Source organism: Aedes albopictus, chromosome 2 (genome assembly GCF_035046485.1).
Source record: "Aedes albopictus strain Foshan chromosome 2, AalbF5, whole genome shotgun sequence".
Taxonomy (NCBI): Eukaryota; Metazoa; Arthropoda; class Insecta; order Diptera; family Culicidae; genus Aedes; species Aedes albopictus.
Window position 1 is genome coordinate 156,597,704 of NC_085137.1, and position 72,089 is coordinate 156,669,792.

General features: G+C 40.7%; 1 long non-coding RNA gene across 1 annotated transcript; it reads left to right on the forward strand.

The window, feature by feature from the left end:
* Positions 1 to 34,451: 34,451 nt before the first annotated feature.
* On the forward strand, positions 34,452 to 52,054 carry LOC134285930 (uncharacterized). The gene is made up of 3 exons (XR_009996808.1): positions 34,452 to 34,563; positions 42,691 to 42,850; positions 51,726 to 52,054. It is a non-coding gene; the product is annotated as an uncharacterized LOC134285930 (long non-coding RNA).
* The last annotated feature ends 20,035 nt before the right edge of the window (positions 52,055 to 72,089 follow it).

Below are 72,089 nucleotides of genomic sequence, written 5' to 3' on the forward strand. Positions count from 1 at the left end.
ATCTGAAATACCACCATGTATGAAGAAAATAGTCGCAGGCTTTGGTTGTATGCTGAAGAAATGCCATTTGGATAAATTGGAGCAAGTTGTTCTGAGAGAAAATGCCTGTGGAGTTCCTACGTTTTCTTTCTTTTGAAAACTGCGGTTGATTTATAGCAAAAGTCGTTGCCAAACCATTTTTTTGCCGATTACATGAATGAATTAGATACTAAAACAGAATTTCTGATGATTTACGCAAGAACCTTTAAATGATTTTGTGATTGAAGGCTAGTGAATGCATTTGTTGATTTACCCTCTATTATTCAACCCCGCTTTTAGACGGCGTATAGTTTGAACATTTTGTATTTTTTCCTTGCTGGAAAATTAAAACTTTTATATTTTTGGCTGATATTTGGGACTGTTCTGTATATCTCAAAAAGATTGTTGGTGTCTTTTAAAGCTTATTTACATTTTTAACCCTCGTCGTGCATTGGGGTCATTATGACCCCTAAACATGCACTACGTCAGCTAATGTACGAAGAAAGTTAAACAAATACAATCATTGAAAAATTGATGTTTTGGTCTCCTTTCAGATGTCATTATTTCTTTTGTATTGAATCGCAACAACTAACATATTTCAAAATTTTCCCCAAAAATTCTATAACAGTAAAAGAGTTTAAGTGAATTGAATAGAGTAAAGTGGGGCAAAAGTTCGAGTGGGGCAAGAGTTTCTTTTGAAGTTTATGAGCTCAATTTAAATTATTTCTTTCGAATATCAAGGTTGTTCGAAGCCTTTTTGAAAAAGAGTCTTTCACTCCAAAAATTATGAAAATTTATCAATATTTCGAAAAGTTATGATAAAATGTTAGTTTTTGATCAAAAAATTGTAATATGCGATGGTCCTTCCAACGCATGGAATGGAATTGTAATGAAATCGAATTCGATATTTTATTTTGGGGCGTAACTAGGTATATTTTGAAGACGCCTTAGCATGTACAACTTAAAAAAAAAAAAGATTTGAAAATCATATTTTACACATAGTGGGGCAAAAGTTCGAATTGTGGGGCAAGAGTTCGAGTCATGTGGCAGCTTTGGGTAAAAAACTCAAATTCTGCAAAATGTCTATATTATCTCTAAAAATGATGGAATTAGTGAGAAAATTCGATCAGAGTTGAAAAAATGTTGTTTTATCTGAATTTAGCGGAAAACTACTAATTTTTGGTGTAGTAAATTTAACCCTCATTTGGGTAAAATCCAGATCGAACTTTAAAGTGTATTCCAGTTCCAAAATCAAATATTAATTGGTTTCAGGTATTCCTATTATCAAAGTGTCAAAATAGTGTGCTACGGTTAGCGAAATTCCACAAACACTAGATTCGAACTTTTGCCCCAGTGGTAGGGCAAGAGTTCGAATAAGAGACACACATACAAAAAGTATTGTAACTTATAACTGAAAAGACATTTGGCGTAACTTTATTCAGCAAAGTTTTAGCTCATGGATGGTAGAATCACCAGACGGTATTCATTTATTCATGTCTGCTTTGGTTTTTTTTTTTTGAAAAATATTAAATTTGCAACTAGGGTCGAACTTTTGCCCCACCTTACTCTACACTCTAAAATTATTTACCTTAAATTTTAGAGACGAACCAGCCAAGGGCTGAAAGTCTCTCTAATAAAGACAAATCAATCAATCAATATTTACCTTAAAATGACACGGAAAATAAAATGTTTTAGGAAAAAAAAATAAAGTTATTTCAGGTGAAGCGGACCTGGTGTGATGGTTAGAACACTTGACTATCACGCCGAAGACCTGGGATCGAATCCCTCTCCCGACAAACTCACAAAATGTGAATTCTTCCTTCGCAAGGGAAGTAAAGCGTGGGTCCCGAGATGAATTAGCCTAGGGCTAAAAAATCTCGTTAATACATGTATAAAAAATAGTTATTTTAGCAATAATTAAAAAAAGCTCAAAATGATTACCTGTTAAAAAATTGATATACCTATTACCCAACTAACATTTATTGTGAATGTTAACGTCAACAAAGTGTCCTCAATACGGCTTGATGCTGAGTTACTGTGTTGTACATATGGACGGAAACTTCTATGCAAGCCCTATACCAATGAATCTGGCGAATTTAATCCACATGTATATGCTGTGCGAGCAGCTTCTATGCCACCAAGTCATAGCTCTTTTCTCGGCTTCTATGTAAGGGGGCATCCATTTAGTACGTCACGCTAAAAATGGGAATTTTCAACCCCCCCTTCCCCCTTCGTACGGGTTTTTCCTATACTTAATGCATTGCTTGTCACACTTTGGAGAACCCCCCCTCCCCCCTCTAAGCGTGACGTACTTTATGGATGCCCCCTAACCACTAACTGAATAACATCTTGAGAAGGCGCTTTTTCAGCCTTTTCACAGTTGCTAAATGATAGTTATACGGCATTTCCAAATTAATCGATTAATATAATTAGGTTAGGTTATGGATACCGTGACGCAATACATGACGAACTGGAAATATCGCTTTTAAAATTGAACCTTTAAAGTACTTGCCGCTATTTGGAATCGAACTCCCGATCTCCGTAACCACTGGTCCCGATGATGTCTTCGCTACCATACTGCTATATCAAAATAGTATAGAAAATAGCTCGTTTTGTTTTACTCCAGACAAGGCTTTATAATTGTGCCACAAGAAACCTTACCCAACCTAATCTTGCTGCAAAAGCTTGTGAAACGTCAAACTCAATAATGTTTACATTGAACAAGCTGGGTGGTTGCGCCAAAAGGCTTTTCATCGCAGCTTCTAGCTGAAAGAATGTTCTTTTAAACATCTACGAAGCGCTGCTGTTTTGTATATTTGGCAACATTAGAAAACGCACAAAAGCAGCTGGTTTATTGGTTGGAATTCCTATTCAATTCCGGTAAATCTTCCGAAGTTGGATTGAAGTGCAATAAAAGCAACCCCAATAATTTCACAGCACAGAGATGGATAGCTCTAAAGTATTTGTGTAGAAGCTATATAACCGGCTTGATGTTTGTTTTGACAATAATGTTTACATCTGACAAGACGTGTTGGCATAGCAAAGCAACAGTTTCTTATGACAGCTTCTAGCTTTAATGATATCGCAGAACGGCCTTCAAAGCGCTGCTGGTTTATGGATTTGTCAGTATTACGAATTGTATTGTATAGTAGCAGCTGTTTTGTTACTGAGGACTCATATTCTATTTGTTCAAAATTTCACATCTTCCGGGCAGGGTTGCCACATATACAGTTGTATTTTACAGATTTTTACGGATTTTTTCGATACAGAATCTGTATGTACAGAATTACAGATTTTTTGAAAATTTAGAAATTATACAGATTTTACAGATCTGTATACAGATTTTCTGGAAAATTATACAGATTTATACAGATTTTTGAGAAAAATAAAGATATAAGCATTAGTTATTGCTCAAAACAATAACTTCAGCTTGACAATCCCACTTGATATTATAATTTCTTGGATTAATTTTGTTTATCTGTTAATTTTTTGCCTCTATTTCAAAAATGGCTGATACAGATTTAAAATACAGATTTTTTGCTGCCAAATACAGATATACAGATTTTTTACGAAAAATATACAGATTTAAATATGGCAACCCTGCTTCCGGGAAATCTCAAGGAGTTGGAATAGAGTGCAGTAAAGGCAAACCAAGTGACAAGTGATTGATTTTTGAAAACAGAGTTTTGTAGCTGTATGGTGCTTGTATTGCAGCCGTGTATTAGCTTATGGTTTATATTTGACAAGCTTCCCTTTTATTCAGCATTGACTGCTTCAACTCGATTGTTACACAACAGAAAGCAAATGACTGAAGCTTATAGCGCTGAAAATGTGGGTTGGGTAGGCTACTTGGAAAAATATAAACCAAAATACATACACATAATCGCTTAGATAAAAATAAAAATAAAAATATGGATATTAGAGGTTAAACAAGTACTTGAATGTCCGATAAATTTAAATGACAATTTCTTGTGAGTTTTGTGGAAAAAATTTGCAGTGATTTTGTTATTTGAGATTTTCAAGAAAATATCCTTCACCATTTATCACATTAATAACCCATATGCACAGTATTAAGGAACAATCCTGAGTAAAATATAAAAAAGCATATGTGGCAGTCTCTGTTTTGCAAAAGATCCCAGTTTTATGATGTCTGTGATGCGTATAAATTTGGAATTTCAAAAGATTAAAGCGTGATGAGAATAAAATGAAGTTTTGGTGGCTGGAGGGTATGAAATCGACTCAAGAGCACCTTTTTTCACTGCATAAGGTAAGGGCAACGCAGAGAAGAGAAAGTAAGGTAAACAATTGCTAAGAGTCGTTTAATTTCTGCTCATTCGCTCGCCTCCCTCGTTGTTTTATCGCCTTTTACTGTGTGTCATCTGTGTGAATATTTGCACACATTCCCTGAGATTGCGTTGCGTGGAATGAGAGGGCGTGTATTTTTCGAGAGGACGACAACGACGACGACGAAGATGATGATTCTTTTGTGATGCTCCTACGAGCATCAGAAGCATCCACCAGCAGAGCGTTCGTCTTCGGTTGAAGGAGCACTGTTGATTCTGCTGCCAAGTGCACAAATAACCTTCCACGTGGAGGGCCAAGGTAAGGTGGGGGAACGTGTGTGTGTGTCAGACCGGTGTAGAACACGACAAACTGCTGAGGCGACACTGAGAGATCGGTGACGATGATGATGACGACGATGAAGACGACAAACGACCGAGAGGATCATGCTTTATGGAAGTGAATTAAGTAATAGTATACCTCTTTGATGGCTTGGGAATTAAATTAAATTTTTGATACCGTATTTGTCTTTGCTTATACTTGAACTTTCGTCTGTCTGATGTAGCATGCTTTTGGTTGAAGAAGATAAGAAAATAACCCTTCATTTGGTGTATGAAAAATGTGGGACTCAGCACAGGCACACTTTTTCTGTCATGAACAACACAGATTATAGGTAGGGTAGAAGCTTCAGTTTTGGCCAGTCCGGAGTTTTGGCCATAGTGCGGTATTGAGCCTGTTGCGATCTAAATCGGTGTAAATTTATTTTTTACTAGTAGATCCTAATACAATATGATGATTACAGCTGTGAAAACCACACATTTTGATTAAAAACTGGAAGAAACAAATATATTTCCTTAAAAAATCTGCTCCCATATATCTATTTTGGCCAGGGTGCTTCTAATTTGGCCACTCCCATAAGAAATACACGTGATTGGCCAAAATAGAAACCAAACTTAAGAATATGGCCAAAACTGCGGCAGAGCTTCTATTTTGGCCAGTGCCACTTTTAATACAAAAATCAAGTATTGGCATGATTTTTGCATTTTTCCTTCAAAACATAGATTGAAACCTTTCTTTTGACGCATTGGTTGTTTTCATAGGATTATTGGTTATTTTTATAAAAATGATTTCCCTTAGACTGGCCAAAACCGGTGCCCGCACCCTATATATAAAAAACAAACAGCCGAGACGGTAAACACGTGGGTATTCAGGAAGATCTGGCTGAGTGTGATGACTGGTGGGTTCGATTCCTGGTCGGTGTAGAAACTTTTCGTAAAAAAAATCCTTGACTTCTGTGGTTGTAGAGTATCTTATTGCCTGCCAAACGATATACACATGCAAAATAGTTTTTTTTTACAGAGAAAGCTCTCAATCAATAACTGTTTAAACTTCTCCGTAGTCCGAGCGTAGCGCGACTCGACTGTAAATATATTTCATATTTATAAATGTTTATAATGGTATATGATTGTCACTTACAATTTAGTTTAACGGGTATTGAAACGTAATGAACCCTAATCCGAAAAATGATGCACTGCTGTCTGGACCCTTTTTTAGTTGATGCGTTATGTTGATTTAGTTATACGTTAACTTCGTTTCTATTTATAATTTTGGAGATCTTAATACTTACAATCTATTGAACTGGATACCAGAAGCAGGGTTTTAAATTGATTGTTCGATAGAATTAAGTGTGCCTGATAAATTGATGGTAGATTACGATGGTAGATAAGCGAATAAATGTAAGAAGTTTGCCTGAACCGAACATATAATTCAGGTTATCGGTTTTTGTTGGAGCACATACGTTTATATAAATTCAAGATAATATCAAGGAAACTGTGAGAAATTACTATTATTTTGGCTGCACAATTCGTCCAGATACAGTCAACAATGATTGAGCAAAAACTTCTTCTCACAAGCGAAGCGGTGACGTTAATAGCTGTCGTTGTGACGGTAGGCTCCGATCGACGGCATACCTAAAGGGCCTATTCGTCCGTAAGGTGCGTCAACAATAACTGTTTAAGTGCTCATAGAAAACTTTAACAAGAAGTCCAATTTGGGAATAACTCCAAGGGAGCAAGATATTTCAACCATTCTAAGATGTAACGTAAGACAGACCTCGATAGCGCACGTCTGGGTCATATTGACCGACCCTAACATCCTACTAGGATTAAATTCGAATATTACACAAACAAAAAAATGGTTATCCATAGACATTGAGATTGATGATCATCGAGACTTTCATCTTTTCAAGGAATTCCTCAAAAACTCCAACAAATCTTTACCTAAAATGTCTTCTTTGTTCATTTTCAATTCTAAGATTTTTATAATAGACATGCCTAATAAATTCCTGAGCGTACTTTATTCCCCAATGCACATGAATGTCTGAATTACAATGATTTTGTTCTGAATCCCCAAATTTGTATTCAATCACAATTTATTGCTAAAAAAAGTCCCAGAACCCAACTTAAAGGCAACCAAAACAACGAGCCCGCTAAAAGCCGTAGCTTTAGCCAGCTATATTTTACCGAGAAGTTTTATTGCAAACATACAAATACTTCATCCCCTTGTTTTATCCCCAGTTTCAACCCCAAAACAGGACCCCAAATATATGTACTATCGAATGTATTCAACGCTTGGCAAGTTTCGGCAGTTGCAATTTCTCACACAAAAAGAACATTTTACCCAAAAGCGCTATTGTTTCCTAACATTCTGACAAAGTTCAAGCTGGGTGTAGTACCTCCCTCTTGCTAGTGCATCTGCCTCTGCGCGTCGGTCACAAATAAGGAGATGCATTAAAGTTGGGCGCCTCCTTCGGCAAAGTGCTCAACAAATAGTGCAGTAAATGTACACACATATCGTATGCTGTATGTGCAGTGTATGTACGTGTGTGGAAACTGCTTTGGGGAAGTTTTTCTCTGTTCTTGGATGGTACTAACCATGGCCAAATGGTTGCATATTGTTTTATCCCCCACAGCAGGGGAAAACTTTCGTGTGCTTTTGCTTTGAAAACTGCCGTCCGAACTTTTTGAGCTTTAAGTCAATAAATATCCATTAGAATGCGATCAGAGTCAAATGTTGATATGATACGGGTGACTTTGAAGGAAGGGAGTCTTTCAATGGTACGAATGAATAAGCGATACAGATCTTTACAAAAGTACGAGAATTACAAATAAAATTTCTTGTTAGATTGGAAGTTTCAATTCATAAAGGTAACCTACTTGGTTTGAAGGTATTAACAAAGATATTTTTTTCTATATTAACGAGATTTTTAGTTCTAGGGTAGTTCATCTCGGGACTCACGCGTTACTTCCCTTTCGAATGGAAGAACTCACATTTTGTGAGTTTGTCGAGAGTGAGATTCGATCTCAGGTCCTTGGCGGATAGTCACGTGTTCTAACCATCACACTAGGTCCGCCCCACAACAGAGATAATTTTCACTACACAATGATAAAGGTTTATTCCCTTTTTCTGCAAACATTGTTGAACACAAAAGTTTTGCTAAAACCGAATCGAAATTTACAACCGTCATGTCAACCGAGAAGTTATTTGACTGTAATCAATCACATGTAAAATTGCATTGGTTTTAAGAGAAATTTATAGAAGCGGTAATCTTAAGAACTTAGAATGATAGAATCTTTCACAGAATTGGCTGTAACACCGAAAGTCGTCCGATTCAAACTTTAGAACAATCAACCTCCAGTTTTAATGCGTGAAAGAATTTGCTCCATTCTTTCCGCACCCCAGTCCGTGCGGGTTGTGGGGACGCAGAGTGCTCTCGGTCTCTAGTAGCAACAACCAGTACACTCTAACATTCCTTTCCCTTCCCAGCTGACTATAAGGACTTGGCCGGCGCCGTTATTGGTCAAATATGCATGAGCTGCTAAAATTGCACTTTGAGAATAAGTGGAATGTCCCAGCCCCTTATTCGGTTGGATCTCAGTGCAACTGGTACCAGTTCAGATCAATCACGGAGGAGCAACCATTGACATGTATAGTCAGAATTGATCGTGATCGTGAAAGAATTTGCTCCATTCAAATTGACAAATTTAAGAAAAACACTATGCACGATGGTGAACATTTAGATAAAATTCCTAGATATCTTCCCAACAATTAGAACACAAATAGCCTTTGAAACAACGTCAGTACACTATTAATGTTTTTTTTATTTAACTTTTACACAGTTTCGCGAGATAATATGGTCTTTCAACTTTCTCGCACACTAAATCCGTTATTACACAGGGTCAGATATTTATCCAAAACTAACCAAATATCTTGTTTGACTCGATCGAATTTTTATTAGTACCAAACAAATGTTGTTTCTTGAGTTGTTTCCTTGTCAAATATTTGACTCTAACTAACGGCCGAATTGTTCACAAAGGAACTTTTCCTAAAAAGATGAAAGGGGATATTTGGGGAAGGGTTTTCGGAGTTTTCGAAGGGTTAAAGAAGAGGATTAACGAGGATCAAAGATGTTCTAAGATCTTTTGCGAGTAAATGGTCCATGAAGTATGGTTCTGTAGAGAACTACTCTCCAAAGATGTTCTAAATAATCCATGCACTTCAACGAGTATAGGCTCTACGATTTTAAAGCGTAATCAATGGGCTGTTATTACATAACGAATGCGGTGTTACATCAGGAGTAATTTTCAAAGATGTTCTAGGTCATCCATGAACTTCCACGACTAAAGGCCTTGAGATCTACAAGCGTTATCAATTGATTGTTTTTTTTTTACGTTATTGAAGTAGTGTAACACCCTACAAGTCCATGAAGCATAGTTCTGTAGAGAAGCTATTTTCAAAGATACTTTAGGTCATTCAAGAACTTTCGTGAGTAAAGCCCTTGAGATCTATAAACGTAATGAATGGGATATTGGCACATTACAGATATGGTGTAACATCACCTATGCGGTGGCTCACACTTATATGAAAAACAAAAAAATTGAAAAATGCCAAGTCTCACCTCTTGAATCGTTTGCATTGGACTCCCGGAAGCTACGTTCAAAATATGAGCAAAATCGATTAAGCCTAAGGGGGCGCTCAAAGTACTTGAAGATTTTATGGAAAAACGTGATCAAATGTATGCAGATATCTTGAGTTTTCGATTTTTGCCGCCTGGTGGCGCTGTATTAATAATAAAAACTGTAGGTGACTATATACCAAATAGTTTTGTCGAAGACCGCAAAGTGATCCGACGCCTGTGAGAAAAGTTATACCCTAGGCAAAGTGAGGCGAGGTATTGCCATTTCATTATTGATATTATTCTTTTACATGTACTGGAAAAACAACCATAATGTCTCGCGTTACTTTTGGCTACCTTTGATATTGTTTGCTCTATTTTTGCGTTCTGCTTTATTGTTTATTACTTATAAACGTTTTATTTCAGGAGAATTCAGGTAAATCTACCATTTCATATAGGAGGATTCAGGTTACTCTATAATTTTCCTTTTCTATTTCAGATTTGAAATCGAACACCCAACAAGGATTACGTTAGAAATGGAACTAGGCATCAACTTAAAATGTTTGTGCACCTGAACGTTGACCAAACGTTTCCTTTGAACTTTACCCCCCTTCCACTATCACCCAAATTCCCGTGACGACTAAAGGGTGACACTGTCAAAATTTGGTCACACAATTTTTTTCATAACTTTAGACTGCGTACACTAAAACACCTGATTTTTTGACCAGTAATGCTACATTATATGTAGCATATACCATAAAATTTTCATCAAAATCGATTGAGTATAGGTTGATATATAGATAAACCCATCGACCTACCTTTTCAAAATTTTGTACAAAGGCGCTCTGTTCGCGAAAATGCGCTCCCAACGTGGGCAGCAGCATACTGATATGCGCAACCAAGACGAACCATCGCATCGGAACCGTCATCGAAGATCGTTACGAAGCACGCGCACTCACCCGAGCCGACGGGACAGCAGCGACCAGCAGCGAGAGAGTGAGTGCCGTGAGAGCCAGCCGTGAGCGCCGCCGCCGTAGCCATCATCATCATCATCGACTCTCGTCGTTGTCGCCCTGCTGGTAGCGTGCTGATGATGATTTGTTCCATACACGTCGCGTGGGTTCTACGCGCGCGTAGAACCTTCCACATGGTTCTGGTACGTTGGATTTTGGGTATATATATGCGACCCGTTCGCGGTCGCAAGTCAGTTGAATTCCAAAAGTGAAAGTGATAAGCGTTCGCGTGGCTTTAACAATGCGAAGTGAAATTAATCCAAGTGTAAACAGCAGTTAGAGAATAAAGTAGTGAAGTTGTGAAAGTGATCCAGTGATTTTCTCTCCCTATCCGAAATCCCCCTATTCTATACCTGCCGTGCCAATACAGTCCAGTGATTCGCCTTAAATTCTTGTGTTCATTACCGAACACAATTTGGTCCTTCGAGCCGGATAACGATCCGGTAGTGTGTGAAAGCGTTCCGCGTGGCTTGAACAACGCGGTAGTGTGTCGTTTAAAAAGCGTGCCGCATGGCTTCGACAGCGCGGTAGTGCGTAGTTTCAGAAGTGTGCACGTGGCTTCAACAGCGTGCTGTGCAGTGCAAAGCGTGGACGTGGCTTCGACGACGTCCGTATCCGTGTCGGTCCGCGAGAGTAAACCAGGTCGTCGCGTTGTGACTTAATCCGTCGTTCCGGAATTCGTGTGGTGTCGATTCCATCCGGTCAGACAAGCGCGTCGATTTTCGTGGTATCCCGAGTGAGTCCACCGTCGCGTAGTGCTACCTTCCGTCACTCCAGACATTGTGTGATAGTGTTCTACCCGTTGTGACAAGCGCGTCGGTTCCCAGCCAATAGGTGATTGATTCCGTCATCGCGTAGTGTTTTGTGTCCGTCGCTTCGGAATCTTCAAGTGATTTCCTCCGTCCGTGGCGACACACGCGTCGGGTACAGTGATCGTGTCCAGTAAAGCGAAGCTCCAGTCTTCCGCCGTATTGTTGGGCATTGCATCCATCGCTTCGGATTCCGTGCTACCTTCCATCCGCTGTGTCAAGAGCAGCGGAATTCCTGTCTGCATTCCCGTTGCTGACCCGTGAGGGACTCGATAAGGATGCCGCCCAAGAAAACACCAGTGAAGAAAGTTCCAGATCCAGCTGAGGACGGAGTACTAAGAGCACTGTTCCTCAACCGTGAAGCTGCTCAACGAAACGTTAGCAGAATCCAGACTATCCTGGAGCAAGCCGAAGCAGACAAGGCCGAGCTAACCTCAGCCAAGATAAAAGTGTACCAACGAAGCGTCGAGAATGCCCACACCGAGTACACCCGATTCCATCAAGAGATCATCGCTCTGTCCGCGCAAGACGGACTTGAGGAGCAAGAAGAATGTTACCACAAGTTTTTGGACCTGTATGAGGAGGTGTCTGTGCTGCTTGAGAGCTGGAACGAGAAGTTAACTGCGCCCCCATCTCAGCAGTTACCATGTGTCACAAACCAACAACCGATCATCGTTCAGTCGCAGTCCTTCGGTGCTCCACTGCCAACCTTCGATGGTCATTATGAAGCATGGCCCCGCTTCAAAGCCATGTTTCAGGATCTGATGCAGCGCTCATCAGATTCGGACGCGGTGAAGCTATACCACCTGGAAAACTCCTTGAAAGGAGATGCCGCTGGTGTGATCGATCTGGAAACGTTGCAGGACAACGATTACCAGCGTGCATGGGATATCCTGGAGGAAAGGTTTGGCAACACGCGACTTATCCTGGAATCGCACATTCTGGGCCTCCTAAATATGGAAAGGATGACTAAGAAGTCGTCGAAGGACCTCCGGAGGCTCATCGATGAGTGTACTCGCCATGTGGAGAATCTCATCAAGCTTGGTCAACCACTTTCAGGGATGTCAGAGCTGATCGTGGTAACCGTGTTGAGTCGTGCGTTGGATGGTCAGACTCGTGAGCTATGGGAAGCTTCAATGGACCAGACGGAGCTTCCAGACTACGAGCAGACCATCGAATTCCTAAAGCAACGGTGCATCATTTTAGAGAGATGTGAGAATAGTACACCCACCGTGTCCCCGAACATCAAGGTCTCCAACCGGAAGCCGCCTACATCCAAGCTCGTGCCTTCCAAGACTTCGCATGCAGCGTTAGTAGTGCCGACGTATGTGTGCGACTTCTATGCCGGACAGCATCAAAATTTCAAGTGTTCCGTGTTCCAGAAGCTGTCCGTGGCCACCGAAGCTCAGCATGTTCCAGTAGTAAATCGTGCCTGCAGTGCTCAAAAAGACATCACACGCTACTACATTTTGAGCGTAAGAGGACTCCAGTTAATCACGCTGGTACCCAGAAACTTGCAGAAGCCAACCCCGGTACTGGGGTAACGATTCAGCATCCTGTAAGGTCGTCGAGTTCTAGCAGAGATTCTCCATCAACCAAGCATGTATTCCTGATGACAGCAATGGTGAACTTGACGTCCAGAAATGGCAAAGTTCATCGTGTGCGTGCCTTGTTGGATTCTGGATCACAGATAAACCTCATCGCCGACTCAGTAGTGCAAAGAATGAAGCTACTGAAGTTCCCTGCGAATGTACCAATTGTTGGCGTCAATGGCACCAGATTTCAACTGCATCACAAGGTGGTGGTGCGAATGAGATCGAATTGCAGTGATTTTGCCACCAACCTAGAGTGTTACACAGTTCCAAAAGTGACGGATTCGACCCCATGGGTACGTACTTACCTTACCGGTCAGGCTAAGGCCGAGGTGGCCTCTGCTGTACATAGTAGCCGCCTCCATTCCACTCGGTCCATGGCTGTTTGTCTCCAGTTCCGCACTCTGCGTAGGGTCCGCAGATCGTCCTCCACTTGGTCGACCCACCTAGCTCGCTGCGCTCCACGTCTTCTTGTACCGGTCGGATGACTCTCGAGAACCATTTTAGTCGGGTTGCTATCCGACATCCTGATGACGTGACCCGCCCACCGTAGCCTCCCGATTTTCGCGGTATGGACGATGGTTGGTTCTCTTAGCAGCTGATGCAGCTCGTAATTTATTCGCCTTCTCCAAGTCCCGTCTTCCATCTGCACTCCGTCGTAGATGGTACGCAACACCTTCCGTTCGAAAACTCCAAGGGCGCGTTGGTCCTCTGCACGTAGGGTCCATGTTTCGTGCCCATAGAGGACGACCGGTCTAATCAGCGTTTTGTAGATGGTTAACTTCGTGTTACGGCGAACTTTATTCGATCGTAGAGTTCTGCGGAGTCCAAAGTAAGAACGATGTCCTGCCACAATGCGCCTCTGAATTTCTCTACTGGTGTCGTTGTCGGCGGTCACCAGTGAGCCCAAGTACACGAATTCTTCAACCGCCTCGATTTCATCACCGTCGATATGAATTCCGGGTGGCGGGCGCGGTGATTCCTCTCTGGAGCCCTTTGCCATCATGTACTTTGTCTTCCACACATTAATGACTAATCCGATTCACCTGGCTTCACTCTTTAGTCGGATGTACGTTTCCGCCATCGTCTCAAATTTACGAGCAATAATATCAATATCATCGGCGTAACCAAGCAGCTGAACGGACTTCGTGAAAATCGTCCCACTCGTGTTTATCCCCGCTCTTCGTATTACACCCTCCAAAGCAATGTTGAACAGTAAGCACGAAAGACCATCACCTTGCCGTAACCCTCTGCGAGATTCGAAGGGACTCGAGAGTGTCCCTGATACTCGAACTATGCACATCACTCGATCCATCGTCGCCTTGATCAACCGTATCAGTTTATCCAGGAATCCGTATTCGTGCATAATCTGCCATAGCTGTTCTCGATCGATTGTATCATACGCCGATTTGAAATCGATGAACAAGTGATGTGTGGGCACGTTGTATTCGCGGCATTTCTGCAACACCTGGCGGATGGCGAACATCTGGTCCGTTGTAGCGCTTTCACCCATAAATCCGGCCTGATATTGCCCCACGAACTCTCTTGCAATCGGTGATAGTCGGCGGCATAAAATTTGAGAGAGTATCTTGTAGGCAGCGCTCAGTAGTGTGATCGCGCGGTAGTTCTCGCAATCCAACTTGTCGCCCTTTTTGTAGATGGGACACACGATACCTTCCATCCATTCCTCCGGTAATACTTCCTCCTCCCAAATCTTGGTAATTACCCAGTGTAGTGTTCTCACCAGTGTTTCTCCACCGTATTTTAGAAGCTCGCTTGGTAGTTAATCTGCTCCAGCGACTTTGTTGTTTTTCAACCGGCCAACCTCCTCCTCAATCTCTTGGAGGTCAGGGGCCGGAAGTCTTTCGTCCTGTGCACATACTCCTAGATCTGTTACCACGCCACCTTCGGTACTTGCAACGTCGCCATTGAGGTGCTCATCGTAATTCTGCCGCCACCTCTCGACCACCTCACGCTCGCTCGTGAGAATATTCCCGTGACTATCTCGGCACATGTCGGCTTGTGGCACAAAGCCTCTGCACGAGCGGTTCAGCTTCTCGTAGAACTTTCGTGTGTCCTTAGCGCGGTACAGCTCTTCCATCGCTTCGCGATCTCGTTCTTCCTGCTGGCGCTTCTTCATCCGGAAGACTGAGTTCTGCCTGTTCCGCGCCTGTTTGTAACGTGCCTCATTCGCTCTCGTACGGTGTTGCAGCATTCTCGCCCATGCTGCATTCTTCTCGTTTTTCAACTGTTCACATTCGCCGTCGTACCAGTCGTTTCTGTGATTCGGAGTCGCGAAGCCTAGTGCTGTAGCTGAGGTACTACCTATGGTGGATCGAATGTCCCTCCAGCCATCTTCAAGTGTAGCTGCGCCAAGCTGCTCTTCCGTTGGTAGGGCCACTGCTAACTGCTGCGCGTAGTCTTGAGCCGCTTCTACGTTACGAAGTTGCTCGATGTTGAGCCGCGGCGTTCGACTTCGACGCGTGCTGATAACTGTCGAAATTTTGAGCGCATGCATACAGCTACTAAGTAGTGATCCGAATCTATATTCGCACTGCGGTATGTGCGGACATTGCATTGGTTATATCCGAGAAGAATTTTACCGTCGATTAGAACGTGGTAGATTTGGTTTTCTGTTTGATTGTCGGGTGATCTCCAGGTGGCTTTGTGGATATCTTTGCGGGGGAAGAAGGTGCTTCGGACTATCATACCACGGGCGGCTGCAAAGTTTACGCATCGCTGGCCGTTATCATTCGATACGGCGTGCAGGCTGTTTCGCCCGATTACCGGTCTATACATTTCCTCGCTTCCTACCTGCGCGTTCATGTCGCTGACAACGATTTTCACGTCACGCGGCGAGCAACCTTCGTATGCTTGCTCTAACTGCAGAACGCTTCTTTCTCGTCATCAGGTCTCCCTTCGTGTGGGCAGTGGACGTTGATGATGCTCTGCCGTTCTACGCATAATTGTCCCATGTTATATGGGATTCCCATATAACATGGGACAACTGGGCGTAGAACGGCAGTGCTGTAGTTGAAGAAACGGCCCTTAACTCTTAACATGCACATCCTTGCGTTGATCGGCTGCCACCCGATCACACGTTGTCGCATCTCGCCCAACACTATAAATCCTGTTCCCAGTTCATTGGTGGTGCCACAGCTTTGGTAGAAGGTAGCCGCTCGATGCCCGCTTTTCCACACTTTCTGTCCAGTCCAACAAAGTTCTTGCAACGCCACGATGTCGAAGTTGCGGGGATGTAGTTCGTCGTAAATTATCCTGTCACATTCTGCGAAACCTAGTGACTTACAATTCCATGTTCCAAGTTTCCAACCGTAGTCCTTATTTCGTCGCGTGGGTCTTTGCCGATTGTATCGAGTCGTATTTTCTCCTATGTTATTCGCAATGGGGATTTTTACGGGTGGCTTATTGGGCCTTCGCCAACACTCCTGTCTCGCCGGAGGGCCATCGTGCCAGTTCTGTTTAACGTCCCAACCAACACTGGGACGACCACGCTGATGGGGCTACCACCTTGGATCTAGCTGGGCGTGGTGCAGCGTTTCTTACTCAGCCTCTGGATGCCAGAACAGACGCTGTTTGAGCCGCACCTCCTTGGTGAACAGACGCGGATCGTACCTCCTCAATCTAGCTGAAGTCAGAAGGACAACAGTGCCCAGGCTGCACTACCAGCTAAGCACACAACTCTTAGCTGGCGGTCTTTGTCATCACTTGACCCGTGGAAGCATGAGGTAGGAACTTGTGAGGACCAGAGCTATATTGGACGCTCTCCTTATTGATTCACCGTTTTGCAGCCCATAAGCATAAGCCAAGCAACAATATAAATCTTAAATTATTACTTTGAAATGATTGCTTTCTACTTGCGAATAATATCTCTTCCTGGTCTTTACGTGCCATTGAAGAAGCTTCTCTGTTTCTTGAGCTGTCATATTTTTTGTTGAGAAAAAAATAACAACAATCATCATGACCTCTCTCCGAGTATGGAAAAAAAATCAACTAGGTTTTCAAACAGTTTTACAGTTTTATTGCTACTCTTGATACGGTTTGCAAAGCCTCTCCGAGAGTGGTCCACTTAGCCGATTGATGCTCTTAAAGAGGATATCAAGAGGTTTTGATGTATGAATCAGTTTTATTGCAAGTTTTATTAAATTGATCATGAAAACCTACTATAGAGCCGCACAAAACTTAAAATGTTACTTGGGCTGCTTTCTTGTGCTTGATGTATATTTTTCAAACCAGCCGCACCTGGAAAAGCTTTTTGAAAAGCTTTTAAGGAAACTCTAGTTCTACAGAATCACCAGTGCAGTGGGGCTTCTACTAATAGAATCTAAACATTTAAGTATTTCCAAAGCAAGAATGTATGACAAAATCCTTGGAAAAGATGTTTTTAAATTGTAATTTCTGAGTGCAAACAGTTTGAGGGGAACGTTTGAGTTTTGAACCGCGCTTATCAACCGATACTCAGATTTGCCGAGTGAATCCTATAAGCATAGCAAACCATTTCAACTTTGCTTTAATCCTTGATCATTGCATTATTACATTGAGTTATAAGAACCGTTCATAAGTCACGTAGACTTTTTGGGGAAAGGTGGGTCTGGCCAAAGTCTACGCTCCATACAAATTTTAAAATTTGTGTATGGAAAAAGTCTACGAGAGGGATGGAGGGTCTGATATAGACAAATTTCGGACTACGTAGTTTATGAACACCCCCCAAGATTGTTCTCATCAATAGTTGTTTTTCTTGTAAAACCGTAGCCATCCAACCATTCATGGAAAGAAAAAAAAAACTTCGATTACATTCATGCCTGGCAGTTATAATTACAACCAAACAAGGTAAAAGCAACGATGATTGCGAAAATTCAAGCAATAAGCGATTCATCACCATGAGAAATATCACGCTCGGCAAAGTTTAAATTGTCCAACACTGAGAGGTTAATTCCAACTTCTTGCAGCATGGAAGTCGCCTTCCACCACCACCAAACCGAAGGCATGGGGTTGCGACGCTGCTGCTGAGTTAGTAAGATCTAAATGAGTTTGCTGAAATGGAAAAGTTTCAGCATCCGAACAACTGTGCAAAAAATATTATTTACGGTTTAAATTACCACTACAGTAAAAGTTTTCCCTAACGATGAAGGGAAACTCGAGGCGGGGAGGTTGTTAGACAAAACGGATGGGCCGGGGAAGAGGGAGAGATGAGACGATGGCATATTCCCCGGGTTTTTATGATACTTCCTGATTCATGTTGCTGCAGAAGACAAACTGCTTTCTGTTTGCAGCATCTCAATCTTTATTTGGTTCTATTTATTTGCGGATATGGTGGCAACAGCAGCTGCAGCAATTTCTCGATACGATGCGGAATATAGTTGCAGCAATGGCATATCGGCATGGCAGCCGCAGCACTGACTTGATGGTGGATCTGGTGTGGATGTGCTACGGAACGGCTCAACACAACAGACTACTGACAACTAAAACGTGGGTGAGAATGGCAGTTCTGAAAGCAGGGTGATTTGAGGGTTTGTTACGAATGGATGTGATCTTTCCCACTTTTGGATTTTGTTTTTCATATACATACATATTTGGTGTAGACGACTGAAAAGCATGTTGCAACGATTTTCCGTTTTGTGTGAAGGAGCCATCCACAAATTACGTGAGAAATGTAGAATAAATGAGCTTTTCGATGAAGACCTGCAACCATTCAGTAGTCTCTACTGATACACGCCTGGTTTCACTGGTTGACAGAGGCACAAATTTCACGTTTGAGTTGAAAACTCAGATTTTGTAAAATCGACTTTGGAGACGGAATTTTCACCTTTCTGAATGCAACCTCGCTGGTCTAGAACACGTTTGTGATGGCTGATTTTCTCGGCTGGGCAAATATGACCCATCTATCCCCAAAGGGGTAAAGTAGACCTGTGAACCTATGCTAATCGTGATGCTGCCATCGGTCAGCGGTCTGTACACAGTCTCCATTTGGATGGTCAAATATTTTAAGAAGTTTTTCTTGGATGGGAAATATTTCAACTCAAAGGCCCGAAACGCATTTTACATGAAGATATATCCACCCAAAATGTTATATTCACATAACATAGCTGATAGCGACGGCATTCTAACCTCTTAGTAAGATTGGGTGGCACTGACCTAAACGGTGGCGGTGGCGTGGCCTTAAAGTACGCTCCTGACCTGTGCCCAGCTTACGCAACTAACTGGAAGTAGGTTCAGATGAACACTCCTGATTAACGCTATTCCGGCTCTGAGGTCAGTCCCCATAAGGGCCTGGAGCAACCCTCGAGTGGCCTCCCTGCTTGCAAAGATAACCACCAGGATCATTGGCGACTACTTCATTTACAGTGAGGGATAGTGGCTCTAAGGGGGGTCCCCCCTTAATAAATGACCACTAAATTCATGAACAACAACAACTATGTGATCGAGAGTGGAGAGTCCGAAGAAACGGATTTGAACCCGTTTACGCGAGGAGGACTGGCGAGATTACGGCTGATGCGAGCAATGAGCAGCGATCCACTCAAACGGAAAGCTTCCTCTTTGCTGGCAACGCGACGATGCTGCCGCGTAGGGGAAACAAAGCCCCAAGAGGTCAACCATAAGAGGAAGAGTCGCCAACCAGCCCAAGGAAAAAGAACCCTTGGATTAGCGTTGAAAAGAAGAGGGTAGTGAAAATAGTGAAGTAAACCCGCAAACTTGATCGAAGCGACGCGCTGATCTTCAAAACCGAAGCAGACACGTACGCTGAGGTGCTGAGGACCATGCGAGGCGAAAATCATCTCTCACGCTCACCGCTGGGCACGGATATAAAAAGCATTCGGCGCACCAGGTCTGGAAAGATGGTGCAAGTGCTGAAGTAGAAGGCGGCCAAGAAAGGCCATTCCTACAAAGCACTAGCTCAATAGGTATTAGGAAAAAGTACAGGCAACCGCCCTAACGGCGGAGGCGACTTTCCAGTGTAAAAACCTGGGCTAGATCACTGACACAGAAGAGCTCGCAGCCGCACTTAAACAGCAATACAAGGTTGATACACCAAGAGCATCGATCCGCCTGCCAAAGGGCCCGACTGGCACGCAGATCGTATCGATCAATCTCCCCGTAAAGAAGGCGAACAAAGCGACTACAGTCGGCAAGATCAAGGTAGGCTGGTCAGTGTGCCCGCTCAGCATATACGAGCCGCCAGTGGCGTGCTTCAAGTGCTTTGAGTAAGGACATAAGTCATGGGCGGGAATAGGACCCGACAGGAGCAAGCACTGCAGAAAGTGCGGAGTGGAGAACCATATCGCCAGGGAGTGAAACTAGGCACCAAAATGCCTGATTTGCACGGTGAACAAGGGTCACATGATCAGCGGGCCTAAATATCCAGGCACGCGGGAGTACGAACCAACCGATGATAATGCAGGCTAAACACTGTGAAGCCGCACAACAGTTGCTGTGACAGTCAGTCTCGGAGTCAAGTACAGACGTCGCCCTACTAGCGGACCCCTACCGCATCCTTTCCGATAACGAGAACTGGGTAGCGGATAAGGCCAAGCTAGGTCAAGCACGGAGGAAGACGGCCACAGCCGAAGGTCATCAATCGGTATCGGGGATAGCTAACCTCGCGCTCCGACAATCCGGCATTTGTGGAACGATTTCTTCTATGACTCGATGATCACCGATGATCTATCCAGCAATGATCATGTCGGAACACTAGGCCGTGCATGTGACGCCGTACCCAAAAATGGACGCAAACCTGTATACTGGTGGAGTCCATCGCAGAACTCCGCACATCGTGCCTAAGAGCTAGAAGAAGGATACAACGAGCTCGCACCGATGAGGGTAGAATGAAACGAAGTGAGGCCTAAAGGGCGGCTAAACTAGCACTGAACAAAGCGATTGGTGCATGAGCGGGCGTGCATCGAAAATCTCTCTCAGACACCAACACGAACCCTGGGGGTGATGCTTACAGAGTACAGAGTGTTCATTGTCAAAAACGAAGGGCACGTTAGCACCCCCATAACGCTTCCCCGAGATTCTGCAGAAGATCGTGGAAACGTGGTTCCTTCGCCACGATACAAGACCATGGGTCCGCGCTCACACTTCCACCGAGCGTAATGCTGGTCGGCTTTGCCGATAATACTGATACTACCCTTGTGGTATATGGCGAGTCAATAGTCGAAGAGGAGCTGACAGCAGTGCACGCGATAGGCATAGTGGAAGACTGGATCAGATCGAGACAGCTGATACTCGCGCATTACAAAACGGATATGGTATGTAGTGGTGAATAACCACAAGTCACAAATGCAGGCAGTGGTCACCACGGGCGTGTGAAGAACAATTCCAAGCACTCACTGAAGCAACTGGGGGTCGTGATCGATGACAAGCACAGATCTGCACAGATTCGGACACGCAGGCTCCCCCGTATGTCCGGAGTGTGAATCCTTCGACGGGACCGCGGTGCTTGTGCTCTTTGAATGCCCACGCTTCGTGGAGCATAGGTCGCGTTAGCGATATCACTCCTGATCCTGTTGGAAGGATGTGTACGGGGGCGGACAAGTACGATTCCATTACTTCCATGGTCTTTTGAATCGTATCAGAGAAAATGCCAGGCTGTCCAACAGCAAGTTATGCTTGAGTCCAACGGGCAGTCTATAGTACTAGCCAGGACCCAATCTTCCCAAGAAGACAGGACAACTTAAGGCGGTAGCTTGGGACGCTAACCAAAAGAGTATACTCATGTACGGTTCTCCCCTTCTCGAAGTCATCCCTAATGGGCGTACCACGAAGGTAAGAAAGAGAGAGAATATGTATTTAGTGGGTCGAAACCCACATAACCCGGGGAACCACCTCTTGGGTATCTGATCAGCAGATTTTCTCATTCTATAAAAAACAGGGGTATGGTTTAAACGGCACCTTTAAACTTCTAGTAACCCTAGGGGCATCAATAAACCCATGCTGCTGATAACCTGATTTGTTATTTCGTTTTGATCTGCGTTTGAACCATTTCCGTTCAACGAGCAAATTAGCGGGGGTCAAATTAAAAAGTATACATATTAGACGCGGTCAAACCAACGCGGGGATAGACGGTACTGCAAAGCTGAGGGTGCGTCTAGCAAGTTGCCGCAGTTTATGTACTACTCATTCTGAGTATTTTTTCTCGTATTCAAAGAAAAAAGTCATAAATAAAAATCGTAACTGTAAGCTCCGCAAAGCACACCTCATACGAAAACAAGTCGTGTTCCCGTGAGAACAAAGTGTCATATACGAAAAAATAAGATTGAGTGCTTCTTGGAGCCATAAAATATCTATCATATATGGTTACAAAACCTCTCCAGAGGAATGTTCAAACTAGGGAAAAAAAGCAATATAACTGTCACAAATGATTGCCAGCTGATGGGAGTAGCATTCTAATGAGGAGGGATTGTATTCTGTTCTTATCGGCGTCCGCTTTCTATTCATATCCATCCATCGCATCGTACCGATATGTGATTTTATGCAAACGGGGGAACCATCCCGGCCCAGCCCATCAGGGCTCATCTCCGTCCGGACAGGTCCTCCCCACTGGCTGTAGGCCGGGAATGATTTAGGACCTGTCTGTCTCTGCTGGTGCTGGTGTTCGTTCGGGTGATAGAAAGCGATAAAAGGATAATGGAATCTTTAAGTGAGGATTATCATCGAAGAAGAATACAGGGAGGAAGGAAGCGAGATGACCGGAATCGGATGAATATGGGATGTGATGCGAGCAGACATTTCCGGAACCAGGGAAGGCTGCTTCCAGCTCAATAAATTTTATCATCACTCTTTTATTGCCGGTCGGGTGTGTCAGTTCAGTTTCCAACGTTCAGGGCTGGGTCCTATAGTAGTACCGATAGTAGTGATGCAATAGTAGTAGTATACACTGAACTGACAGCCACAAGAAATTGTTCGTGAAGGATTAATCCTGGAATAGATAGAAGAGCTCGAATGAGCTGTGTTGAATAGGTTCTAGCCGAAAAGAAGCCCTCGCCATAGGGAAGTAAACGAAATGACATCAATAAAAGGAATCTGTCTCAACTGGATTTGACGTGAAAGCGTCGCTTCTTGAGTCATCATTGCTAGTAGAAAGCTCATCTTTTCATGAAATTGAGCACACTTTCATCAGCCATGGGAAGGAATTGCATTTTCGATTTGAAGTTTCCATATAGCACTGTTTTATAGAGATGCTCAGACAAATATTTAAATCGGGTTTGAACTTCCGAAAAATAAAACCTTCTGTTTTGCTTTTTCTTTATGCACTTAACTATATTTAGGACAATTATTTTTTTGATTCTCGCGCGAAAATTTAGTCAAACACATTATTCCAATATAACAAATCTCGAAGTTGTTCCATAATTATGACAAATATATATCATCTTTGTTTATTAGATGCTTTATGAAAGATAGTAACTTCAAACGGAAGTCATTTTCGGTCAAGAAATTTTAATTATTTAAACAGATTAAAGAAACTGACAAATGACAATAATATCGACACAGAATAGGCAAAACATCATTGATAGAAACGATAACAGCACTTATCTTTGGCACTAATACAGATTGTGTAGGGACAGATCACAGATTCAATTTAGAACATAAAACAATTATAGACCATAACTTCACTGGACATTTCACTCAAACAAATATAAAATTAAATTTTAGTACCCCTGAGGAAGACACCCACCAAATGTCGAAACGTAGGAATTATGGCAAACGGTTTTTGTTTAATAAAGACGGTGTAATCGAAATGCTATAATTAAACTATACAGATCTCGCGCTTAGTATCATATGGGCGTATCTACAATGATCGATTTCTCTTCATCGATTTTCTCTTTGTTTAATAACTTGGCCGGCAAATCATTTTCGGTTGTTTTTATTGTTTTAGATAATAGTCCTAGTCGCTCTTCACTGAAACACACCGAGAGATCATTCGAATATTGATTGTACTTCCCGGAATAACCCGAATAGAAAATCGACGAAGAGAAATCGATCATTGTAAATACGCCTGTATGATACTGAAAGCGAGAGATGATCAATTACTAGGGTAAACGTACCAATAGTGGTGCTATTAGTGGCACCTGGTAGTAAAATAATTGAACAAAATTGAGCGTTTACCCTAGTGCAAATTCTATACTTGTTCTTCTTTTTGTTACGAAAAGTTTCCGGACCAACCAGTAATCGAGCCCATCACCCCCTGCATGATCATGCTGAATACCCACGCCTTAATAGCTGTGGCTGTATGGACCCTTATCTACACCTGTTCTGTAGAATTGTAATTGGATTTTTCTTTTACATATTTTAGTGGGTAAGCTTTCGGATTGCATCCAGAGCATTTCGTATTATTATTCTTGCCACATGTTACACAAATTCATACATACAATGGCCAACAAAAAAAACTCTTTAATTAGTAACTTTTGAAATAATTACAAGAGCGCTTAGGCTAGCCCATTTCCACTGGAAATGTACATCCAGAAAAAAGAGAAGAGTTTGGCTCCCACATCAAACCAAACAACGATTCATTAAATGCACACTTTCCCCAATGGATCCCATTTACCACATTGTACTGACAGGCACCGCCATTCGGCTGAGCCGAGCCATATTCTCTATTCAATAAACGCCCGACATTTTTGGCGTGGTGGTGGCCGTTTTCCCTCATTGCAATTCTTTTGCCATATTCACGCGGCACCCGGCCCGGCCGGCCTGATCTATCTTCGTCGATGATTAATGTTTATCTTGGATGAACAATTGGGCTGACTGATTTCCGCACGCACTCGCCTCAAACCCACTACTGCTGTTGGTTTGACCAACTCTCTGGGAATGGTGAGTTATTTGCGTTGAAATTGTTATTTATTGAGGTTTTCGTTTATTTTATCATCTCATTTATGGCGGGGCTACCAACAGCGGATGGAAGGATGCTGCGTATCCATGTGATATATCATCACCGAATGGGCTTCTCTAGCTGAGAAAGTTACAGAAAGAAGTATTTGGGCTCAATATGCTTAGTTTCTTCAAAAATCAATATTACCAAAGTAGCTATAAGAAGCAATTTATATCCAACACCATTCGAAATTTTACAGCAGTTTAGTAACAAAATCTACCCTTTATGCACCAATGCTACTCAAATACAGGATTTGTTCCCATATATGGCTGATTAAATGCTTCTCCCGGATCGACTGTAGTCACGACTCTTCAGCATACAAACCTCTGGGAAGACTTCCTCGTCCAGTCATTTCTGTAGAACTGATCTGAATATTCCAGAAGCTTCTACAAAGAAGGGCCGTAATCAGTAAGGGTATGCGTTATGGAATTTTTTCGAAGCGAAACGAAACGAAACGATATGTGCAATTTCCGATGCGATGCGGTACGAAACGAAACGAAATTCAAAAATGTTTCGTGAGATCGATACGAAATCCGAATTCCATGCCGAATTCACTCGGTATTTTTCGAAAAGAAACGAAATTTTCGAAAAAGTTCTGAGGAATTTTGCAGTTATATCAAATTGATCAGGAAACTAATGCTGCGTGTTTGCATTTTTTTTTTCTAGCGGTGACGTGGCGATGTTTCCGTCTAGTCTCATCTTCAAGACTTCATTTGCTACAGTTCCATGTATAGGTTTGTTGTTGGGGCTGCCGTTTTTCTACCTTTTCTCACATCAAACCCGGCATTGGATTTGTCTTCGGTAAGCTAAAATGCTATAATAATATTTATTAGAACAAACATACACGTGAAAAATAGAACTGATCACATATTCGGTGATCTAATTAGGAAACACCTCCTCAAAACTAACAATTGAATTCTTATTCGCAGGCATCTAATGCAGAATGACTGATTAGGGGTGTTCAAATATAATTTGATATGTTTAAACATTTCAGATAAGTACCCAACTTTGCGTAACAAGGGTGGAGGACCATTTGGGCCCTGGAATGATTCTGACCACTTTGAGCTGTAAGTCAGCCAATATTGTACCAATTTACTTGAAGTTTTGCACATCTCACTGCGTAAAAAATCAATTCATTTGGTTCAAAATTGACTAAGTTAGAGCGCAAAGTGTCCAAATGATCTAAGATTTTTTTTTTAAATTTTTAGCAATGTGTTGCAATTGAAAATTTCAAAATTTACACCAATAACCGAATAAGATAACTCTAATGACTTAAGATCACACCAATGCGTTGCATCATTGTGATGATGCTATAAGATGCTCAAACTACAAATAAGCCACAATCTTCAAACCAACCGTTACCTCCACTAGAAGTCAAGTTCAAAGCAATCAATTGCTTCATTAGATTAAATAAAGAATAAACGCTACGTATCCAATGTATAATAGTTCAGACACCGAGATTTCTATGCAAGATCGTAAAGGGGGGAGCCTGGTTCTATGCAATCCCAAATGAAAAAAATAATTGCCAAGATTATCCCCTGAAGAAGACTATAATACGAGTCGAAACGTTGCAAAAAATCTAAAACTTTCGTTTAACTCCCCCAGAATTAGTAGCTCTGTAAGATGCTCGCTCTAATAACGATTGTTCATCAGAAACATGAAGCATACGATATGGAAACATCAACTAGTAGATGTTTACCAATCAAGCTAAAGATAGCTTGAAATCTACAACCTTCAAAGAAATGATAGATGATTGAATTTATCAGAAAATAACCTGTAAAACTCACAAAGAATGCTTACGAAATATATCGGCAATCATTGAAGCATCCACAAACTCGATTCGCAATCCGCAAATTCTAAAAATATAAATACAATCATCTCTAGATATTAAGCCAAAAATTCTACCAGATAAATCTCGACTCCAGATTTTACATGTTAAGCGGACCTGATGTTATGGTTGATGTGCATGCCCTTCTCAACGAGGACCTGGGATAAAAAAACCACTCCCAAAAAAATCAAAAAGTGTTTTCTACCTTCAGGCCATTTGATTCCGGACTAGCCTAGGGCTGTAGCTTTATGAATCGGCTTTATAATTTGGCCAGGAAATTCTACGGGATTTTTTTTTATTAACGAAAGAAATAAGAGCTTAACCGTGAATAGCGTTTCGTCATGCACAGGCCCGAATCAAGGATTGCCTGAGGCCCGAGCGAATGCGAAGGTCCCTTGGTGATGAGCATACAAAACTTCTTTGTTTTCAAACAGTATTTGAGCAATATGAAACATAAAGTTGATGTGTAATAATCAAAAAAGGTCTTTGTAGGGGGACCTAAAATGTGGGGGCTCAGAGCCTGAATAACCACCCCCGGCCACCCCCTCCCCCCGTACATCCAGCCCTGGTCATACAGATGTAATGGTAAATCCCTTTCAAGAGTTCCAATAAAAATTTAAACTATTTTAAAAAGGGAATTTCACAATAAACTTGTTTTCGAAATTTATTGGACATTCCGCGGAATTTCGTTTAATTTCGTCAAAATATATTTTTTGAAGGCGAAATATTTAGAATTTGACGAAACGAAACGAAATTCAAAATCATTAATTTCGCCTGGTTGAATTCCGTGGAATTCCGCGGAAATTCGTTTCGCGGTGTATTTGGCGAAACTTTTCGGTATACCGCATACCCTTAGTAATCAGAAGGCCGACTTCAGAGACACGTTATCCTCTATTTGGAATTGTGCCAGGAACCTACCTACAGTCACGGATTTTGCAATCCCCACAAGTTCCTCGTCGGTAACCTTCTACAAATCGCCAGCCTCAGTTTCCACCGGTCCTACAAAAGGAGTCTGTGGACTCGGAAACAGCCTCTCGATGATCCTCTCCAGTATAGCTGGAGATGATTCATTGAGTGCCATTACACCTCGTGTCTTGGGAATCACGACCCTAGGTATCACCCCACGCGAATGAATTGGCACTCTGACAGAGACCCTCATAGCAGGCCTTTTAGCTTGCCCTTATCTCGGTCTTGAGCCCGACTATGCTGCCCATAACATGGAGAAAATGGAACTCAAAGTTGCAACTTTGAATAGTATAGAAATGAATCGAAATTTTAAAAATTTCTCATAAATTTGTCATCAGTCGTATAACAATCAAATTTTCTACAGCATTTCATGTATGCTGAGGGAATTGTCAAAAAATAAATCGAACCTCAGTATGATTGATGTCACGCTTTAAAGCCAATCTATTTTCCTAGTGTGACTATTATGCGGTCACATTGCTCAATGAGACAAAATGACTTGGTTTTTTTTTTCATAAATCCTAGAACAAACTTGATTTTTTATTCGGGTGGTCGAAAGCACTTGTGATTTGATGATGATCCCCGATATTAGCTCAATACCAGCAAAATATGCAAATGTTACAAATATGCAGTTATGGGCAGTATGGCAGTCTCGAATGCCACGTGTCGTTAATCCCGCTCTTCATTAGTAGATACGTGCTCGCTGCATGCATTGCCTAGCTCGTATACAGACGAGGCGCAGATTCACAATGGTGGACTCAAGCACCAGTACAAGGGTCCCGAGCAAAAGGGCATACCTTACAAATACCATGCGAAGAGCAAAATGTGCTCTAATACCTAAAATTGTTATTGCTGCGTTATTCTACGAAATGTTATGAGGACATCACAATAACAGTTGGAGGTATTTGAGCAGAGTTTGGTATTGATGTAGTATTTGTTGGTTTAGCAGTGAAAATAACCGAAGAACAAGATTTGCTATTACATTATGAAATCATCGAACAAATGGAACATTTAATAACAAGAAATGTTATTAGTATGTTATTCAATAACTTTGCGATAACAAATACAGCACTTGAAATTTTTGGTCTGCATTCATTATTGAAATAACAAGACTTGACATTTTCTAGGTGCTATTTATACAAAATTTTGGTATTCGTTGTTATTTTGCCTCTTATTACCACCTAATAAAGGGCATATCAAGGTATGGTAGTATTTAAGATAAATACCATGATATGTTATTCTCTTGTTATTTTCTTCTGCTCGGGGTGGTCTCCTGTTCCTAGAGTGGGCTGTCTCAGGGCATATGGTGGCAAAGACCAAACAAGTTTCGCTCACGGCGGATGTTACGGGTTATGCCGATGAAAATTAAAATGTGTAAATGTACCTAATCAAATACCTACTACTTATTATATGTGCAACGATAATAACAAACTTATGTAAGCAAAGTTAGCCCTTAGCTGCACCCACCGCTGACAGGTGTCAATGTCAAACACACGTCACGCATGCACACAGCAGCAAGCTCACACACACTCAGTGTTGTGGCTAGTCATCTTAACTGTAATAGGAGAACCCACTGTAAGGGTTCTCAGCATACAGTACTAAGGAAACTGAGAGGTAGAACAATAAACAAGAGTCAGTTCTTCTATGACTATGGACACAGTCGGTCGTCTTGCCTATACGAAAGAATGTCTTTTTTTATAAATTACCGGTTATAACAGTGTCGACGAGGAGAAATGTAGGAATTTGCACTATGCCTTTCACGACCGTTGGCGTTAGTTCCTTTTGGCGTGATTTTTTGGTGCAAGTTTCATTTGGCGACATGCGTGCAATGTGCTTTAATTGTTGTGTATTCTCGACCACCGGTAACTGTGTAATTTTGGATTGTGTGTGTGTGTGTGTATTTTTTTTACATTTTGGTTAGTGCGCCTGTAAATCCTGTTGCTTTTCAGCTACTTTGTATTTTTTCTGGTTTGTGATGTTTTGAAGTTTAGTCAGTGTTTTAGTGAACGTTGTTCATTTTTTTTGCTGACCTTTTTTGCACAGTAGTGCATAAAATTCCCAGAAGTACGTGTAGTGATTTTTTTTTTGGTGGAGCATGGCGTGAAGTACTACTTTTTTATCGCTTATTTTGGGCTCACTATTTTGTTTATTTTGTGAGATGTTTTTGTCTGTGAAGACTTTGTTTACTCTCTTTTTTATTGATGCAACAAAACAGAAGGCATTTTGTTTTCCAGCTTTTTTGCAATTTTGCTTGGAAACTTTTGAAGACCATTTTTATTTTATCCGCACAACACACACAAAACAGTGCCGATTTCGCACACTAATGTCATGACGTTACCGACGTTACTAGTAACGTACTCAGAGCTCTGAGTAAAACAAGTGAACCTCGCCGAAAATTGTAAACAAAGTACAGGTACCACACACGCCACACACTTGTACCGATTGATAGTGGTGCATTATTTGTGGAAGCTTGTGCATATGCTGCTGATTTTCTTAGCTGTGTTATTCAAAAGCTGTATACAATTTCAACGAATGACTGCGTCTGTTACAGCTGCCCTGCAAGATCGGGGTTTTGAATGGTGTAATCGTTATTCGACCTTTATTTAATTGATGACCGGATGGAGAGTTTGCAGCCGTGAAGTTGTTTTCCTGAGTCGATGATATGTATATTCCGGAACGAGATGGTTCAGTGGTGCTTCATCGGATCATATCAGTTCCCGTTATTTGAAGCAGACTTTTATTTACCGTTGAACACAGTAAAAGTGGCGAGGAGAATATGGTGTTCGGCATGAAGATCAAGAATGGAGACCCAGCGTATGTTACTGTTACGTGACTGTTTCTCAATCAATAAGTGTTTCTCAACAATAAGAAAAATAGAGATATAGTAACATCATTGAATAGAATTCAGTGCTAGAGTTCAAAATTTACATTCGAGTAAATGTTTTTATATGCAAGTTTGCATTGATGCATGAATGATATTCACTGAACGTTCTGAAGAAATCATTGTAAAACTTTGAAACTAAGCCAAAGATTAATAGTAAATAAGTACGATCTTTATTTTTATATATTGTTAAGAAAAGGGGGAAGGAGTTGTTGTGGCTAGTCATCTTAACTGTAATAGGAGAACCCACTGTAAGGGTTCTCAGCATACAGTACTAAGGAAACTGAGAGGTAGAACAATAAACAAGAGTCAGTTTTTCTATGACTATGGACACAGTCGGTCGTCTTGCCTATACGAAAGAATGTCTTTTTTTATAAATTACCGGTTATAACACTCAGGAGCGAACGAACCATTTCCGGTGGACTAGCGGGAGAGAAAAGCCGACAAAAGTGAAGTGCAGAAATTAAACCCGAAACACTTGCCACGTTGTGCCACCGAACAGCCACAGCGAGCCGTGTACAAGTCCTCCAGCGAGGAAACATCGGTGTCGGTGGCCACCACCGATTCACCAACCATCCCGTAAGGGACAACAAATTGCCCCTCACAAGGACAAACCACGTTGAACGTTATATCCATACGTGGGCTCACCACACGGCCGCTGCTTCGACTGAGAAGTCCGGAGGAACCTGGAAGGAAAGCTGCACCCAGCCGGAATTGCTCGGCGGAACCATCCCACACTCCAACAGCACCATCTGCTAGTGGTAAGACCATGAAGTTACGTAACGAGCAAAACATAACCCTCATGCTCAACATTTCAGTTCGTCCCGGATGATTGTGCATAATTCCCCGACCAACCAAGGAAGATCGCCTATGGATAAAATCGAGCCTTCCCAACGAAGTAGGTCACAGTACAACAAACTGATCCGGGACAACAACTAAAACCCAGTCTGCCATTACAGGGCTCTTTTCCTAGGCGTCAATAGCAAGAGTTGCTCCAACATCGCAGTAGAGGTCGGAAGTTCGCCAATCGACCGGGAAAGCACGGCAAATCCGACAAGCCATCGAACGAACGCCGGCGCGGTTTGGAACGAATCCGGGAAGCTACTCCGAACACTGACCCGACGATCCAAGACCAAAAGGTCTCCTTCTCGGTGAAAGACGAGCCTTCATGAGGAAGTATGTATTCCCACACGCCACGTCGCTTAACAAGAGACTAACGACTTCCCATTAACATTTTAGGGCTCGTTATGCGGGATTGAGTCCCGTTACCCGTCTCAGTGCAATCGTGCGACCACGGATTCCATCGCCAGCTCTTCCGCGCATAGAACGCGGCCAAAACAACATTGCGGTGGTGCTGCGGAACGGTTCCCGAACTCATCTTTAGACCGAAGCGTGATTCCGGACGATTACTCAGTCCGTCGTTTTCGTCGTAGTTGGCAGGCGGTTACAGCGGCATTGGAGCGTGCCGAAGATCACGGCGGCGTGCCGGAAAACGTGATCACTGACGCACGCGTGGAACTGGCACCCTGTCGGTTGGGAAAGTGGCCCGTATCTTCGTCGACACGGCCTCGTCGTGTATTTGCGTCCAGTCGTTCCCCGGACGAACTACCACTAACGATCGCCTCAGCGGCGACACCTTCGGCCGTCACAGACCATCTGCCACGGCAAGGAGTACGAGTGTGTGTGTGTGCGTGCATGAAGTGGTGGTGTGCTTAGTGCACACCAAGAATAGCGCTTTCGAGGAACAGCGCTTTCGAACCATCGATCCTGCGGGGCCCCGGCATCGTCTACAGCAGCAGTGTCGACAGCAGCAGATGTTGCCCAAGATCAGACTAGCTTAAGGTAGTTTTAAGAGAAGAAATACCAAAATTATATCATGTTGCCTTTACGAAACTTCCTCATATTTGCCTTGTGTTTCGCACGTATGTTATTGACTGTGCGGTGATCCTCATAAACATACCACTAACTTAGCCGGGTCAGACTGTGAGTGATTGAGGCGCCGACCACTCAATACAGTAACGTCCCGTTTTTGTGGCCTTAGCCCGATACCTATTCCGTAAATTAATAAACATGAGAACCAAAATATCGCCTTACCGTTATACGGAGCGTTTCCCTAGCTCGTAGTTGGTTAATGTTGTCTTCCAGTTGCGAGTGCCTGATCATGGCCTAGTCGTCGTTTTCTGGTCCCACCACCTGTTCTGTTGTCGATCGCTGTGAGTTTAGGCACCGTCTACTTTCCACTTGGAACTACTTGTTGGGTCAGGACAACACAAAGTTACGTCAATGGTTGGTTCCGCTCAATTCGGGGTTAGAGGTAGGTATTTACTCGTTGTCCATATCGCCGTCATTTTGAACCCAACTACGACCCAATTCCCATTACCGGTGAATAATCGGTATGGATCTGTTATGGCTCATATCAAGCCTAGCTTTTTTTTTTTTTTTTTTTTTTTTTTTTTTTTTTTTTTTTTTTTTTTTTTTTTTTTTTTTTTTTTATCTGTATTAACGAGATTTTTAGCCCTAGGCTAGTTCATCTCGGGACCCACGCTTTACTTCCCTTCCGAAGGAAGAACTCACATTTTGCGAGTTTGTCGGGAGTGGGATTCGATCCCAGGTCCTCGGCGTGATGGTCTAGTGTTCTAACCATCACACCAGGTCCACTCCAAGCCTAGCTTTACCAAACACCGTATCAAACAAAATCCACGAACGGAGAAAATCGATCGGGAAGTGCGCTGTTTCCATAGCCACTCATACATTGAGCATTTTAGAAACGTGAAAAATCCGGGTATTTTTTCACAAACCATCCAAAAGGTGAGTGATACCAGTAGTCCTTAAGGAAATTCAGTGCCTCATGTGAAAATCTCTTTTCTGTTTACATATGTTACATACGGTGTTTGGTTAAGCTATAGGCCTATAGGCTTGATATATGATGGTGATATCCGTGTGCTCACTCAGTAACTGCCTGACACAATAGTTGGTGTGCTGTGGCACAGTGGTTCAGGTTAAAGCCTATTATTCAAATGGCAAGAAATGTACCGTAAAACGGGGTAACTTTGATAGTTTTTCAGCGAATTTTCTCAATATTTTTCCATCTAAGAGTATTTCCCCGACTTTTATATTATAAAAATGAGTTTGTGGAGTCCTGAGTGGAAAACACAGTGAATTAAGCTATCAAAAATCATTATATTTGTAATAATATATGCTTAACGGTACACCAACATATGATAACATGCTAGTCATGGTGAGATTTCTTTTTTGGATAGTTTTTTAATGTTTTATTAACAAATTTTGAACAATCTACATGAAATTACAAGGGCATTGCATACTTTTAGGCGTTTATCAATGTATGGAAATTTATAGCCCAATTTACAAAATTGCTTCCATTTCGTAAAAACACACTTCGTTAAGAGATTCAAGGCTAGATTTGGAATCTACTATGATGAATCTATCGAGAATAAGAGTCCATTTATTGAAAAAATAGTTGTAACGAAGTTGTATAGCAGATTGTTTGAAGGAATTGACAAATGACAAAAATATCAACAATTTTTCTTTTTTGTCCAAAAAGTTGTATATAAACTAGAATTTAATGAAAATACGTCTAAGATGAACTTTCATATGTATAGAATTGATTTACGTTTGCCTTTTTCTTAACTGGTTGAAGGAATCATAGTTATTAGATAAACTATACAATGCCTGCCGCACTATCAAAGTTACCCGCATAATCAAAGATACCCCGTTTTACGGTAGTTAAGAAAAAAAACCTATTGGTGATTTGAGGTTGCATGAAGAAGAAGAACGATGGTGTTTTGAAAAAATCCTATCCCTATAACACAGGGGAAGATTTTAAAATGCCTCTATAAAATCTAAAACAGAATCTAATTAAAAACTGTTTGATGTACGGTGTTAGACTTTGGACGGACTACATAATAAACGTATAAATTTAAATTTACCATGTTTTTCTTGTTAAGGTACTTAATTTGTAGTTCGTTCAAAGTCTAACACCGTACATCAAACCGTTTTTAATTAGATTTTGTTTTAGATTTTATGCAACATAAAATCACCAATTATTATCAAAGTAATTTTTTCAGCGTTTCATCACGATACGACATCTAGCGTGAAATGTTAAAACCTTAAATGACAGCTTCGAATCTGTCAACATGGCCAGCCCAGGTGGCTTCACAGAAGAATGTGATTGTTTACATTTAGTGCAGCTTCACTGGCGGTAAACCGTTGTATTGTTGTAATTGTAATGGTTCTCATTTTTTGGAACGTGGAAAGCAGAATCGGCACCGGACTCCGGAAATTACCTACCAGCAGATTACGGAAACAACGTGTAACAGGTATTATAAAAATCAGAACAGTCAAAACGCTGAATGATTAAAATACTGCCGGGATTTCAGTTTGATGCCGCGTAAGAAAGGTGCCGAATAGGCCAGAACCAAACCAATTGGATATTGCAGTTTCTCTAGCCTTGTTGGAATCCATCGTATAATAAATTATCGTAGAACTTTCGAGCTCTTATTCCGAGCTTATATTTGAGTCTTTAAAAGTTTATCCCGGGTTTTTATCCTGTGATTGTTAATGTAAAGTGCTTCTAAAGCTTCGCCCGGGCGTAAGATCCTTGCAACAGGTTCTTCCTGCAAATCTTAATTTCTCGTGGATTGCCATTTCTCCCGAGGATGCCTCATACAATACCTCACGTATCACGAGCAATTTTTTTAATGGCCTCCGCCAAATTCGAAACAAGTGCAACCATTGTCTGGGGGAACCACCGATGCAACTCCCACAAGGTTTTTCGATGAAACAGACAGTCCTGACGAAAACTTAACTAATTCCGGTAGCTGATTTCTCAAAGCGGCAGTATACCCACGAACTCAAGTAGTTGGATTAGGATTCCGCGCATCCCATTGGCAATTTATCATCGGCTTTCATATACTTGCTGTTTCCGGCAAACTTTGACTGGTCTAAATCAATGCCTTGATCAATTTTGAAATCCAAATATTCCAAATGAAATGAAATGAAAATGAAATTTTCCAATGAAATTTGGAATATTCCAAAGAGGTCCAAATCAATATATCAATATGTCTGACCCTTATGGATTCGGAAACTACTGAACTGATGAAGTTTTGTATACATGTGGGTTTGGAGCCGGGAAAGGATCTTAGCATAGCTTGAGATCCCTCCCCCCTCTGGAAAGGGGGACTTCCATACACATAAATTTGCGGGACAGTTTTCTATGGAGCTGAATGTCAATAAACTCAGTAGGCAGGCCGAGGCAGGCAGTACGACGTTTGCCGGGACGGCTAGTAGGTATGATGTAAAGATTTGAACACAAAAAATCACCACTGAATTATTATTTTTTTTATTTTTGTTTGCTAGGAAAGGATTCGGCGGGGCTAAAATATAAACGACTCATAAGAAAGTGATCATTCTTCATAATTAATTCCAAAAGTCCCAGTGACGAAACAGGGGTGTAAGCAGTAATAAATTACAAAAGTTCCATAAACAAATAAAAAAATGCATAATTATTGTTATTGTTATTGTTTATTTTAACTTCAAATTTTGAAAGAGGGAAAAACCCCTTTGAGTGATTTCAACATTACAAAAACGAAATCTTTCTCAAAGAGGCACAAAACCTCTTTTATCTTTTCAAATAACATTACAATAATAACTTAAAATTAAAGGCTCACACGGCAGTTGCCATAGCAGAGCCGCAATCTTGAAGGAGGACAACATGCCACATCGTAAAACGAATCTTCAGAAATCCAGAAATCCTTGTGGGGGAGAGGGTAGGGGTCAGGGATTCACCAAAAACGAATCTTCAAGGCTGAAAATAAAGTATACCAAAAAAAAGGGAAACAGTATCAAACGAAATATGCAATATCATTTAAAAATTTGAATAAAAGTTTTAATATGGTTTCATTTTTTGTGCCCAAAATATCCCGTATAGATACAGGAATCGGAAAACCTGCTGTAATAATGCTGTCAAACAATATTTTCCTCGGTACAATAAACCGAGAACAATTAATTATAATATGATCAATGTCTTCATAGGATATGCCACATTCACATAAATTTGTATCATTTAAATTGATACGATACAAATGACTATTACAAATATAGTGATTGGAAATCAATCTTGAAAATGTGCAAATGAAATTTCTACTCCCAGATACATTTTTGAACCAAGGAAAATTATTCACTTTGGGACATATTGAATGACACCACCGCCCTTTATCACTAGAATCCCAATTGATTTGCCAGGTATTTAAAGAATAATTTCTAAGATTTGGAAAATATTCAGAAGCAGAAATATCACGATTATAAAGTATACCACAAGTAACCCCAAATTTTGCCAATAAATCCGCCTGTTCATTGCCATAAATATTACAATGTGCAGGAATCCAAACAAACTTAATAACATATCCTCCAGAATGCAAATCAAATAATATTTTTTTCAACATCAACATGATGTGATGTGATTTGTAATTGAACTTGATAGTATTCAAAGCACTCAGACAACTGAAACTGTCAGAGCAAATAATATAAAAATTTGGCGGGCAATCCTTGATCATGCTACATGCAAAATACAAGGCAATGAGTTCTGCTACAAAAATGGAACACGGAGATTGTAATTTATAAAAATGAGCTAAAAATAAATTATATACTCCAAAACCTGCGATGTCATTAATCAAAGAACCATCTGTGAAATACATTTGTGAAGGGCTGATTCCATCAAATTTACGTTCAAACAGTAAATTTGCAAAATGCGAATGTAAAAATTTTGGTATTTGCCGCAATTCATAGAATAGGGACAAGTCAATTAATAGTTCATTAGTATGAATGTTTAATTTAAAATCATAAAAATCATTCGAATGCACATGTAAAAGATTTTGATTTAAACAGTGAGTAAAAGAATCCAACATTCTATTTGTAGGATTAATTTGGTATAACGACTCCAAAGTACTTATGATTTGATGATTATTCGCAAAACAATTTATCAAAAATTTACAGTTCATCTCCTGAAAACGAATTTTTAGTGGAACAATACCGGCAAGAACTTCTATAGATTGAGTATGGGTGGAATTCATTAACTTTAAACAAATTCTCAAACAACGGTATTGTATTTTTTCAAGTTTGGAAAAATGAGTTTTCACAGCACTACCAAAAGTAAAACAACCGTATTCCATTACTGAACGAATAGTGGTTTTATACAACGTTATTAAATCAGAAGGATTTGCACCCCACCAAGTGCCTGTAATTGTACGAAGAAAATTAATTCTTCTTGAACAAACTTTTTGTATGCATATAATATGAGTGTTCCAATTCAATTTAGAGTCAAACCAAATACCAAGATATTTATATTCATCAATTTGATCTATTTGAAGTCCATTCAGAAATAAATTAATATTTATGGAAGAATGTTTTCTGGAAAACACAATAAATTTGGTTTTTTGAACTGAAAATGAGAATCCATTGTCATGAGCCCACATATCCAAATTATCCAAAGCACATTGCATAAAATGTTCAATAACATCTCTATTTTTTCCACGTATGGAAAAAACATTATCATCAGCGCATTGAAGCAAAAAGCAACCATTAGGAATAATGGATACCATATCACTAGTGAATAAATTGTATAAAAACGGACTCAAGCATGATCCCTGTGGAAGGCCAAAGTAACTATATCGTATTATTTTGGAAGAGTTATTATGAAAAAAATGCATAATTTTAAATGAGAATAAGTTATATATAAAATTTGAAATCATATTTGGAATTTTCAAATTGTTCATTTTATTGAACAACAAATCAATCAGGACAGAATCATAGGCTCCAGAGACATCTAGAAAAGTAGACACTACATCTTGTTTTTGATTAAATGCAAGTTGAACTTGCGTTGCTAAAACTGTGTTTCACAGTCACGCGTACCACGACCCCTTCTAAATCCAAACTGAGACGGAGAAAAAATATTATTTTCTTCAGCCCAAAATTCAAGACGATTTAAAATCATTCGCTCCATAAGTTTGCGTAAACAAGATAACAAACTTATAGGTCTTCTGCTATCAGCTAATGAAGGATCTCTACCAGGTTTAAGAATACTTATTACTTTGATTGAGCGCCATTCAACAGGAATTTATTTTATTTATTTATTTAATTTATTTAATTTATTATTTATTTAATTTATTAATTTATTTAACAAAAAGCTGTTGTATATCGAAAGTAAATGAAGTTTACCTTCATCAGGCAACATTTTCAAAGCAATAAATTTCATGTTATCAATACCTGGAGCTGTATTTTTGGTAATAGATAAAGCCAAATTGAACTCAGCCAAGGAGAATGAATCACAAAGCTCAGGAAAATAATTTAAAGATTTTGATTTATAATTTACTAATGGAGTCAAAGTCAGGACATATTTTTGAAGCGAACTTTTCAATCCATTCTTCTGAATATTCCAAAACAGTAGGAACATTAGAATTATAATTTCTTAAATTTCGTGCTACTGACCACAAAGTAGACAATGAAGTTTCACTGTCCAGATTTGCGACAAAATTTTTCCAATAATTTCTCTTTTTAAATTTAGTGAGTCTGGTAAACTGGGCTTCAGCTTTACAATACAACAAGTAGCTATCTCTGGAACCTGATCTGCGAAAAATTTTAAAAGCATTGGATTTATTTTTCAATGCATTGGAACACTCACTATCCCACCAAAAAGAAGGAAGTGTTCTTTTGACAGTACCCGGAACATTTTTTTTAGTTTGAGATTTATGTAAACTATCAATAATTAATTTTGAAAACCTATTATAATTATCAAGTGGTGAATCCGAATCAACTCTATTTATTAAAGATATGGAAATTAAATCAGAAAACTGTGTCCAGTTTACATTTTTACACAAATCATAAATACATGGTTCGTTAATTGAATTATTTCGAACAGGAATGTGCATTCGAATCAAAATTGGTAAATGATCACTACCATTCGGATCATTGACAGTAGACCAAGAAGATTGCAAAGCCAAATTATTTGAGCAAAGTGATAAATCAATACACGAATGATTACTAGGAGGCACAGCAACCCTAGTAAATGAACCATCATTGAGAATATTCAAATTTAATTCATCAATCAAATCCATAATTAAGGAGCCCCTACCATCAATTTTGTCACTTCCCCAAGCAAAGTTATGGGCATTGAAGTCACCTAATATATAAAATGGAGTAGGAACCTGCTGCAATATACATTTAATTTGCGCCACACAAAAGCTAGTATTTGGAGGAATATAAAAACAAACAATAGAAAAGCTATGTTTTTCCTTTTTGATAGAAACAGCAATAAATTCTATCTGTGATTGAGCTTGTAATGGTAAATCTAAATATTTAAATTCAATATTGTTACGAATTCCAATCAAAACCCCACCAAATGATAAATCTCTGTCTTTACGCAATATATTAAAATTAGGAATACGAAAATATTTAGCAGATACTAACCATGTTTCATTTAAACAAAATATGTCAATATTATAATTAGTTAATAATGCTTTTAATCTATCTATTTTTGGGATGACACTACGACAATTCCATTGTAAAATATGAAGCTCATCACTAATATTATTGGACTCCATTAAGATGAAAATAATGAAGAAATGAGGGGTCCAAATGTGTTCAATTTATCCAAAAGGGAAGCCAAAAATGGTAAAACTAATTTAATGATATTTTTCCAAAAATCACTTAATCCCAAAAAATTAACAAGCTCTTCCAAAATTCCCAGAATTGAACTCTTAGGATTTTCATCAGAAACATCATTTGAATTTTTATCATTTGGGTTATGCACATTATCAGAATCAATTTTTTGAAACCCAGGAATATTCTTTGAAGAAGTACGAAGAGGTGGAAAGTTTTTATCAAAAGAGGTAGGTGTTTGGGGCTCAATATTATCTTTATTGGTCGAAGAATTGATGTTCGATCTTTTTCGTTTACTTGGAGGTTTGTAAACAAAATCATTCACGCCATTTGATGATTCACCACCTTCATCATCTGGTAAAATTTCAAATGTATTGGGAGTAGAAATATCGTCAAAAGTTTTCATTATTTCAGCATATGAAATATTATTTTTATGTCTGATTTTTTGATTGAATTTCTTTTGATTTTCAATATAAACAGCACATTCTTTTAAAGAACTGTGCTTTTGTTTGCAATAAATACATGCATCAGATTTTTCAACACAATCGGATGACAAATGTTGCTCCCCACATTTTGAGCATTTTTGTTTATTCGAACAAAAACTCGAAGTGTGGCCAAAAAGAAGACATCGATCACAATGCATGAGCTTTGGATAGTAAAGTCTCACACTGAAAATGACCTGTCCAACTTTTACATAGTCCGGTAGAACGGATCCAGAAAATGTAATTTTAATGCAATCAGAATGTTCATATTTTGAATCATTCCCAGTAAAAGATAATTTCGATAAACGAACACAATCCAAAACCGTAACAGGTGTAATGGATTTGTTCTTGAAAAAACCTGAACCATGATTAACAACATCTTCGCAATCCAAAAATTCATCATAAATTATTCCATTTATTTCGCATGAATCACTAGGAGCATACACACGATAGGAATTAGCAAATAATTTGGATTCCAGAAGAGCATTAGCTTCATCTCGAGATCCAAAAATGACACGCAATTTGTCTAGTGAAATTTTTTTAATTTCCTTCACAGATTTGTATTTTTTGTAAACCTCGGAGGAAATCAATAAAACATTAATTGGTCTCTCTTTCTTTCGAAAAAAGACAGCAAATGGCCCAGGAAAACTGGGTGGATAAACCTTAACACGAAAAGGTTTAACCAATGAAGAGGTTTCAATCAAATGAGCATTATCTTTAGACCCCCCCTCCCCCTCATCAGTCTCCATGTTGGAAACTCAAAAATGAAGATCTTTTTTGCCAATTGTAAAATCAGGATACAATAAAGTAAAGGATAATAAATAACTTATACTTGCGGCTCTTCTATACAAACGAACAAACTTCAACCAATCCAACGTCGAACCAAAACGGAAAACTTGAAACAGGAACCACAAACTTGAATCTTCAACCGCAACACTTGAATTTCAAAAACAGGAACACTCCACCGTACGCAAACGCACAACAACGGAGATCCCAGCAAATCCTTGAATGATTTCCAAAACGATGACGATCCAGGAATGAAAGCTTGATTAAACTTCGAACACGTAACAAAACCTTGAACCGCAACACTTGAACAAATCCAGCAATGGAAAAATATCCTCCTATCGAATCCACAATATCGCAAACGCCTCAGGAAATATTTGTATCTCGGAAATTATTCGGGTCTGAAAATAAGAAAAAATATGACACGAGAAGAAAAAACCGTTTAACCTGGTCAAGGCCTACTTACCGAGTATGAAAAAAAAAAAATGCATAAATAAATCAAAAGTTTCCATAAATAATTGATTTTTGAGCAATTAAAAAAGTCAAAAATGCAATGAATAAATCAACTATTGCAATAAAAAAAGCCATTTTTCCCACCAAATAACTTCGAATTTTCCATAAATAAATCCGATATTTCCATAATAAATATGAAAATTCACAATAAAAAACTATCGAAAAAGCAATAAATAATTCAAAACGTGCAATAAACGAAAAAATAAATTATCAATATATTTCAAAAAACGAGCAATAAACGTAAATGCATTTTGAGCCAAAAAAATACATAGACCATGCGGCAAAGCCGCATAGAGGATTGAGGAACTGAGGCGGCAGAAGGCCGCCGAAGTTTCCGATATCCGATGCACCGCAACTGCATCGTTTCGGTTCTAGGCAAACCACAGATCCAAGAATTTGCCCGGTATAATGCAAACATAGATGTTATCCCTTTTTTAGGTCCGACGAGCGATAGCGAGTTCGGACAGCAAGCGATTGCTCGGTAAATTTCAATCATAGTTAGGCAGGCTTTTCAGTCGTTACAGTCATATAAGTGCGATTCAGCATTTCACTGCATCATACTATCCTGCATTTGTTTTTCATGGGCAATTTAGTCATTTTTTATTGCATTTTTTATTGCTTTTTCGATATTTTTTTATTGTGAATTTTCTAATTTTTTATGGAAATTCAGATTTATTTATGGAAAATTCGAAGTTATTTGGTGGGAAAAATGGCTTTTTTTACTGCAACAGTTGATTTATTCATTGCATTTTTGACTTTTTTAATTGCTCAAAAATCAATTATTTATGGAAACTTTTGATTTATTTATGCATTTTTTTATTTGTTTATGGAACTTTTGTAATTTATTACTGCTCACACCCTTGTTTCTTCACTGGGCTTTTTCGAATTATTTATGGGAAATTTTGTATTTATTATGGAACGTTTAATTGTCTGCCATTCGGCGGAATGTCTTCGCTACGGCAAGATATCAAATAATGTATGTTATATTTATTTAATTAACGATTTTATTTTCAGCAATTTCAGATTTATCATCAATTTGGTAATAGCCGCTACCAGTTTCCTCCGTTTCCTCCTGTTAGGGTGGAAGAAGACGAGGAAGCGTGGCCGCACCAAATCGTATTGGGTCCATCCGTATCTAGCCGAAAGAAATCAGAAAGGCAGATATGCAACCGATGTAAGTATAACATAAGTTCGCTTAGAATTCCTCAAGCAAACCCGACAGAAATTTATCCACTAATTTTGCCATGAATTCGGTGGCAATCTACTTGGATGGGTATATTTATCATCCATATTTAAAGCTAGGATTACCTTTTTCAAGTAGTATTCAAAGATTTTACAACAACGAAGCCACTGCCCAAATTTCCAAATAACACAAATATGAAGATATCAACATAATATTATGAAGATATCAACATAAGGTTATAATGAAGAGATGATTGATTCATAATTATCACCGCCACATAAGACCGTTAGCTATTGCATCTCTAAAACAAAGTAAATAAATTGTTGCACGTTATTACATTGCTTCTCATACACTTCCGTAACATGCTATATATGTTTTTGCCTTTCTCGTACACCAAGGTGTACCGAAAGGCTATATGTTCACTCCAAAAACGAAAATTTGATAGAGCCCCCGGAGGGGTCAAGTGTTATATACCAATCGACTCACCTCGACGAGTTGAGATGATGTCTGTGTGTATGTATGTGTGTGTGTATGTATGTGTGTGCGTGTGTATGTGTGTATGTGTACAAAAAGGTCACCTCATTTTTAGATAGTAAATATGAACCGATTTCAACGACCGATGGTTCATTCGACGGGGTACATTGTCCCATTGTTTCCTATTGAAAATGGTTCAGATCGGTCCAGCCGTTGCGGAGTTATGGCCATTTAGGTGTTCCGGACCAGTACCCCAGGAAGGGGCCAGATATGAAAATGCAACAAACCCATGCATGCGACCCATCAAACCACGGCATTTTCGATTATCTGATGAACGGGATGAAGGAAAATAGTCTCTGACTATATCTGAACCGGTAGTGTTCCGGAACCGGCGCCGGGTGTCCCGCCGGAAGTGGCCAATTAAAAAAGTGAACCAAACCCAGGCATGCGACACATCAAAGAGCGGCTTTTTCGATAACCAAATGAACGGTAAGCAGGAAAATAGTTTCAGACCATGTTTGAACCGGTAGTATTCCGGAACCGGTTCCGGATGTCCTGCCGGAAGTGGCCAATCAAAAAAGTGATCCAAATCCAGGCATGCGACACATCAAAGAGCGGCTTTTTCGATAACCAGATGAACGGTAAGCAAGAAAATAGTTTCAGACTATATCTGAACCGGTTCTGTTCCGGAACCGGTTCCAGCTGTCCCGCTGGAAGTGGTCAATTAAAAAAGTGAACCAAGCCCATGCATGTGACACATGGAAGAGCGGGGTTTTTCGATAACCAGATGAACGGTAAGCAAGAAAACAGTTTCATACCGTATCTTAACCGGTTGTGTTCCGGAACCGGTTCCAGGTGTCCCGTCGGAAGTGACCAATTAAAAACCAAAACCAAACCCATGCATGCGAAACATCAAATCATCAAAAATGTTCGATAACCAGTTACACGGGCAGCAAGAAAATAGTCTCTGACCAAACTTAAGATTACCGGCAGTGTTGCAGTATCAGGGTTGGATCCATTGCTGAAATTACGCAGGTGAACAAAATCGATGCAAGCGATTAATATGTGTAAAAGAACAAAATCTTAATAAAAATTTAAGCGATCTTGTCAAATTACATCATTTTAGATTCCTAAGGCGTCATTTTACAGTAGGATGGATCAACGTCGTATGAAAATTTTATAGCACCAATCCCCTTCTGCGTCTAAAATTACTGCGAACAATTTTGATGCAACTGGTTGAGTCCTCGCGCTCTGTAACACGGTAGAAATTTTAATGGGCTTTAATAGAGAAAATTTCGCTTGCTTGCTCTTTTTTTCAAATTTTACATGAATCTTATAACTAATGATAATAAAATATAGGCTAAAGTGCGCAGAAAAAAAATTGCCGAAATGTCTTGATAATGATCGGCATCCAGTGCTAGTGAAGGTGATCAAGCAGTCAACTGAGAGATTTGATATTTTTCAGCTCGGCCTATACGTTTAACATAGCGTCGGAATATGAGCCATCAATAAGTTTCCAAATTCAATTATGGCTTTGATAAAATTCTTGCTTTTCTGAATAAGGCTGACACAAATTTTGATTTTCTCTTAAGTCCAGAGGGGTCCCCCCTTGGAAATTTTGGTCGGAATTCAACATCTTGAAGAAGTGCACAAATAAATAAACCAATAGATTGATCAATTTTTAAGTGAAATTAGAGTCTTCCAGAAGTTTTTTTTATCAAAACCGATGAGTTAAGGCGAAACTGGAAGCCTTTCCTCATTTTTTGGTTTTTGATGTACTATTAAATAAAGAAGCAATATTTTCAAAATCGGTTTTCGTGCACATGTAGAGTGTGGATCAGGGTATCTTCTGATTTTTTTACGCGGTATAAAATGTTTTCGTTTTTGCAGAAACCATGTTTAAACAAAATTTCACAAAAAATGGTTTCTGCAAAAACGAAAAACATTTTATGTCGCGTAACCAAATCAGAATATTCCCTGATCCATACTCAACATGTGCACGAAAACCGATTTTGAAAATATTGCTTCGTTATTTTATAAAAAATCAAAAACCAAAAAAAATAGGAAATGCTTCCAGTTTCGCCTTAAGCGGTTTTGCTTAATTGTTTTAAGAATTTTTTCATCAAATACATTTATTATTTATCAACTCCACCCCTCATTGACAAGTCAACGAGCACTGTGACAAAAGAAGAAAATGAGATTTATTCCGTTCTAGAGTATTCTCAGGATTCAGGAACACTTCGGCTTATGGCCGGAAAAAATGTTGAGTACATATTCGACGAGAAAGGCACTATCACCACTAGGTGGATTGATCTGGTTTTTCCTTTACAGTTCGAAGATATGGTAAAGGGGGAACACTTATTCGAAGAAAACTTTCACATGTCTATTTTATTTTTTACACAGTCCTTGAAGGTATTCTTGAAAGAATCCTTGAAGGAATTCCTGAATGAATCCTTGAAGGAATTCCTGAATGAATTCTTGAAGGATTTCTTAAAAAAATTCTTGGAGGAAGTGAAGTTCCTGGGGGCAGCACCAACGGATTTCTTCCCGTGAGGAAATCCTTGATAAATCTTTGGAATGAATTCCTGGGAGAATGCCGGAATTAATTACTACAGAAATCCCAAGAGGCTACTCCTGAAAGATTCACCGAATATTGAGGAGTCTCTGAAAGAAACCCGCATAGTGATTCCTTGCAGGATTATCAAAAGGAAAAAAAATGTATATATGATGTTGATACATTTTTCAACAACTCCGAAATCAAGGTGTTGACACCATGTATTCTTTGCTCTGATGTTTATGTTGCTTAAGGATTCGTTCGCACATTACGTATCGCAAAAAGGGGAGGGAAGGGATCTATCGCTGCGTACGGTTCGTTAAAAAAAATCGTTCAGAAATTGTTACATGGGGGAGGGAGGGTTTCTAAAAGATTGCATTACATAATACTGGGATGAACCTTACAGAATCAACCTACAGAATGGCGATTACAATCAGATCAAAGAGAAGATTTTTCAGACCAAAACTAAGCGCGATTACGATATATGAGTCCTGTTCAATGAAGTAGGTTGAACATGGTTGAAGTTGCTGCATCTGCTCGTAACTATTTGTCAACAAATGTGTAAGAGTAGAATGCAGCAACTTCGACCTACTTCATTGAACAGGACAATTTGAGAAATGAAGATGTAGAATAGCTATTACTTACCGGTTCGGTCTAATAATTTCCCGATTTCCCTCCACGCTAGGGCTACCGCGCCACCGTTATAATGGTCGCGGTGGGATATGTCCCATATTTGAGGACGACTCGTTATTGCTGCAGCCAGCTGCTTCTTGTCTTCCGAAGTGAAGAAATCGATTCTTCTACGTTTTTTTTTTCCTTGAGTATCGCTCGCTCAGGAGAAGCCTCTGGAGACCTCGTTGGAGATCTTGCAGGAGAAGTATCAGCTCCGACGTCTGCCCTGGTGCTTTCTCCAAGGGTTTCATTTTCGTGTTCCGAAAGGACAACCGAGTCGTCCAAACTTATGTTTAAAAACTCAACATTAAAAAAAAACTCATCGTGAACACAAATTAAAATTGCACACAAGAACACTGATGACACGGATCACGATTTGATTAGAATTTGCCGGGCAATCTAGCACTGAATAATGTAACGGGAGAACGAAAAAACTCAAAAACTCACACTTGCTTTGTCGTCGGTGGCGGGAAAACAACAATAAATGGTTTTTTCCTTGTGGAATAATAGGTTCGCATATTATTCCCAAAGAAAAAGTGACAGCTCAATGCTTCTGGTATAATAATTCGCCATCTAGCGGCAAAATCAAGAAATACTTTCTAATGCCAGCTAAGTACCGCTCAAGAAATTTTGACAGAAAATTGTTTCTTGACCGTTTCTTGTCCTATCTTTTTACACAGTACTTACCAGGTGAGTATCACCCCTCAGCTGCGTTATCTGCACTGTGACTTGTCAGCTGAGGCTCTTTTGGTCGTCGGCACCTTAGGCCTCAAGTAGGGCGTTTGCTGTTCCCGCATTTTCCGGAACAAATCAACCACTTGGGTTTGTGCAGCTTTGAGCCTTATGACCTTTGCGCCCACATTGCCTAAAAAGCTTGCCCTTTTACAGTCCCACTACTCCCGGGTAGAGGTGAAATACTGACGATCAAAACGTGATATTGGTTTGATTGATATAAGAGATAAAAGATCTGAAAATAATATCTGAAAAATGTTCCTGGAACATCTGAACAATATCAAAATTTGATATTATAAGATCAAACGAATAGCTCGCTGCTATTGGCTAGATCTTACTAAATCTTAATATGATATGATGATGATATTCCAGGAGTAAATTTTTGATTTTAGTTTTAGATCTTTTATCTCTTATGTCAATCAAACCCATATCACTTTTTGATCTCCATATCAAAATATGCTATTATTGAGCTCTTTTCCTCTACTCGGGCTGTGTTCAAGACACCTGTAGCAAGCCTCCGCTGGCTCGTGTATGCCCTGCTAGCAATCAATTCGGAAATGATCCCACTTCTAGACGAACATTTGAAAAGGCCATATCTGCTTTTTGTAAACAAACAGGTTTCTGTTTCTACAGGGCCCATCTGCATCCACACGGAAAAAACAGATTACCTAAAAAATACGTTAAAAGAACGCAAAAATAAGTATACCGCTTGAACTTTTTACCCAGCAGTGGGTTGTTTTCTCGCTCTCCCGCTCGCATTGTTGTCAAAAACAAAGCGAGAAGCAGCTACCTAGCCGATAATGTCCGTGCGAGAATCCAAATTTGGGTTCTTTGTCGTTTACCCAAAAGTGGGTTTATTTCAACCCACTAGGGTACTTCGAAAGATAACGCTAGGTAGAAAGAACTTTGCGATGGGTTGCAATTTTCTGCCGGCATCAAACGGAAACTACCCACTCAGAGCTTTAACGCGGTATAGCCAAATTTGGGTTCTCGCACGGAAGAGCCGATATGAGTGAAAAGAACCTATATTTGGGTTGATTTCTGGTTCCGTGCACCCATGCACATCAGCACCCTTATCAGAAAGAATGTTCTTCAAGCTATCTGTTAAAGGTGTTGATGTGCGTGGGTGGATGCAGATGGGCCCTGCAGAGGCAGACACATGTTTGTTTATAAAAAGCAGATAGGCCCTTTTCAAATGTTCGTCTAGACTTCTGAGTTTGTAGAGATGATAGGGGTGCTCAGTTTTACAGTTTCTGACAGAATTATCTTTATTTCAGTTATTCAAAAGTCATGGCCTGCTTACAATAATCTAAGTCTACTAAGTCAGTCCATACACATTAATATTATACATTACTACAGTCTTGTTTCCCTACATCAGAGATGGAAAATGATGAAGATTGCAGCTGAACCAAAACAAACATTCTCGTGAGCAACAGGGGCCCGAGAATACTCGCACTTCATTATTCGTGAGTAAACGAAGCTGGTAAGCACTCGCATGTGATTCGCGCAGCTTCGTGAGTTTTTTTTTTTTTTGCATTTTGACGAAAGACGCATTTTAACGACGGGCAGTGCTGGTTTTCAGGAGCAATGAAGCATAAAGCATTAGTTTATGTTGGATAATCACTGGATTTGCTATTATAACCACAACAAAATGCACTTCCTGCACCTCCTCTAGTTGTTCACGAATGAAAACTCATGAGTGTTTCTGTTTTTGTTTTGCTTCTTACTCACGTAGCAGGCGGGAGCGAATAAACTCACACACTGTTTACTCTCGGAATCGTGAGTAAACCTTGTGTTGGCTCTACACTCGCGAATTGCTTCATGATGAGAGTAATTCCATCACTGTCCCTCAGTATGTGATTGTTTTCATGTCCCAACCAGAAACCCATAAAACCATACAAAATATAAATTTTCAAACAGCATCATCTGAGCTACGCAGCAGCTTATGAACAATATAATTTGTTTTTCTTTTGAAAGGTTCTGTTTCTATAAATGTTTTTTTTTTGAACTGAGGATTTTCTGTTTACAACGATGGAAGTACAGGCATACATAAAGTAATAAATGCTTGCATTATTGTTGCCATGAAGCTTTTAACATGGTAATGCAATGAAGCATTAATCAACGGCCCTATAGAACTATACCGAACTGTCAAAATCTCATAATGCGTCAATGTTTTCATAATGTAGATTAAACGCTTCATTACTTGACAGATGTAGAATAAAAGTTATCTTGCATTAGCTAAACCATAATATGATTGAATTAATGTTATGATATAATGCTTGTGGTTACTTGGTTAACCTCTCTATCAGCCTGCTCCAAGGTATTCGAAATCAATCGGTTCCAGTCGCCCTGAACGTTTCGAGTCCTTAGGTCCTCCTCAACTGCAAAAAGCCAACGTGTGCGCGGCCTTCCTCGAAGCCGACGACCCCTTCTTGGTTCTCTGCTGAATATGATTTTAGCTTGTTGTTCCTCCGGCATACGAGCTACGTGTCCAGCCCACCGCAGCCTGCCGTGTTGTATTCGCTTCACTATATCCATCTTTTTATATACCTGGTACAATTCGTAGTTCATGCGACGCCGCCAGATGCCGTCCTCCAGTTTACCACTGAGTATTGTTCGCAGCACTTTACGTTCGAAGACTCCAAAAGCTCTCCGATCAACTTCTTTCAACGTCCACGTTTCATGGCCGTATAAAGCGACCGGAAGAATCAGAGTCTTGTACAACGCGAGTTTTGTCTTCATTTGCAGCCTGCGGGACTTCAGTTGGTTCCGCAGACCGAAAAAGCCCCAATTTGGTTATAGTACCGTTTCTTTTAATTGCACTTAGAATTTGCATCATTTGAGGATACGTATTTCGACCTCAACCGTAAGATCGTCTTCAGTGTCTCGTGCTTGACTCGTGTTGAACCCGAACAGAACTTTTCTTTCACAAGCAAACATAGATAAGACAGAGAGGACCTACAGATAAAGACAAAAAAGCCAAAGAAAAGAAAGCAGAGGATACAGAGACAGAGAAGTAAAAGGAGGTAGAGAAGACATACCTGGTAAGACAAAAAGGCAGCGCCGCGTCGCGAAGCAAAGAAAGTAAAAGTTTAGGCGATATAAATTTTTGCACGTGTCTTTCAAGCGCTCTCCAAAATCCAACTCGGCTTATTAAACTCGTTCAATTCAGTTCCAAGAAAGTTCCGCGCATCGTCGATAAAGACGTCTCCATTGGAGACTGAGTTTGTGCAGCAGACCACGAGCAGTGGCATTAGAGACAAAAGTAATAATATTGATAAATGAAGCGATATTATCTGCTTAATGGGATACAATTTAGAAGCGCAGGGAGGTACTTTGGATCAACCGTCCTCCACCCATCCGGGGAACAATCATCACAACCAGAAGCACTTTTGGTAAGTTGAGAGTTTTGTCTTGTGGCGCGTGGTAGCTAGGTAGGCACTTGAGAAGAAGTAAGTTCTCCAAATGGGAAGCTCATTTCCACCTTGTCAGGGTGGGCAAAGTTTTGCATCGGCTTTGGCAAAACGATCGTTAACAATGAGTTATGGGCGGCCGGGGTGTGATCTTCATCGGCTGCAGGTAAAAGCAGATAGGCCTTTGCAACAGAAATTGGGTGAAGATATTTCAGGAAAAGTTTCTGGCATGTTTTAGTGATTCGATTTAATTGAGCTCATTTGATCCCTATCTTCCGGGTAGCAATTAGATTGCGAAAATGAAGTTTGGTATGTATCGATTTGTGCTGTATATTAGCAAGAGGATTAGCATTATATAATATCATTATTATCGTGATTTTTTCTATCCAAAGTTCAGTTGTTTTCATTTGTTAGCTCTCGACATTTCAATCCATAAGGTTCGGCGCACAAAGACTTATAAATTGGATTCATCACGCTGATGGCTGCTTTATCTTTCCTTGTGTTTTTCTTTGTATCCTACTGGAATACGCGAGACGAGAGATTTTAAGCGGATTTTGTACTTTCGTTTTATCAGATGTGTGCCGTGTTTTGATTGATGCAGATTGTTTTTTGTGGTTGAGACCCAATCAGGAAATTGGCAGAGTACAGCTAGTCGATTCAAGCCAGCAGCGATACAACAGCAGGGAAGGGTGGTTTTGACGTGAATAAATCTCTGTCATAAGTTGATCAACATTTTTGTTGTTTTTTTTTTGTATGAAAAAAAAACAAATCTTCAAAAAAAATCATAACATTATCATTATTAGGTATTAAGTAGTTCTACTAGATTTGTGATTATCGAACAACCGAGAAAAGCATCGAAAAAAAAAACGAAAAGTGCACAATTCACATCTCCTGCCATTCCATAACTCCAACCGCCAGTGTGTCAATTGTTTCCCTTAATCCTGCATGTCGTCAAGCTATCTTTCCACTTAATAACTTTTCCAGCTACTTTTCGCTTACCACTTTTTTTTCTTTCTTTCAGCGCTTTTGGTCCCACGAAATTATCTTAATTGCAACAGTATGGTAAATTGAATTATGCCTCGCCAAGTTGGAGAGCGAGTCCGACATTCAAGTCTAGCAACCAAGCGACAACCAGCACGACGGAGACGACGACAGAAGATTATGACAAAGTTGGGAGTCTTCATCATCAACCAACAACGACTGAGACTGGTCGTTATAATGGTCCTGGTATACATAGGATAGAGATGAGATTCCCTCGGAGGGTACGAAAGGACAGCATATTATTACGAAAACACAAAACAAGGGAGAAAGGAGTAAAGTGAAAGCACAAGTTGTGCATTGCTCTTGGAAGTTAATAAGGGTTTAATTTAATTTTTTACGAAAAAAAACATCAATTAAAATGTGATTACTTATTACGAAAGCTTCAGAACAAAACACAAGAAAATGCTCAACCTATGCCTCGGTTTAAGGCAAGATTGGGTATAAAAGGGTGAATGAAAAAAAAAGAAATTCCTAAAATTCAAAACTCCGCAACTATTCTATTCATTCAGATCATGCTTGGGACTGTGATAAGGTAACGAATTCTCATGCCTACTTTTGAACATCGCTCTATACGGTTTATACGGGGCTGCAAAACGGTGAGTCGATAAGGAGAGCGTCTAACATAGCTCTGGTCCTCACAAGTTCCTACCTCATGCTTCCACGGGTCAAACGATGACAAAGACCGCCATCTAAGATTTGTGTGCTTAGCTGGTAGTGCAGCCTGGGCACTGTTGTCCTTCTGACTTCAGCTAGATTGAGGAGGTACGATCCGAGTGTCTGTTCACCAAGGAGGTGCGGCTCAAACAGCGTCTGTTCTGGCATCCAGCGGCTGAGTAAGAAACGCTGCATCACGCCCAGCTACACAGTTAGAAAAAATCACCGACCTCGGTAATGTTTTACCGAAATCTCAACCGTTAAGTTTGTTTTACAGGAAAAAATCGGTAAAGGTAGCAACTTCTACCGAAGTTCGTTAGAGTTTGACAGATAAACGATAACATTTTACCGAAATTTGTTATTTTTTTACAGAATTTCGTTAAAAATCCATTACCGAACGCTCAGCGGTTGAGATTTCGGTAAAAATTACCGAACGCGATTAGCTGTGTAGATTCAAGGTGGTAGCCCCATCAGCGTGGTCGTCCCAGTGTCGGTTGGGACGTTAAGCAGAACTGGCACGATGGCCCTCCGGCGAGACAGGAGTATTGGCGTAGGCCCAATAAGCCACCCGTAAAAATCCCCATTGCGAAAAACATAGGAGAAAATACGACTCGATACAATCGGCAAAGACCCACGCGACGAAATAAGGACTACGATTGGAAACTTGGAACATGGAATTGCAAGTCACTAGGTTTCGCAGGATGTGACAGGATAATCTACGACGAACTACATCCCCGCAACTTCGACATCGTGGCGTTGCAGGAACTTTGTTGGACTGGACAGAAAGTGTGGAAAAGCGGGCATCGAGCGGCTACCTTCTACCAAAGCTGTGGCACCACCAATGAACTGGGAACAGGATTTATAGTGTTGGGCAAGATGCGACAACGTGTGATTGGGTGGCAGCCGATCAACGCAAGGATGTGCATGTTGAGAGTTAAGGGCCGTTTCTTCAACTACAGCATCATTAACGTCCACTGCCCACACGAAGGGAGACCCGATGACGAGAAAGAAGCGTTCTACGCGCAGTTAGAGCAAACATACGATGGTTGCTCGCCGCGTGACGTGAAAATCGTTGTCGGCGACATGAACGCGCAAGTAGGAAGGGAGCCTCCCGTGGTATGGTAGTCCGAAACACCTTCTTCCCCCGCAAAGATATCCACAAAGCCACCTGAAGATCACCCGAACATCGAACAGAAAACCAAATCGACCACGTTCTAACCGACGGTAAATTCTTCTCGGATATAACCAATGTCCGCACATACCGCAGTGCGAATATAGATTCGGATCACTACTTAGTAGCTGTATGCATGCGCTCAAAACTTTCGACAGTTATCACCACCCGTCGAAGTCGAACGCCGCGGCTCAACATCGAGCAACTTCGTAACGTAGAAGTGGCTCAAGACTACGCGCAGCAGTTAGCAGTGGCCCTACCAACGGAAGAACAGCTTGGCGCAGCCACACTTGAAGATGGCTGGAGGGACATCCGATCCGCCATAGGTAGTACTTCGGCTACAGCACTAGGCTTCGCGACTTCGAATCATAGAAACGACTGGTACGACGGCGAATGTGAACAGTTGGAAAACCAGAAGAATGCAGCATGGGCGAGAATGCTGCAACACCGTACGAGAGCGAATGAGGCACGTCATAGACAGGCGCGGACCAGGCAGAACTCAGTCTTCCGGGTGAAGAAGCGCCAGCAGGATGAACGAAATCGCGAAACGATGGAAGAGCTGTACCGCTCGCGCAGAGGCTTCGTGCCACAAGCCGACATGTGCTGAGACAATTACGGGAATGTTCTCACGAGCAAGCGTGAGGTGATCAACAGGTGGCGGCAGCATTACGATGAGCACCTCAATGGCGACGTTGCAAGTACCGAAGGTGACGTGGTAACAGATTTAGGAGTATGTGCACAGGACGAAAGACCTCCGGCATCTGACCTCCAAGAGATTGAGGAGGAGGTTGGCCGGTTGAAAAACAACAAAGCCGCTGGAGCAGATCAACTACCAAGCGAGCTTCTAAAATACGGTGGAGAAGCACTGGTGAGAGCACTACACTGGGTCATTACCAATATTTGGGAGGAGGAAGTATTACCAGAGGAATGAATGGAAGGTATCGTGTGTCCCATCTACAAAAAGGGCGACAAGTTGGATTGCGGGAACTATCCCGCGATCGCACTACTGAGCGCTGCCTACAAGGTACTCTCTTAAATTTTATGCCGCCGTCTATCACCGATTGCAAGAGAGTTCGTGGGGCAATATCAGGCTGGATTCATGGGTAAACGCGCTACAATGGAACAGATGTTCGCCATCCGCCAGGTGTTGCAGAAATGCCGCGAATACAACGTGCCCACACATCACTTGTTCATCGATTTCAAATCGGCGTATGATATAATCGATCGAGAACAGCTATGGCAGATTATGCACGAATACGGATTCCCAAATAAACTGATACGATTGACCAAGGCGACGATGGATCGAGAGATGTGCGTAGTTTGAGTATCAGGGATACTCTCGAGTCCCTTTGAATTTCACAGAGTGTTACGGCAAGGTGAAGGTCTTTCGTGCTTGCTGTTCAACATTGCTTTAGAGGGTGTAGTAAGGAGAGCGGAGATAAACACGAGTGGGACGATTTTCACGAAGTCCGTTCAGCTGCTTGGTTTCGCTGATGATTGATATTATTGCTCGTAAATTTGAGACGATGGCGGAAACGTACATCCGACTGAAGAGCGAAGCCAGGCGTATCAGATTAGTCATTTATGTGTCGAAGACAAAGTACATGATGGCAAAGGGCTCCAGGGAGGAATCACCGCGCCCGCCACCCGAATTTATATGTATTGAGGCGGTTGAAGAATTCGTGTACTTGGGCTCCCTGGTGACCGCCGACAACGACACCAGCAGAGAAATTCAGAGGCGCATTGTGGCAGGAAAACGTTCTCACTTTGGACTCCGCAGAACTCTACGATCGAATAAAGTTTGCAGTAACACGAAGTTAACTATCTACAAAACGCTGATTAAACCGGTCGTTCTCTATGGGCACGAAACATGGACCCTACGTGCAGACGACCAGCGCGCCCTTGGAGTTTCCGAACGGAAGGTGTTGCGTACCATCTACGGCGGAGTGCAGATGGAAGACGGGACTTGGAGAAGGCGAATGAACCACGAGCTGCATCAGCTGCTGAAAGAACCAACCATCGTCCATACCGCGAAAATCAGGAGGCTACGGTGGGCGGGTCACGTCATCAGAATGTTGGATAGCAACCCGACTAAAATGGTTCTCGAGAGTCATCCGACCTGTACAAGAAGACGTGGAGCGCAGCGAGATAGGAGGGTCGACCAAGTGCAGGACGATCTGCGGACCCTACGCAGAGTGCGGAACTGGAGATAACTGGAGCCATGCACCGAGTGGAATGGAGACGGCTACTATGTACAGCAGAGGCCACCCCGGCCTTAGCCTGATCGACAAGGTAAGTTAGGGGGCAGGCAGTTTCAAGGGAATTCCGGACGTTTCAAGGACGTTTCAGAAAGCAGAAAGTCTCAAGGGCTTTTAAGCGGGTCTCAGGGGTGCTTCAGGAGGTTTCGGGGGCGCTCCAGGGGGTCTCATGGTCGTTTTAGGAGGTCTCAGAGGCATTTCAGGGGATTCCAAGAGTTTCTGAAGGCAGTCTTGTTAGCGATCACAGTCTTTGACACCTTTTCGTCGATATTCGACTGCCTATGTCTCCAACATTCGCAACACAAGCGATCAAACTACTGTAAGAAACAAAAATGTCAAATGAATGCTCTAGACCACGATAGCGTCTTTGGGAGACGGTTAGTCGATTTATCACGCAAGAATAACTAATATTATACCAATCATAGTTAAAATAGTCTAAAATCATGCAAAAAGCTGGAATTAGACAAATGTCTAATTTGATTTAATCCACTTTTATGTTAATCGATCTTCGTTCTACCGCTCGTGTTGTGTACAAGAGGTAGCGGTAGCACACGGTGTAACAAAGCAAGCTGTCACCCGACCGCAGCAACGAAACAAAGGTAGTGAAAAGTGTCGGATGTTCACAAGCCTGTCTGGAGGTCTCAGGCATGTTTTAGTGGGCATCAGAGGGTATCCGGAGGTTTCAGGTTTTTTCAGAGGTATTTCTGGGTTTCAGGGAGTTCTAGGGGGTCTCTGGAGTGCTTCACACTATTTAAATGCTCTTCAAACCCCCGTTATCCCTTTAAAATAGCCCTGAATGCCCTTAAACTTTTGAGGCTCCTGAAACCCCTCCAAGAAAACCCTCGAAACCCTTTGAAACACCCCTGAAATCCGTTGAATTGCCCCTGAATGCTCTGTAACCCCATTGAAATGCCATTGAAATACACACGAGACGCGAAATGAGACAAGACATAACACTTATCGTTCTTACAATCGTCAAGAAAAGATTAAATGTCCGACTGTCCTGTAGATGGGCTAGATCACGCCCGAAACCGGTCGACGTAAAGGTAATATTTATCTTTTCTTGACGATTGTAAGAACGATAAGTGTTATGTCTTGTCTCATTTCGCGTCTCGTGTGTGTCGTGAAGTTCTTACGTTAGCAAAAACTGTAAAAGCTAATAGCCATTGAAATACCTATATTCAATTTCAAATGCCCCTGAAACCCCTCGGAACCTCTTTAAAAGGCTCCAGAAACCCCTTGAAATGCACCTGAAAACCACATGAAACGCCCCTCATATGCCATCAAATGCCCTTAAAGTTCAAACAGGCTTTTAAAAACCTTAAAGTTCTGAAAGGCCCTTAAACCGTTCCTGGAGCACCCTGAAACTTTCTAAAAGAACATAAAACGCTCCTTACAAGAGGAAATGCGCTTTGAAGGCTCCTGAGACTCCCCTGAATCGTCCATAAAGCCTCTTGAGTTGAAACGTACTTGAAACTCCTTGAAACAACCTCCTACTAATAAAGTCCCTTTGAACCCACTCTTTTTTGGGCCCTTTGGGAACTTTCTGAAAAATTCCTTGGCCCTATCGAAATGCCCAGGAGCAGACCTGTTCTCACAAACTAAGTTTCCTCATCAAGCCATGACTTAGTTTGTGCAAAATATTTAGTTTTTTGTGTACTTTTTAGTTTAAGGACTGTTCAATTTATAAAACGGACAACTTGCTTGTGCGATATCTTTTTTATTTTTCAATAAAATCATTTTCAGTTTTTTGCATGACTTTCTATAGTTATTCTCAAATGTAGGAAAAATATAACATTAGACAAAATGTCCTTTTTTGTCTAACTGAACCAAAATAAGCTACATACTAGGTACTTTTATAGAGGAAAAAAAAGGTGTAGGTAGTTTTTAGGTAACAATAGTAGCGGAAGGATTTTAATATAAAAGCGGGGTGAATGCGATGACTTCTTCAGTGGATAACTGACACTGAGGAAGATTACAAGTGGTAGTCGAAATACACATATCTGTCAAAGGATAAGCAACATAGGGCGGAATGAAAAGGTACGAAACTGATTACACTCATTCATAAAGCTTTTCCAGAGCTTGAACCTTGAGATGAATCTAATACATTATTTTTTTCCTTTCTTGCATCTGATGCCATATTTCTACTAGTTTTAAATTCGTCTACAATTTTTTGTACTGACCATGATTTTGGTAACAATGATAAAATTGATAGTTTTTCTTGCCTTGTGGCTGAATTTAAAAATTTAATTTTCATATTTTCTATGACTTCATTAAACTCGTTTGCTTTTTCTGTTTTAGCGTCTAATTTAAAAAGATTTCTTCGTACACCTTCGACGATTTCAGCGCACTTTTTTTCAGGATAGTGAACATTTTTAACCTTACCTAAATCTATAGGCGAAACACGAATAGCTGCTATTCCTCGGTTGAATATTTCGACGTCTACAGGCATCGTGAAGACTTCATTTGATTGAATTGTGCTTAGCGTTGACGCTGATGGTATCGTGACCAAACTTTCATAGCTTTGCGAATCAAGTACAACAGGTATGGTCTGAACAGTTGGCATCCTTGAGCCACCGGCTACGCTTTGTTCTTCGTTTTGGGTGAAGTGAGCTCTTGAATCAATATGTAGACGGCAAGACGAACAAATACGAAAATCCTTGGTGTTCAGTGTGGATACCTTGGAAAATCCAATTGACTTTAGTTTTTGGATGATACCATCCGTGAGATATCGCAGCTCTTTCGAACACTGAATGTCTTTGAATGGACGAATACATCTGATTTTACTCATTTTGTAATCTGTAACATAGAAAATATTTTCCAATTGTTAGTTTTGAACGAAAATATCACAACACATATAATTAAAATGTGTATTTAAAACTTACCTTTGCACCAAAACGTGTTACACTTTCCTTTACAATTATTATGTTATCAAACAACACTGGATTATTAGCTGAAATTACTATGAAATCACTATGCTTCTAGCAACCTTTCTGCATTTACTGTTTGGTTTTCCCTAGTAGATACTGGATGAATTCAGAACCGAGTCAGACATTATTATACAGCTCACGGGTATAAATCATAGAATGCTGGGTAGAGACTGCTGGAAGATAGGTAGAGTTGAACGCTCAGGTATCGTCAGGTACGAGTTTGGAGAGTTGGAGCGAGGTAGATTTGCTGGCGTAGGTATATTGTTATTGAAGAAGATTGTAAATTGTATATACCTGGAATGAATAAAGAGTGCGGCGGTTGTTGATTGAGGTATCAGTCGGCAGCCGTCTAGTTTGATGGAAGGTGACTAATATTATACTAATATTATACCAATTTTAATCAAAATTGGCTGAAATCTTGCGAAAAGCTGGAATTATACTAATGTCATCGTGTCAGACTGATTTGATCCACTTTTTTGTTTATTGATCTTTGTTCTGCCGCTTGTGTTGTGTGTAAGAGGTAGCGGTCGCGTTCGAATGAAATAAAGCAAGCTGACACCCGACCGCGACAACGAAACGAAGGCAGTGAAAAGTGTCGAATGTTTACAAGCCTGGGCCAGCGTGGCCATGGTGGACTAGTTCCAACAAAGACCATGTTTACAATCACCAACTGTACGTAGTACAGCTAACTGATATCTAATTACCTGTATCTAATACTTATTAGCACGTTTTCAGCAGAAGGCAATAAAAACCACTGGAAGAAATCATTGTTCTTGATAGTGGGATTTTGTAACTTGTTTCAAAATACTTTTAAGGCAGTGAATTTCACTCAAATCTTTAAGCTGTCAGTGTCATTTTAACTCAAAATTTTCCAATCTTTCCGAAAAAAATACTTTTGAAACTGGAGAAACACGGAGTACATCCGAAATGGGCTAAAACTTATTAAGTTATCAAAAAAATCAATATTAAATTAGTAATATCTTCTAAACGGTGCATCTTAGAAAAATATTACCGAAGTACTTTTTTCTTGCAAATTTGATGTACTTTCATAAAATTAGGGCGACAAACTTTTTTGACTTTACTTAATAACTTTTTTCGAAAACCGTAGTTTTTTAAAACATTTTTTTTTCATTGTAACCTATTTTTCTCCAGAACAACCCACTGTGCACTAGGTAGCATTTTCAGTCAGCTATAACATAAGGATAATAAAAAAAAATATTGACATGTCACTTTTGAGGGAAAATCTATATTTTAGTTCAAATCACAAAAACCAAACATATTTTTTTACCGTGCATATTTTCTCCATATAGCACCAACAATTGTCTAAAACTTCGCCGAAGACACCAAACCGATCGGACAAACCGTTTTCGAGATACAATTTTTTGAAGATATCATGTGCATTTTTCATAGGCCCTTCTCATAAGTAAGGCTAGATTTAAAATGGCGAACCAAGTATGCAAAACGGCGTTTTTCTCCCCCAAAGACTTGTATGCAAGGTTTCATCCAAATAAAGATATATGAAAATTACTCGTTGCTGAAATGATATGGAACCGCTCTTTTTGCTTTACAATGAAATTTTAATCAAAAAATCGAATCTCATTTGAGACTTTAATATTTCAACAACTAATTTTCCAATTGAGTTTAAACTTTGCCAGAATGTTTATTACTCATGCTGCTGCAGCATGGCACATACTTTTCTGATAATCAAAACGATATACCATATGTGAACAGTAATTTTGTGTATATTTTCAATTTTCAGCGATCGTAAAATTCACCTCATTTAACATCTGGCCGATTTTCTATGAAATAAAACTATTTTTATCCGATTCAAAAACCATTACTATAATGACAGATGATGTACTGAACAACGAAGCAAGGGTGGTTAAATTTGAACTACGCGTCTTCTTTTTATAGCCTTGTAAAGTTGTCCGTTTTATAAATTGAACAGTCCTTATACACCTCCAGTCCATGGCCAATTTGGTATCAATTACTTATTTAAAAATTAGGTTCCATATCGGTATCGGTACGCCTTTTACGTGACACTATGGTACATGGGATGGTCAAAAATTATGATTTAAACATAGGTGTCTATTCGAAAAGTCGGTCAAGTTCTTCGCAATCCAAATCAGATCATATCTTCAAAATACGATTGAGCAGAAAGTACAGCTTTAACATATTACCGGTGTTTCTCATTATCGGGGAGATTTTTTCTAGAATGATATTTGATACCAATCTCCCCTACAAATCCAAAACTTTGTACAAAAACCGTCTGGCGCAATCACAACGCAGAGCCCATGAGTGGGACGAAATAAGCCAGTGTCTTGCGTAAATAACGTCTTGTCGCTATCTATTACCAATCACCCAAATTTGGTCCCCGAAGATGATTGGAAATAACACAAAATAAAAGCAAACTAAGAAAATTTCCCAAGAACGGCCATAAAGAGAACTGTTTTCTCAGCTGTTTTGTCTGGTCATCGGAACGAGCGAGGGGTCGGGGGCGCACGGTATTGACGACATCCGCAACGAGTGGACTGCACGATGGACCGGACATTATTGGGCCTGGTGCTGATTACAGAAATAATTTCTTTTGGAAGGTCTTTTCATTCTTTCGTTTTCTTGTTGTGGATCCTCAAACAGTCAAAGTTTCCCATCCACTCCGAAGCGAAGCTTGGAAACTCATTTGCTGCCAATATGGAAGTTTCCGGGACACATAAAGTTGCGCGAGTGTTAATTGGAGGAAGCGACAAATTGGAAGGAAAAATTTCCGGAGATGTGTCATCAGAAGGCGAAACATAATTGAGTGGGACGGACAACCCAAAAGCGGCTGAACGTGGGGACTAGCGTTTGTGTAATCAACTTTTCGGAGACAGGAGTTTCCGGATTGACTAATATGTAAGCAGAACAGATATTTGCTGTTATGGTGAACAAGCAGCGACATAATTTTGCTTCCTGTTTTAAGTGGGCCCAGTACTTTTACATTCGGTTTATTCAATTGAATCAAATCTTCTATGAAAAAAACACCTCGTCAACAGTTGTACCACACTTAAAAAATCACCCTTATACATTTTTGTTATATCAGTATCATAATAATCTGCTTTTCCACACAGGCTCATTAAAGCACTGAAACGACTCAAAAAAATTAAAAAAAAAAACGAATTAATCCACCTAGCGGTGATGGCGCCTTTCTCGTGCCTTCGAAACCCCATTTCAATAAAACTCAAGCGAAATTTTTAAGTAAATCGCACTTTCATACAATTAACGGAAATCCATTTCATGATACGAGAAATCATATCGTTTATCTGGCTTTTAATGTTTGAGCCTCAAATTCTTAAGGAAAAGACGCTATCTTGAATTTGAAGCCGTCATTTAGGATTAAAGATTGCCATCTTGGATGTTCTGGTCGCCATTTTTAGAATCCAGACATCATCCCCATACCAAATATACCAATAATGCATTGTTTCAGGCCCTAAAACTCCATTAAACAGCCGCGATATTGAATTCGGAGCCGCCATCTTAAATTTTAGATCGCAATTTTGGATATCCTGATCGCCATTTTGGACTCTGGAAGTCTTCCCCATACCAAATATACCAATATTGCTTGGTTTTTGAGCTGAAAGCTTCATTAAACAGCCGTTAGAGCCTTAATCCCCATCAAATAGCCACCATCTTGAAATTGAAGCCGCCATCTTGGATTTTAGATCGCCATTTTGTACATTCTGGTCGACATTTTTTTACTCCAGACATCTTCCATGGTTTTAGAGCCTTAAACTTCTTTAAACAGACGCCATATTGAATTTGAAGCCACCATCTTGGATTTCAGACCGCCATCTTGGATATTCTAGTCGCCATTTTAGGAGTCCAAATATCTTCCCCATATTAAATATTCCCATGTAGCATGCTTTAAGAGCCTAAATCTCTAATAAACAGCCGCCATCTTGAATTTTGAACCGCCACCTTGAACATTTGGCTGCCATCTTGAATTTTGGGCCGACATCGTGGTCCAGTGTTGATTTCCGCACAAAACTGGTCAACCATGCTAAGGGTTACAAAAATTGCCGCAGTTTGATTTATCGCATGATGGGCTAGTTCAGTTTTATACACGGCCAGTTCTACCGGTGCTGGTCCGAATCACTGAAATGGCCATAACTCCGGAACGCCTTGGCCGATCTGGACCATTTTGGATGGCAAACAATTCCGGTTCGATTCAAGCTCTAATCCGAAAAATCGGCCAATCGGAGTGCCTTGAAAGTAAGTAAACTTTTTTTGCGCACATACATACATACATACATACAGACATAATCTCAATTCGTTAAACTGAGTTGATTGGTATAAACGACTTGATCCACCGAGCCTTTTGGGGGCATCCATTTAGTACGTCACGCTAAAAATGGGAATTTTCAACCCCCCCCTCCCCTCTCTAAGCGTGACGTACTTTATGGATGCCCCCTTTTTCGAAAAATCGTTTTTGCAACTCGGCACTATAAATTCTTATTTTACACTTGCCGTTTTGGCACCAAAACGGCCTACTTTTTCGCACTATATCAAACAGTTGCATTATGGTTCATAATGCAACTAATTTCGGTTGCATTATGAACCATAATGCAATTGTTTGATCAACAATCTGAGTTTCCACTTGCCACCGTTTCCACGGTAAGAGCTTTCAAAACTGTGACGGTTATAGTTGGTTAGAACACAGCTTGCTTGATCCAAACTTCAGGTCTAAAATGTTGAAGCACGTGGTCGGTCTCATTGCACGACTGCGAAACATGATGGTACTGATGGAAATGATAATATTCTAGTAACTAATTTTGGTCATTGAAAAAAATGTTGTATGCAACTCGTTGCCAAACTCGAATTTTACAGCACTCTTCGTATTTATCCAACTCGGCAAGCCTCGTTGGATAAATGTACGACTCGTGCTGTAAAAATCATCATTTTGCAACTCGTTGTATAAATAACTATTTTGAGTGAACATATAGTACACTAAGTGTGCGAGAAAGGCAAAACACTACTTTCGAGCTTTTTTGATTTAGTTATCTAACTAAACCAATAGATTCCAAGATCTTTTTGGTAGCAAATTTAATAATCTTTCAGATGCGATAAGTTTGACCATTTTCAAGTTATAGCCAGCATGAGACAAACAAAGTCAAAAACATGTAATGTTCAATTACTACGTAACGGTTGAGATTTGACCATATGCGTAAAACATTTTTTTCACCGGTCGGAGCCTATTTGGTTGCTAAAGTTCATAAGGTTATAAAAATCCTAGCCTTGCTGTGTCGCATACATAGGTTCAGTTCAATTTTATATCTAGCCGCTTTCGGAGGGACACCCGGAGCTGGTTACGACACTACCGGCTGTCTCTAATGTGGTCCTAACCTATTTCTTTTATAACCAGCCATCAGGTTATCAGAAAAGCCGTTATTTGTTGTATCACATGCATGGGTTTGGTACAGTGACCCCACACCGATGAATCATCTTAATTTTGTACACTATTTGTGAATCACCATGTTGATCAAATGAGTGATCCATAAACTGTGGTAATTTTTTCCGATTCAAAAATTGTGGGGTCACTGTACTCTTTTATATTTGGCCACATCCGTCGAGACCCCCGGAACCGGTTCCGGACAACTACCGGATCAGATATGGTCTGATACTGTTTTCCTGCTCACCGTTCATCAGGTTATCGGAAATGCCACTTTTTGATGTGTCGCATGCATGGGATTGGTACTCTTTTATATTTGGCCACTTCCGGTGGGACACCCGGAACCGGTTCCGGATCACTACCGGTTCAGATATGGTCTGATTCTGTTTTCCTGCTTACCGTCTCTCTCTCTCTCTCTCTCTCTTCTTGGCGTAACGTCCTCACTGGAACAAAGCCTGCTTCTCAGCTCAGTGTTCTATGAGCACTTCCACAGTTATTAACTGAGAGCTTCCTCTGCCAATGACCATTTTGCATGTGTATATCGTGTGGCAGGCACGAATATACTCTATGCCCAAGGAAGTCAAGGAAATTTCCTTTACGAAAAGATCCTGGACCGACCGGGAATCGAACCCGTCACCCTCAGCATGGTCATGCTGAATACCCATGCGTTTACCACCTCGGCTATATGGGCCCTATCCTGCTTACCGTAAGATTATCGAAAATGCCTCTGTTCGATGTGTCGCATGCATCGGTCTGGTACTCGTTTATATTTGGCTACATCCGGCGGAACATCCGGAACCGGTTCCGGAACACTACCGGTCCAGATATGGTCTGATACTGTTTTCCTGCTTACCGTTTATCAGGTTATAGGAAATGCCACTGTTTGATGTGTCGCATGCATGGGTTTGGTTCACTTTTATATTTGACCATTTCCGGCGAGACACCCGGAACTGGTTCCGGAATACAACCGGCTGTCTCTAATGTTGTCCTAACCTATTTATTTGATAATCAGTCATCAGGTTATCAGAAAAGCCGTTTTTTTGTTGTATCGCATGCATGGGTTTGGTACTCTTTTATATTTGGCCACATCCGTCGGGACCCCCACAACCGGTTCCAGAACACTACTGGTTCAGATATGGTCTGATATTGTTTTCCTGTTAACAGTTCATCGGATTATCGAAAAAGCCGCTGTTTGATGTGTCGCATGCATGAGTTATGTTCAATTTGATATTTGGCCACTTCCGGCGGGACATCCGGAACCGGTTCCGGAACAATACCGGTTCAAATATGGTCTGAGACTATTTTCCTGCTTACCGTTCATCAGATTATCGTGAATGCCGTGGTTTGAAGGGTCGCATCATGGGTCGCATGCATGGGTTTGGTGCATTTTCATGTCTGGCCCCTTCCAGGGGTGCCGGTTCCGGAACACCTAAATGGCCATAACTCCGGAACGGCTCGACCGATCCAAACCATTTTCAATAGGAAACAATGGGACCAGATTCCAGACACCATCTTAACTCGTCGAGCTGAGTCGATTGGTATATGAAACTTGCCCCCCTGGGGGCTCTATCGAAATTTCATTTATGGAGTGAACATATAGCCTTTCGGTACACCATGGTGCACGAGAAAGGCAAAAAGTATCAAGTTCATTGTAGTTGCATAATGAAATATTATTGCATAAAAGTTTTAAATGAAAGCTCACAAATTAATACCTTGAAACTTGAAACTGAAAATAAATAACACTACACTGAGAAAAACATCCATATTAGCAGGCCCGGATTAAGAATTGTGGGAGGCTTGGGCCCGAGCGGATGTAGAGGACCCTCGGAGAGATGACTTAAAATGTTTATACAATTTAGTATCATAATTTATATTTTATATAACTAATTTGGGTATCATAATGGCTAAATTTTCCGAACTGGTTCATTATGCAACTGAAATGAGTTACATAATGAAAAATTGTTGTATAATGTTCATAAATGTTCATAATGCAACTCATTTGAGTTGCATTATGAACATTATGCAACTCAAATGGGTTGCATTATGAAAAAATCATTGCACAAAATTTTGTATGGAACTCGTTTCAAAACTCGATTTTTTCAGCACTCTTCGTATTTATCCAACTCGGCAGGCCTCGTTGGATAAATGTACGACTCGTGCTGAAAAAAACAACTTTTTGCAACTCGTTACATAAATAACTATTTTGCTTATTTTCGAACGGTATTTGAACAATATGAACAATAAAGTTAATGTTAGCAACCACAAAAGGTTTTTGTGGGGGCCCGTAAAATGTAGGGGCCCGGGGCCCGGCTCCCTCGGCCCCCAATTAGATCCGGCCCTGCATATTAGTATTATGTGTTAGCTTATATAGATTTTTGCAATTACATTTTACAAATTTGCAGTTCGCTGTAACAAAATGACCTCCATCGCTGTCAACTCAATTCTCCATCGGATTGTAAAATCACAGGTTGTCTGCAGTGTGCAGCTTGCTGACAACTTTGCGTGCAAGAAATTCTTTTATGCGAAATCGAATGAAATGAAATGGAAATTTAAACGTTCCAATAGTCATGCCACGTGAAGTTTTCAGATTTTCTTCCTGTGTACGTACACAGAAAGAAATTCTGTAAACTACACTTCACGTACACTACCCGTCATAAGTACGGACTCACAAAAAGTATTACAACAATATTACATCACCCTGACTCACCTCGATAGCTCCAAAACCAGATGACTTACAAAGATGCTGTCTTCAGGAAAGTTATTCAGAAGATCAAAAGCAACAGCTTTTCTGAAGACGGCATTTTTGTAGGTGTTCTGATTTAAGAGATATCGAGGTGAGTCAGGGTGATGCAATATTGTTGCAATACTTTTTGTGAATCCGTACTTATGACGGGTAGTGTAAATATTAGAACGCTTAAAATTCCATTTTATTTGATTCGATTTTACATTAAAGAATTTCTTGCACGCAAAATTGTAAGCAAGCTCCATACTGCAGACAACCTGTAATTTTACAATCCGATGGAGAATTGTGTTGAAAGCGATGAAGGTCAATTTGTTACAGCGAACTCGATGTAACAATTTTGAACTGTGTACATATCCAAGTATGGATCAACCTTGACTTGTAACTCTTGTGGTATTTCTGTTGCGTAAACCAGTTCATTAATTGCTAAGTAAGTAATTCACTTTACCAAACAAACCAATCAAATGACTCGAATCCAATAAGCACTGAAACGGTCTCGCTTCTGGCTCGTCAAACGACTAAATCACACATCCCCAGGTAGTTAGTTCTGAATGAACTCGAAGAGTGGCACTACTTTCACTCGTTTTGCACCACTTTCATTCATTTCGATTTTTCTAATTATTTATTAACCACCCCACTTCGAAGAAACGTACGTGTCCGTGTCTGACGGATGTTGCAGCACGTAGTACAACCGGTTACTATATTTTTCCTTAGACCCTGCCTTCCTCAAGGGTCCATTCCTGGTAACCATGGGCAAAACTATGCATGATGATCCTCTCAGCTGGTTCCTTTCATAAATTTGCAATGTGATACACACTGAATGCGAATGGGAACGAAGATGAATAACTTCAAAGGGGAGCATTTCTCCCCATCCGGGGCTCGGGCACGTTCTACAGCACAGTAGCACCAACTTGGGAGAGTTATACTTAATAGGAAGGTCGTAGGAAAAAGCAAACGATAAATACCTATATGTGGTACCACACACTTTCCAGACCGGAATGCCCGCCCCAGCCCAGTAGTGGTGGCAACATATTGCATCGAGTACCCCTACCAACCGGCGGCGCATTGCCTTACCATACGATGTAGAAGGAAACGTTGCACCACGTACCACCGGCAGCAGCATACATCTCACTCAGATATGCATTGCGATGATGTAAATCTTCATTTTACTTTCGTGTTGTAACAAATTTGCGTCAACTACGGGTGGTACCCTTTGAGATATAGAATTCATAAATTGGGTGCATCCGTGCTTGAAGGCTGCGGAAGAAGAAAGCCACCAACCGGAGGTGTTTCATTTCCGGCGGTTGCTGCTACAGTGCTTCCACATGGCGTTGTTGGGTTGAAGTGTGGGATTTCGGGGAACTGCGTGATTGTTGGTATTGAAGAATATTTTGAAGAAAGTACTGGATCTTCCAGCAAACCTATCGACCATCTAGGTCCTTGTGTGGCTCGAATCATTTTTTAACTGTTCGTAGTTCATGAACCCTGCTAGGATTATATCCATTGAAAAACATGAAGTACCTTCGCTTCGCGGGGACTTTGCTATCCTCGCAAGTATCTCATCGGTGACCCTCTACTCATCACCAGCCCCAGTCTAGGACTAGAATCATTATTCAAGACGCGGGAAAAGCCTCTCGTTGAACTCCTCCGACATCTCTAAAGACTGCTTTGTTGGAACCATTACACCTCTAGTCTTGGACATCACGATCGTTCATTTTGTTCGTCATCAGTACATGGACGGAGAAGATAGAGAAGACAGAGAAGACAGAGAAGACAGAGAAGACAGAGAAGACAGAGAAGACAGAGAAGACAGAGAAGACAGAGAAGACAGAGAAGACAGAGAAGACAGAGAAGACAGAGAAAACAGAGAATACACAGAATACAGAGAATAAAGAGAATACAGAAAATACAGAGAAGATGGAGAAGATTGAGAAGGCGGAGAAGACAGAGAAGACAGAGAAGACAGAGAAGACAGAGAAGACAGAGAAGACAGAGAAGACAGAGAAGACAGAGAAGACAGAGAAGACAGAGAAGACAGAGAAGACAGAGAAGACAGAGAAGACAGAGAAGACAGAGAAGACAGAGAAGACAGAGAAGACAGAGAAGACAGAGAAGACAGAGAGGACAGAGAAAACAGAGAATACACAGAATACAGAGAATAAAGAGAATACAGAAAATACAGAGAAGATGGAGAAGATTGAGAAGGCGGAGAAGACAGAGAAGACAGAGAAGACAGAGAAGACAGAGAAGACAGAGAAGACAGAGAAGACAGAGAAGACAGAGAAGACAGAGAAGACAGAGAAGACAGAGAAGACAGAGAAGACAGAGAAGACAGAGAAGACAGAGAAGACAGAGAAGACAGAGAAGACAGAGAAGACAGAGAAGACAGAGAAGACAGAGAAGATAGAGAAGACAGAGAAGACAGAGAAGACAGAGAAGACAGAGAAGACAGAGAAGACAGAGAAGACAGAGAAGACAGAGAAGACAAAGAAGACAAAGAAGACAGAGAAGACAGAGAAGACAGAGAAGACAGAGAAAACAGAAAAGACAGAGAAGACAGAGAAGACAGAGAAGACAGAGAAGACAGCCCAAGCAACACACATGGTTACAAAACAGTGACGGCAGCGTACGCAAGGGTTGCATAGAACTCACAGTGACTTACTGCGCAACCCTTACATACGCTGCCGTCACTGTTTTGTAGCCATGTGTGTTACTTGGGAGAGAAGACAGAGAAGACAGAGAAGACAGAGAAGACAGAGAAGACAGAAAAGACAGAGAAGACAGAGAAGACAGAGAAGACAGAGAAGACAGAGAAGACAGAGAAGACAGAGAAGACAGAGAAGACAGAGAGACAGAGAAGACAGAGAAGACAGAGAAGACAGAGAAGACAGAGAAGACAGAGAAGACAGAGAAGACAGAGAAGACAGAGAAGACAGAGAAGACAGAGAAGACAGAGAAGACAGAGAAGACAGAGAAGACAGAGAAGACAGAGAAGACAGAGAAGACAGAGAAGACAGAGAAGACAGAGCAGACAGAGCAGACAGAGCAGACAGAGAAGACAGAGAAGACAGAGATAACAGAGAAGACAGAGAAGACAGAGGAGACAGAGAAGACAGAGAAGACAGAGAAGACAGAGAAGACAGAGAAGACAGAGAAGACAGAGAAGACAGAGAAGACAGAGAAGACAGAGAAGACAGAGAAGACAGAGAAGACAGAGAAGACAGAGAAGACAGAGAAGACAGAGAAGACAGAGAAGACAGAGAAGACAGAGAAGACAGAGAAGACAGAGAAGACAGAGAAGACAGAGAAGACAGAGAAGACAGAGAAGGCAGAGAAGACAGAGAAGACATAGAAGACAGAGAAGACAGAGAAGACAGAGAAGACAGAGAAGACAGAGAAGACAGAGATGACAGAGAAGACAGAGAAGACAGAGAAGACAGAGAAGACAGAGAAGACAGAGAAGACAGAGAAGACAGAGAAGACAGAGAAGACAGAGAAGACAGAGAAGACAGAGAAGACAGAGAAGACAGAGAAGACAGAGAAGACAGAGAAGACAGAGAAGACAGAGAAGACAGAGAAGAAAGAGAAGACAGAGAAGACAGAGAAGAAAGAGAAGACAGAGAAGACAGAGAAGACAGAGAAGACAGAGAAGACAGAGAAGACAGAGAAGACAGAGAAGACAGAGAAGACAGAGAAGACAGAGAAGACAGAGAAGACAGAGAAGACAGAGAAGACAGAGAAGACAGAGAAGACAGAGAAGACAGAGAAGACAGAGAAGACAGAGAAGACAGAGAAGACAGAGAAGACAGAGAAGACAGAGAAGACAGAGAAGACAGAGAAGACAGAGAAGACAGAGAAGACAGAGAAGACAGAGAAGACAGAGTAGACAGAGAAGACAGAGAAGACAGAGAAGACAGAGAAGACAGAGAAGACAGAGAAGACAGAGAAGACAGAGAAGACAGAGAGGACAGAGAAGACAGAGAAGAAAAAGAAGGCAGAGAAGACAGAGAAGGCAGAGAAGATAAACAAGGCAGAGAAGACAGAGAAGGCAGAGAAGACAGAAAAGACAGAGAAGGCAGAAAAGACAGAGAAGGCAGAAAAGGCAGAGAAAACACAGAAGACAGAGAAGGCAGAGGAGGCAGATAAGACAGGGGAGGCAGATAAGACAGAATATTCAGAGAAGACAGAGAAGACAGAGAAGACAGAGAAGACAGAGAAGAAAGAGAAGACACAAAAGGCAGAGAAGACATAGAAGTTACAGAAGATACAGAACCCAAGCAACACGACTTGTTTCAAAGCCAGTACCAGCAACATCAGTGCAATTTATTCACTGTTTGTATTAAGGACAACAGAACATAATTGCTTCTCCTTTGAAACGCAAAAAGCGCAAATTCTAAATCGTTATGCAACTTGAGCTAGGGGGATTGATAAAAAAAGCAAAAAAAATGTCCAGACTCGAACCATGGACACCAGGAATATTAACCACTCACCTTACATACTACACCAGAAGCTCTCAACGCACGCGGCTCAACGCACCATAAAAGCTACTGAAGTTATGCGTTACTTCATTGTATCTTCTTTGTCACAAGTTAGAAAGCTGTCAAAATGAAAAGACGCGCAAGTTTTCCGTAACACATTTGGAACCTAATCTGAACAAACAAACCACAGTAAGATGTTTCATGTGTGTTACATAGCACATTTAATGCAAGCTGACTGTATTGTCACTTGTGAGGAATATGTTAGCTCCGCCTCCATAAATCGATATCAAATACGATGTTTATTGTAATTCCTATGAAACAAAGCTGCAACTTAACGATATTCGGAGTTTAAATGCAACTCAACTGACAAGATTGAAGTTGCGTGTAAAAGCAACTCTTTTAGACCAAAGCATAGAAAGCCACATTTTGGATGATGTTGCAGGTGCTGCTTTGGAAGACACAGACAAGACAGAGAAGACAGAGAAGACAGAGAAGAAAGAGAAGACATAAAAGGGAGAGAAGACATAGAAGTTACAGAAGATACAGAATACACAGACAAGACAGAGAAGACAGAGAAGACAAAAAGACAGTGAAGATAGAGAAAACAGAGAAGACTGAGAAGACAGCGAAGATAGAGAAGACAGAGAAGACAGAGAAGACAGAGAAGACAGAAAAGACAGCTAAGACA